This window comes from Polypterus senegalus, chromosome 10 (assembly GCF_016835505.1).
Source record: "Polypterus senegalus isolate Bchr_013 chromosome 10, ASM1683550v1, whole genome shotgun sequence".
Taxonomy (NCBI): Eukaryota; Metazoa; Chordata; class Cladistia; order Polypteriformes; family Polypteridae; genus Polypterus; species Polypterus senegalus.
In genome coordinates this window covers 30,665,104-30,737,192 of record NC_053163.1, presented here as the reverse complement: position 1 = coordinate 30,737,192, position 72,089 = coordinate 30,665,104, and the positions used below count along the sequence as shown (strand labels likewise).

The window sequence follows — 72,089 nt, the reverse complement described above, 5'->3', positions numbered from 1 at the left end:
CATTATACATGTGCCTTGTCACAGACAGTGTTTGAGCTTTCAAAGTATTAATGTCTTGATACCTGTCTTGAGATTACACACATATTTCAAGATAACATGTCTGTGTCATTTTAAGAAGAAGAATAAGAAAAAAAAAAAAAAAAGCAAAGCATTTTTATGAGATTCAGCCATTTTTAAAGCAAACCAACTGTGTGCCTCACTTCAACAATCATCATCTTTCATAGCATCCTTCAGTGTCAGGGGCATGAATTCACCCTGGAAAGTTAATTGTTGATGCTCAGATAAGAATTGCAGTCGCTGTTATGTAGACAACTAGAAAATACCTGAAAATAGTCATACTTAGGATCACTTATATTCTTTCATGATAAGGGAGCTTATTTTATTATTTTGCAAAGATAGTGCCTCTGTAGTTGTAGTGCATACCTGTCATTCTTGGGTCTACATGGTGTTTGCTTGTTCTCCCTGTATTTAAGGATTTATTTGCATCAGTGTAATAATATAATGCCCAATTGTGCTCCACTCACTTAGAATCTGGAACCAATGTAGAAAGCATTTTAAGATGGAGAAGCTTCTATCTGTGGCACCCCTGCAAGAGAACCACCTCTTTCAACCTTCACAAACATATGCAGTTTTTAATATCTGGAAAAAAATTGGAATTAACTTTCTTAGAGATCTTTATATAGACAACGTCTTTGCATCCTATGAACAATTACATTCCAAATTTAACATTCCAGCTACACATTTCTTTCACTATCTTCAAATCAGGAACTTTGTTAAACAGAACCTTCCAGATTTTCCTCATCTTGCACCCTCATCCACGCTGGAAAAAATATTGCTCAATCTCAAGGAATTAGATTCCATCTCTACAATATATAAAATCATTTTACAATCCCTTCCTTTCAAAGATCCAAGAGGACACTGGGAAGAAGATCTCTCAATTAATATATCAGAAAAGGAGTGGAAAGTAGCAATGCAGAGAATTCACTCGAGCTCCATATGCGCAAAGCATACAATTATACAACTGAAAATTATATATCAAATGTGACCCCAGTGTGCATTTGCTCCATATAAAAACCAAGAGTGGGGTAGCTATTTAAAAAAAAATGTATAAACTTTGCTTCACTTCACAAATTTCACATGGAAAATTACCGGTAATACACAGTATACCATGATTGTGAGAAGTTGCCAGAATGTACTTCTTGCTGGGAGAGGGGCATTTAGAACAAATTCATTATTTTTTGAAAAACCTTTAGTAAACAATATTAGAATAATAGCAGCCACCACAGTATGCTATGTTTTGTCAGTGTGTCACAGTAGTTTACTTTTACAGTGCATAAATATGCAAAAACCTCAAGTAAACTTTTTTCACGTTGTCTCTTTTTGCTGTTTTCTCAGGGCTTGGATTGTTGCTGTCATAATTGGTTTGAGTTTCATGGTTTGTTTCAATTACGACAGTATTTGCAGGACTTGTGTTGAAGTGACATTTGGCATCTGTCAAGCGTTGTAAGCATACAACCGGCTTCATCGATAACTTCGCATCCAGCTTTTGAGAGTTGAAACATTCATAAACATCAAAGTGTCCACTACTCAAATCGTCACCTGTGAATCTAAGATGTTTAAGAGGCATTGGCAGTTCTCCAAAGGGGTAAAATATTTGGCCATTTCAGTACACTTGAAAGCGACAACCGAACAATTCAGCGGCAGCCATCAGCTCACATGCAGAAGCAAAGGTGAAGGGCTTAAGCATTTAACTCTTATAGTGCCCCTGTGTAGTATAATTATCTCCTGTACCGTCATCAGTCCACACCTTGAACCTGTCCCAGTTATTCAATACATAAGACACAATGTTCCTCTGGATATCAAGATTGAGCCTGATATGGCCATGCAATATGTAACACAGAGAGTGTAAAAGGCAGGCGACATCTTCGGGCATGGAAACCACTCAGTAAGTGACAGTTCTTTGATCGATGGTGATCACCTCCATAGACATGTTAATGGGGGTACGGTTGGAACGATAAAGGAAATGGGTAGCTGAACAGTAAACTAAATCTAAAATGCCTACACAATAACTATAATTGTAATAAACGAACAATAAAACAGCGGAGAAGCCGTGGATTAAATAAAAAGGCTGCAATTATCAGCTGGGAGACGTGAATACCGTGGTGAACCAAGGAAGGGAATGAAGAGACAGGAGCGAAGGATGGCCTTATATGGGTAGGCAATCAATTACCTGGGAGGCATGGGGATGGGGGATGCAATATAGGCAGGCAGCCAACTACGTGGGAGGCGTGGTGATGGGGGACGCAACGCCGCCTCACACAGCGACCGAGCTGCAGGCTATGGACGTATATATGTATATAAGTAGGATGACCGTTACGCGTAGAATTTCGAAATTAATCCTGCTTAACTTTTTTAAGTAACCTGTAAGGAATGAGCCTGCCAAATTTCAGCCTTCTACCTACACAGGAAGCTGGAGAATTAGTGATGAGTGAGTCAGTCAGTCAAGTCAGTCAGTCAGTCAGTGACTCAGTGAGGTCTTTGCCTTTTATTAGTATAGATGAAGATGGTTAGCTCCGTGGTTACTTTACCAAGTAAAAAATTCTAAAAGATCCTTTTTGTCTGCCACTGATGAAAGAACTGGTGAGCCAAAAAGATAAGAAAAAGGATCAGGAGATTAACATAACCTCTCCAAAAATCAAAGTGCCTAAAATTCTAAGTAAAGCAACACTAGCAAAAGTTTTGTGTAATATCCACAAACCCGGATAGAGATTGTAGCCATTAATATTGCGCTAATGACATTATGCGTTGCAACTTCCAGGCAGCATAACCCTGGTAATCGACAGAACTACAAAATGATGTATGACAAAGTGGGCATTGCCCTTTCTGCTAAGTTTTCGTGATGCACCACTTTTTCCACATTTTGAATACTTATGTACATGTGATTTTTCCGTTTTTTTATTTTTAATAAATTTGCAAAAACCTCAAGTAATATTTTTTCATGTTGTCATTATGGGGTGTTGTGTGTAGAATTCTGAGGAAAAAAATGAATTTAATCCATTTTGGAATAAGGCTGTGACATGACATAAAATGTGGAAAAAGTGATGCGCTGTGAATACTTTCCGGATGCACTGTTATATGCAGTTATCATAGTGTTTTATCAATAATTTCTATTATTCAGTTGCTTAAAACAAGTGTGTTTCAGTTACCTTGATACAAGTCTAAACGTTGGAGACCCACCTCCTACAACAATAAAAGGTAAATAAAGTAGGAGCCTTGGTGTTGCTGAAAGCAAAACTGATAATTATCCAAGTTAAAAGTTTAGTTCTCAAATCCCACATTATTATGGAGTCCTCCAAGGTGTCCATCTTATTGATTAATGATCATTGAAAATTCCTACAGTGTTGATGCCCACTGATATACAAGATGCAGGGAGATTAAACAAAAATACAACAATGAAATATAATTACTAGTCTCAGAACTGAGTGGTACCACCAAATTAAAGTGGAACTAAAGTCATAATCATTTTGAGTCAAAGAAAAAAGATAGAATGTGCCAAAGAAAAACTAAAGACAAATACTGCAACTCATAACACAATACAGTTTAATTTATAAATAAGTGTCAGTGATGCTGGTTTGTGAACAGTTTTTTCTCAGTAGATTTCAGATACCAGGAAACTACCCCCATATACTTTATCTCATAAACTTCCTCACACTGAGCGTTAGGTTAAAATGATGATTGAATTCCACTCTTTTTAAAGAAGGTATAAATGAATAACAATCCCATGTGATGCCATGTTCCTCTCATAGGCCCCGCCATTTTGAGGGTTATTTGTTAACGGTTTCTATGCCATTGCAAAGTAAAGTCAACCAAAAGTGTGTATGTGACATCACCAAGTCAAAGGTATAAAGGTCAGCTTCATGCATTTCCCGGTTGCCCAAGACTGGATTCACCTCAAGCTTTAAAGATCTTATTCCTTTGCCTTTTTGAAAATTTCTAATCAAGGAATTATGGCTTCTTTATAATTTAAGATTTAGCTTTGGTTGTATATGTGTTTACCATAATACATTTTAAGATATGTCAAACTGACATTGCCTTCATTTTAAGATATCTGAAATTCATTCTGAGATATCTCAAACTCACTTAGAGAAAAATTTCATATTCTTTCAATGGGAATCAGTGCATGCGCAAACTTTCTCTAGGGTATCTAGGCACGCATTTGAAGTATCTGAAAATGAACAAGAAGCTATTTTGAGATATTTGGAAATTTGTCTATTTGTTGTAAATGTCTGAAAATGAAGTTTGTATTTCTTAAAGTAAGTGTGTCTTTTTTAGAGATATTGATATATTTTTGAGGTATTTTTAAATAAAATTCAAGATACATGTATCTTGAAATAAATTGAGATATCTGAATAGTGCAGAGAGACCCATTTTCAAATATCATGAAATTAATTTGCGATAACAAAAAATATATTTTGGATATCTGAATTGTGAGTCTGTATGAATGTACTTTATGTGAACTACATTTCCAGATATCTTAAAATATCCTCCTGTCCATCTACGGTATCTACAGTACATTTCAGGATATCTCAAAAAACCTTCCTTATTTCAATATATCATAAATTCAATTCAAGATATCTTAAAATAGACAGGAAGTTCCATTGAAAACATAGATAATTTTACAGATATGTGCAGATAACATGTCTTAGAAAAGTTCACAAAAGCAACACTTGAGAAAATAATCCCATTTTATTGTTGGTATATTTTTTTTGCCTGCTCACTATTTTTCATTATAAATCTAAGCACCTGTTATGGTCTAAGTGTTTAGTACAAAAGACTGCTAAAATACTGTGGAGTAATTCATCATTGGTGGCATAATATTTCTTAACACCATAATGTGAACAATTCAAAGTTACCTGATATTATCAAAATGAACCTGAGTGGTAATGTTCTGATTGGAAAACCCTGGAGAAGATCATTTTGTTTGAATGAACTTACAGAGAATGAGGCAGAAAGTGAGATCACTACTGAACAATTGCAAAGTAAACATTAAATTGTAAATATCTTAACAACCAAGCAGCTAGCACGGTCACTTACCAGGTGTAGCTTAGCTGGTGGACCTCAAATCAGGAACACTTTCCAAGACATAGTGTGTGAAGGAGTAGAGCAATTTTTGATCAGAAAAATATTGCAGAAACAGTGCATTAGTGAAGAGACATAGAACTGAGATGTGAGATAAAGAATCAGAATGAAGAAATACTGGCATTATACAGGGTCAAAGGAAATCAAGTGAAATACAATGTGCAAACAGAGGTGCTGAAATTAACTGTACAACAAGTTGATAAATGAAAAGATGCAGCCAACGACATGACATAATGCAGCTTAAAGACAGTCAATAATGTATAGAGGCCGCTGTTCTAGAAGGACGTGATAAACAGAGCAGTAAAAATAAAGGATTTAAATTTTAATGACTAAAAAGAAGCTGTTTAATAGATGGTAAAGGAAATTTTAAATAGGTACTAAATAGTACAAAACCTGAATTTCCATCAAACATTCTAACTGTACAAACCCCCAAACTTTATTAAAAACAAGTTTTTTAGCACATAGATTTTTTATATTCTCTCATAATTTTGATTATTTTTTAAAATCAAATATTGTTTTTTTTTATCAATTTTTTCATGGTGTCAAGCATTTTGTATTTTGTTTTACTGTGATGCTGTAATGAAACAGTGCTATAATAAAATATTGGGACATTTTAATGGGCAAGGATATGCAGTTTCATTGTGGGGGTGGCATTGCCAGTTCCATGTCTTTGTTATAACGTATGATCTATTAAAGTCGGCCTGGTGTGCTGGTATACCAGGTTTTGAAATAAAAAGCAAATTAACTCAACTCTTTGTCAGGATCCTTAGTTTTTTAGTCGAAAGAATCCTTCGGTAGCCTGAATTTGTGTATTTTTATTAAGTGTTGTTTTACAAACTCAGCATTCTTTAGTATATCTGTGTGTATTCCTATTTCCTTCTTTCTTTTTCTGTTTTTAACACATTCTTCTATGTGAGTGTGATTATATTCTAAACTGCTTCAGAATGGCCCATGCTTCTGTTAACTGACTGGCAACTATGGTGGTCTATTACCTGTTAAGTTATTATTGTTTGATTTTGAGCAGCTCATTTGACCTTGTGCTCTGACTATTGAAGTAAACAATTGTATTATCACATTATCTACTTTTTGATATTGTATATGTATAATGGACTCTTATCATGACAGAGATAATGCAGTGCATTTCAATTTCCTCAATACTTTTAATGCAGTGTGCATAATCCATAACATAATATCATCACATAACATAATCCATAACACAGTAAACATAGTGCACAATCAGGTGGCCTAGTAATGAATTATATGTTTTATAACTCATAAGATAGATATGTATTGAATGCTCCCCAAACCACATGTTGTTTGGTGTATATAATAAACAAATTATAAAGACTTATAATTTAAAAACTCCAGAGTAAAAAATACTGGTTACCAGGTTATTTCCCAATAGAGTATTTCCATATATAGAAAAACAATCCACTTCTAAGTCTTATTATAAATAGCCTAAAATTCACAATAATTGTACTACTTATCACAAAAATGTACTGAAACCAGTTATCACAGTTTTGATTTTAAGTACATCTTTCCATATCCAATGTGTAAATTGGGCATTGAGCTGGAGGATGACCTGACCTGTAGAGCCAACACCAAGGAACTGCTGAAGAAGGCGCAGTAGAGACTGCATTTTCTGAGAATTCTCAGAAAGAACCATCTCCCCAAAAATCTGCTCCTTGCCTTTTATCACGAACTGTGTGTGTGGTACAGCAGCTGCACTTCCTCAGAAAGGTAAGCGCTCCACACGGTCGTCAGAGCAACGGAGAGAACAATTGGTTGTACCCTCCCCATTCTGGAACAAATCTACACCTCCCGATGCTGCAAAAAACCAATAGACATTTCACAGGATTCATCACATCCTGGTCATTGCCTCTTCCAGCTTTTGCCATCGGGCAAGAGATACAGAGCAATGAAAACCAGGACAAACCGCCTTAAAAACTGCTTTTATCCAAAAGCAATCATGGCCCTGAACTCAGAATAAAACTGCTCCCTATCATTCTCTCCCAGTGGGTAATATAGACCTTAAGTGCAATTTGTATATTTTGCAAAGTACTTTTATTACTATTTGGTTTGTTATTATTTTCTCTCTTCTTGCCTTTTTAACTCTTATGCCTCACACTGAGTCGTCTACACCTTCAATTTCATTGTTCCTTGTGACAATGACAATAATATCTATCTATCTATCTATCTATCTATCTATCTATCTATCTATCTATCTATCTATCTATCTATCTATCTATCTATCTATCTATCTATCTATCTATCAATCATAAAGGCACATGATATTTTACACTTATAATAGAATTATATGTCAGACTAATGGTAACCATTTCATCATTTGTTTATAGACTAAACAATGTTAGCAAGTTTAAAAATAATACTTCTGTATTTTAGATTCAACAGGTTATTACACTGGATTTGGATAAACTTCTTGCCTTGATCACTTTCAGAAGGAAGACCAGTAGTCTGCTTCTAGGTATTATACTCAAAGTATATGTTCTAAATAACTGCAAAGGATGGGACAAAATAAAGTTTTTTACATAAGGACGTACAAACTTATTGAAGTGTGCAGTTTATTGTTACATGAGGAGGGTCATCTTTAAACTGTGGCATAAAATAGTACTTAAAGTAGCTTCATAATTTTCTGGGTATATAAAGGCTATGCTATAAAACCAGATTTAATAAGTTTAATGAACATGTGGGAGTCATTACTGATTCTTATGAGATAGTTAAGTTTGGAAGTGCATTTTTTTTACTTTTATGATGCAGTGTAAATGTTTTTCTTTTCTTTTTTTTTTTAAATGATGTGTGAGTGTGTTAGTTGAAGAACCATAATAGACTGCATGTTAGTGAGGGAAACTAACAAAGGCATGGTGAAAACCAACAAAGAGATTCATTAAGTTTGTGTATTATTCAACAACAGTAGGCAGCGGAAGTTCATATGGTCACTGACATGATAAAAAAAATGCAAGAAACTAAGTGTTGAGGCTCAAGGTCTCTGATCTAAGGCAGGTGAATGTGAGAATTACATTTGCAAAGGTGTTAACATTAAGATTGATTAGGTTTTAAAAGAATGTAAGATAAATGAGGTGATGATAAATGTTTTTGCAAACAAGTTTGTGATTGGACAAAAGAATCAGTGATATACAAGGAGACAGTATGGTGTAATGCTGAGAAAAAATACAGTAGAGGATGTGACAAGGTGCTGCAAGATGTAAAAAAAATTAAAATAAATGGCAACAGGGCAATCTACAAGTAGGCAATGCAATGCATCACAAAAGCAGTGACGAAAGTTCAAGTTTAGGAGTTTTAGGCTGAGAAGTAAAGTTAAGGAACAAAATGTTTAAATAAAAGAGAATATAGTGGTGTGATTTTAAATGTATTTTCTGAAAAGTACATTATAATTTATAGCAGTGGGATTAAGAATATCTTGAAGAAACACTTGGATAAATCAACATATAAAGAAAACAAAATGTGATTTTGTTGTTGGTTGTTTAAACCAGAAGTACTGACTTGTATGTTCTCAAAAGAGGATGTAGAAAAAGCTTTAATGGTACTTAGGGGGAGAAAAAATAGCATTGAAGAAACAGTTAAAATCTGATAGTCCTTTGCTACTTTGAGAAGAGGGGAGAAAGAGAGCAATGATATTTCTTGTTTATCTTTTCTACCTCAAAAACTGTAGAGAAGAGCCAAGCAAAATGACACCTTTTATTGGCTAACTAAAAAGATTACAATATGCAAGCTTTTGAGGCAACTCAGGCCCCTTCTTCAGGCAAGATGTAATTGCCCATGGCGGCTCCCCCGGAACATAAGCAGCAGGGGCGTCCCTGCCGGGCATGGGACCTGGCTGTCCTTCACAACACAAAGCACTCGATTGTTCAACTTAAAATCTTTTATCGAATATATATATCATATATATATATAAAATATCATTTTAAATTGTCCAAAATGTATCAAGGGCAAAATTCAACCAATGAAAGTTGCAGTCTAGCTCCAGCCTCACTGGGCCACATGTTTTGGGTGTGCACCATATTAACAAAATTTTGGACAAAAATCTGTGAATGCCTATCAGAGAGCGTTGGTATCACAATCACTCCTAATCTATTAACAGCTGTGTTTGGTGTACTCTTAGATGGGCTAAAAGTGGAGAAGGACAAACAAACTGTAATTGCCTTTACCTCACTACTAGCACATAGACTTATCTTGCTCAACTGGACGAATCCCACCCCACCACTTTTAAGTCAGTGGGTAACTAATGTTCTGCAGTTTATTATTTGAAATTGGAAACAATCAAATTCTCACTTAAGAGTATCTGTTCAATACTTTTTTTTTAAATATGGTAGGATCAAATTGATAACATCTTAGAATAAGCTCCTATATTGGTGAAAAGGATACTCTTCCTTCCTTGCTGCTTTTAAAGATTTGCTCTGGTTGTTGGCTCCCCTCTCTCTCTTATGTGGGGTTTAAATTTTGGTTTGTTAAGTTTGACTTGATTGTATGGAATGTCATTTGCTGCTATTTAAAATGAATTAAAATAAGAAAAGGGAAAGCAAGCTGACTCTCTGGGAATAAAGCATTTTGATACCTGGTGTTATTCATAATGTCAGATTAGAATTAATGGTTGCAGTGGTATTTATTTACATTGACGCAAAATGGCACAGGTATGTCCTAGGCTACTGTCTCTTTCAAGGGTTTCTTGTTGACCATTTCTACCAAATAGTAGTCCACAGGCTAACTGTAGGCATTTAGTCATTTAATGTCATACATGAGGTAGAAAATGTTTTTTTTAATCCTGAATGTGCCTATCAGGCATCATCATAGAAGCAGTTTTGTGTATATAGGAAGTTGAAAACGTTAAAATTAAACTTATTAGGGCTGTGCCTGCTATGTACATTCCATACAGAATGGGCTATAACACATAGGATGCACTGTTTACATCATATGCTCTCCTTTGAAACATGAGCTTAGGCAAAAGCACATATTTAGTCAAACTGTATTTTTGTACTGGACTTTTTTTCTCTTCAGCATGTTCACTTCATCTTCTGCAAACTTTGCTGGACTTAGAGTTATCTTCTCCCCTAATCAAAATCAAACAGTCTGCCCAAACACAGAGCTTCCTGCAAGATTCAGATGCTTCACTCTACCCATTGTGTTCTGGTAGAACTCTACATCTGCTTGCAACTTTACAGAATTTGTTTTTACAGGTTTGTGTAATTACATTTTATTTTAATGATTAGCATTTCTACAACATATCATTTTTGTTTCCCAAACAACCTGCCTTAAATAACCTTTCCAGGTATAATGAATGTACTTTTTAAAATGTATTTTATGATATGTCTACAGTTGTGTCCAAAGGTTTTGAGAATGACACAAGTATTGGTTTTCAAAGTTTTCTGTTTGTGTTTTTAGATCTTTTTGTCTGATGTTTCTATGGTATACTGAAGTATAATTACAAGCATTTCAAAAGTTTCAAAGGCTTTTATTGACAATTACATTACATTTATACAAAAGGTCAATATTTGCAGTGTTGTCCTTTCTTTTTCAAGACCTCTGCAATCCACCATATGTCAATCAACATCTGGGCCAAATCCTGACTGATGGCAGCCCATTCTTGCATAATCAATGGCTGGAGTTTGTCAGAATTTGTGGGGTTTTGGGTTCTTCCAGAGGGGCTTAAAGTGGAGAAGGACAAACAAATTGTGATTGCATTTACTACACTCTTGGCACGCAGACTTATTCTGATAAACTGGAAGAACTCAAACTCTCCTCTTTTAAGTCAGTGGGAAACCGATGTGTTATATTATTTGAAATTGGAAAAAAATCAAATACTCAGTTAGAGGATCTGTACAGACTTTTTTCAAAACATGGCAGGATCTAATCAGTAATATTTTAAAAATAAGTTTATAAAGCACAGAGAATTTATTAATTTAGGTATGTTTACAAGCCTTACATTTTACACCGTTTGGCTTGCTCTCTCTCTCAGGGGTGGGGATCGATCTGTTCTTAACATAATTCTTTTTTTTGTAAAAACTTGAGATTGCTATGTATGGATTGTAATAAAATTAATAAAATTTAAAAAAAAAAAATGAAATTGTGGGGTTTTGTTTATCCACCCGCCTCTTGAGCATTGACCACAAGTTCTCAATGGGATTAAGGTCTGGGGAGTTTACTGGCCATGGACCCTAAATTTTTGTTGATGTTTTGTTCCCCGAGTCATTTAGTTATCACTTTTGCCTTATTACTCCATCATGCTGGTAAAGGCATTGTTCATTACCAAGCTGTTCTTGGATGGTTGGGAGAAGTTGCTCTTGGAGGATGTTTTGGTTCAGAAGTTGATTGACAGCATGCCAGGGTGAATTGCAGAAGTCTTGAAAAAGAAGGGCCAACACTGCAAATATTGACTCTTTGCATAAACGTAATGTAATTTTCAATAAAAGCCTTTGAAACTTATGAAATGATTGCAATTATACTTCAGTATACAATAGAAACTTCTGACAAAAAGACTTAAAACACTGAAGCAGCAAACTTTGTGAAAACCAATACTTGTGTCATTCTCAAAACTTTTGGCCATGACTGTATTGTAATCTTTTTCATTTGATTGCATTGTATGCTGTCCTCTTAAGAAAACTGTATTTTAGTAATATTTTTGTAACAGCTTTTCCCTTTTGCTCTGCAGAAGGAGGAGATTGTACAATATGCGTCACTGAGCTGCTTGGAGTCTCTGCTTGGTTATTTGCAACGGAAGAGCAACAAGACATGTACCATGATAATAATTATACTTCTTTATCAAATAATCTGCTGTTTTCCTAAAAACCTATAATACATAAAAATATATTGTTTATGCTGCTTATTATTGTGATATGTGGCGTTTTAAACTATGGTAATCTACTGTACAAATCCTTGAAGGTAATGTATGAGTGAAGGATTTTTCCAATTTGTGTTCACATTTCTGTGTTATTTTATCATTACTTTCATTTTGAAATTTTTATACCTTTAAATCTTTATACCTATGTAAATGTATACAGCTGCTTGAAAGGCAGCTTGTATCTTTGGCTCAATGCAATCATGGGCTGATTTACTGTAAGTACATCCATAGAAATGTGATAATGAGAAAAACAGATGGCTTTATACTCTTTCGATACCTTAATCCACTATATAAAATATTATTTGTGTTTGTGTTAGCCTGTTTACAGCATATATTTTTGATATCTACCTTCACACATGAAAAAGCCAGAATGAACTACAAAACTTTTTCATATGTAAAGAAAGGAACCAAAAAAATAATTCCTTATCCATATATTTGTTCATTTTTTAAACTTAATTTGTCAAATTCAGGGTCACAGGAGCCAGAGCATATTTTGTCTGGTTAACAAATAGATTAATTTGCAGATGTTTTAAGATGAAAAATAACCAAATTGTTTTGAAGATACAGAAAAAAGGAGATATGTTATCAAGTAAGAGTAGTTCTTTAAATGATGTCTCAAATAAAAATAATGTACCAGGTAAAATCGTGTTCTCAAAGTAACTCACTCAACACATCACACAAAAAATGAAAACCTGAAAGATAAATGTTTAAATTGTAAGTTGAACAATCTCCAAGTGACCTTTTAAATCATGCATTTTGAAAGGTAGTTCTTAATTAGAGTAAGTATAACCTGCCTCTAGTGTATTCTGCTATGTTCAGTAAGCCTTGCTGAATGAGACAAGTCTCTCCATTTGTCATCTGTCAATAAGTAGTTACTCATACTAAAACAGATACTGTCAGTTTTAGTAAAATGTGATGATTCCCTTAAAAAATACTTTTCTTAATTTCACCTTATTTTCCCTCAATCAAGCACTACATAAATTAAATACCAAAGTAAAATGTATGCTACTGTCAAGGAATAAACCTGACATTATCATTAACATTCTCATGCTTCTTGATAATATAAATTGAAATGAAAACCTAAAACGGTAATATGGTGAATTACTTTTTTCACTCTCTTCAAAATGTGCTGTTAAGCAACTAGAATGGTATTAGACTATTGTTAAGTAATCTACATTTTTGTTTTTTAATTAGTCCTGCATGCTATATCACAGCCATGGAGTCACATTATTTTGTACAGTTATTTTAATGCTGGTGAGGACTGCATGCTTCACCCTACTGTACTTGGCTTAGTCACTATGGTAAGAATAATGTTTCTTTTTTCTTTTACCTGGGTAATATTGTTAACATCAGTGTATCAGAAATTTCTGTTTTCTTCTGTAGCTGGTAAAATACAAGAGCGCTATTATTGCATGGGAGCCTGATCTTTCTCAGTTACTGGAAGTAACTAAAAAGAGAAGAATGGATGAGCTAGAAGATGCAACTTTACATGCACTCACAGCCTTACTTCTTCAGGTACCAATGCTTTTGCAGACGCAGCTTCCAATATGACATCTGGGAAACAATTTGATGTCATAGGTCAATTAGTTAGCTGCTTAAGTGACCAGAAGAAAAACAGTACCAAAAATCACTTGGTGTTTTCCTTTAGTGTGTGTGTGCACCATATTATTAATTTAATTATTAATTTATTTTATGTTTGAAGCAATGTAAAAATGAATTTGAATGGAGGTAGAAAATGATTAGCGATTCAAAATGCCATTATTATGCTGCATGAAATTGATAGCAAATTGTATAAATGTATAAAGGGGAAAATACATCCACCAAATCATTTTCAGACTTAACCTTTTTCAGAGTGGCAGGATACTTTAGTAAAAGTACTACATAAGAGTTAATGTCTGCATTCTTTCTTCAAATATTTCAGAGCCATGGGAAAATTATTATACTTCAGTGTCATAACATAAAATTAAGATCTTATTTGTAATTACTGTTTATAGCCTTTAATAGTCGACTCTAGTATGCAGTTTGGTTACAGATTCAGAATAACCAAGATCTGCTGCATCTAGCACAGGAGGAAAGAGAATCGGTTCAGGGTCTGCTACAAAATCTTCAAGACTGGCATACTTGCCAACCCAATCAAACTACTAATATAATGTATCCTTCAAGGAGTGTCATCTAGTATCCTACAACTATCTCTGCATGAAGTACATTGAATCTTATGGACATGATTAATTTGTTTGCTTTCTTTTGTATTGTTTTTATCTATATTTAAATAAATGTTTTCGTGCCTTATCTACCATATAAATATGTTAGGTTAATTTAGTGGCTCCATATTCCCCTGGTGTGGGCAGTGTATGATTATGCCTCCCAGCCTTTGTTCTGTCTAGGGTTGCTTCCTGATTACAGCCAGTGTTGCCAGCATAATGTCTAGCTCCTCTAAAACCCTGTAATTTAATTGCAGGTTCAAAAAGCATTGCTTAAAATATTTTCTAGATTTAATTGTAAGTCCCTCTTTTATTTTATTATTTACTAAAAGAGTTATAGATGGAAATAACAAATAATAAATTTAAGAATTTAAATATTCAAAATTAAACTTGAGGTTCAAATTCCAAATTGAACACTAATTCATAGTAGCAATTACCCCATATTATACACCTAATTTGCTGTGTTTATCTTGATTCTATCAAACCCTTTCCTTAACAGTTTAACTTGCACAAGTGTAACAAGTGGAGGTGTAGCAGTGTGCTTCTGTGGCCAAGGTATTGCTTGATAAATCTGAAGCAGCAAGACTGAAATCTTTCATATATATCTAAATAAATGAAGATAATACTGTGTAAACCTATTCACTAATAGATGACTATATTCAATTTGAGATAATTAGGAAGATACAACAGTTATTAGATTTCTTAGATTTTTTCCATATACAGCTTTTTAAGCTAATTCTGCAAAACAGAGTGATATACAAGTCACAACGTAATAATAATAACAACTATTGTGACGTTTATTAATCAAAAAGGTACAAGAACTACAACTATGTGTTTTTGTCTGTGTATATCCTGTATCAATATATAATTTGAGATATTAAACAATTACATTATGTAGAATTAGAATGTGTATTAATTTAATTTTTTTTCTGATCTCTTGTGTTAATTTTAAATGTAAAGGAGTTTATTATTAATAATAGCTGATTCACTAATTTGCTGCAGAGGGCACAGTGTTGAATAGATGTAAATATAGTTAAAAGTGGTGACGTTGTAAATTAATTATTTTGTTTTAGGAATGAAAATAAATTGTTAAAAAGCATTAGTGGAAGCATGTCTTTTTCCAGCTATTTTAGAATAATACCCAACAATTTTAATATCACAATATTCATATTGTGAAGGATGTCCGGGGATCGTGCCCTGTCGGGAAGCCTGGGAGAGCAGCAGACCATGAAAAGGGCAAGCCATTCCCCGGGATAGGAAAGGACAGCCATCCTGAGTTACGTCGGGGCCACAAGCATGGGACTGTAATGCTCAAGCCTGTTGGGTTATGTGGCCATCACCAGGGCTAATGTGATAATGCCAGTTGAGGCGAAAGTGCTGCCAGAAGAGGTGCAGGATTTAAAACGCAGCACTTCAGCCACACCTGGGAGTGCTGCCGGGACTTAATTGAAGAACACCTGGAGTAGTTCTGGGTGTGGTATGAAAGAAGTTGCCTCACTCCACTCGGGGAGCCAGAGTCGGGTGGAAGAGGACGGAGCTTGCAGGGGGAGTGGAGGCGGTGAAGATAAGGAAAGAAAAGAAAGATAAAAGATAAGGACTGAGTTAGTGAGGAAATTTATTTTTGCATTGTGTGTTGCAGGAAAAGAAAAATAAACAGTGTGTATTTCTCGGTGTGTCCGGGGGTCAAACACCACAGCATAAATACGTTATTGACCCCTTTAGCAGAAATTTCTTCTTTTAGGTGTTTTGCATGGTTTCCACCAGTCTCGTGCATAGTTGTGGTTACATTTTTGACCACTTCACCATGCAAAATTCCTTCACTTGCAAGATCTCTAAGTTTTCCTGCATATATTGCCTATTTCACATCCCCCTAAGACATTTCAATGGGATTTAAATAAAAACTTTGACTAGTCCAGTCCATAAACCTCCATGTCTTCATTTTGAGCCATTCCTTGGTGGATTTGTTAGTGTGCTTTGGATCATCATTGTGTTGAAAGGTTCTTTTCTGGTTTAGTTTCAATATCAACTTTTGGACAGATGTTCCAGCATTCTCCATAAGTTTGGACAGTTCTGTCCAGTTTGGACAGCATTCTCCATAAGTACACTTTCAAATGATGCAGAATTCATAGTTGACCCTATTAATGCAAGCTATCCAGGTCTTCAGGCAGCAAACTAATTATGAATGTACATTTTCAAGACCATACTTCACAGTTAGTACAGTTATCTTCTCCTGAAATGCTGTCTTCAGTTGTCCCAAACATATCTACTACTGTTACTGTTGGCCAAAGCAGATTTTTCCAGAAGACCTGGTCTTTGACTTTATGTTCAGTGGCAAATGGTACAGCACACCTAGGATGCAGGTCAAATTTGTGCATCTCTTTCTGATTTAGATGCATGCATTTTAACACCACCTTTTTTTTTTTTTTTTTTTTTATTTATTAATTTTATTACAATCAATACATAGCAATCACGTTTTACAAAAAAAAAAGAATTATGCTAAGAACAGATCGATCCCCACCCTTGAGAGAGAGAGCAAGCCAAACGGTGTAAAATTTAAGGCTTTTAAAAATACCTAAATCAACAAATTCTCTGTGCTTTATAAAATCATTTCAAAATATTACTGATTAGATCCTGCCATGTTTTGAAAAAAGTCTGCACAGATCCTCTAACTGAGTATTTGATTTTTTCCAATTTTAAATAATATAACACATCAGTTTCCCACTGACTTAAAAGAGGAGAATTTGGGTTCTTCCAGTTTATCAGAATAAGTCTGCGTGCCAAAAGTGTAGTGAATGCAATCACAATTTGTTTGTCTTTCTCCACTTTAAGACCCTCTGGAAGAACCCCAAACACAGCTGTTAATGGGTTAGGAGGGATTGTGAGTCCAAGACTGTCTGAGAGGTAATTAAAATTTTTGTCCAGAATAATGTTAATTTGGAGCAGGCCCAGAACATGTGACCTAGTGAGGCTGGGCTAATTTGCAGCGTTCACAGGTTGGATCATGCCCTGGAAACATTTTGAGAGTTTTAGTCGAGACAGATGTGCTCGATATATAATTTTGAGTTGTATAATTGTATGCTTTGCACATATGGAGCTCGAGTGAATTCTCTGCATTGCTACTTTCCACTCCTTTTCTGATATATTAATTGAGAGATCATTTTCCCAGTGTCCTCTTGGATCTTTGAAAGGAAGGGATTGTAAAAGGATTTTATATATTGTAGAGATGGAGTCTAACTCCTTGAAATTGAGCAATAATTTTTCCAGCGTGGATGAGGGTGCAAGATGAGGAAAATCTGGAAGGTTCTGTTTAACAAAGTTCCTGATTTGAAGATAGTGAAAGAAATTTGTAGCTGGAATGTTAAATTTGGAATGTAATTGTTCATAGGATGCAAAGACGTTGTCTATATAAAGATCTCTAAGCAAGTTAATTCCAAATTTTTCCAGATATTAAAACTGCATATGTTTGTGAGGGTTGAAAGAGGTGGTTCTTTTGCAGGGTGCCACAGAAAGAAGCTTCTCCGTCTTAAAATGCTTTCTACATTGGTTCCAGATTCTAAGTGAGTGGAGCACAATTGGGTTATTAGTGTATTGCCGATAACGTGTGTTTATTGGAGCACAAAGCAAGGAATACAAAGAAGTACTGCAGGATTTTACTTCTATTGCGGTCCATGCCTGTGTATGTTCTTCTATTTGTGTCCAGGTTCTTATCGACTGTATATTTGCGCCCAGTAATAAAACTGGAAGTTAGGTAGAGCCATGCCGCCTTCTGCCTTTTGTCTTTGTAGGGTCGCTCTTTTGATGCGTGGATGTTTAGAATTCCAAATAAATGAGGTTATTGTTGAATCTAATTGCTTAAAGAACGATTTATTAATGTATATTGGTATGTTTTGAAATAAAAAGGAGCTTAGGAAGAATATTCATCTTAACAGTGTTAATTCTTCCAGCTAGTGTGAGATGAAGGGTTGACCATCTATGCAAGTCTTGTTTAATTTTTTCCATGCAGACACGAAATTTTGTTGATAAAGAGCTTTATGTTTACTTGTGATGTTTACCCCGAGGTATTTAAACTGTTCTGCAATGATAAAAGGAAGGGTGTCTAATCTAATATTATATGCTTGCGAATTCACGGAAAGAGTACACTTTTATTCAGATTAATTCTGAGACCAGAGAGCTTTTGAAATTCTGTGAGTGCTGCTAAGACTGCAGGCACAGAATTTTCTGGGTCCGATATATACAGTACCATGTCATCTGCATATAATGAGATTTTCTGTTCCAGTCCTTCTCTGCTAATCCCCTTTATCTGATCAGTATTTCGACAATGTATTGCCAGTGGTTCAATGGCAATTGCAAACAGCAGTGGTGACAAAGGGCATCCTTGTCTTGTGCCACGCTCTAGTTTAAAGTAGTCTGAGCAAATGTTATTGATGCAAACTGAAGCTTCTGGGTTAGTATACAGTAATTTAATCCATGCACAAATGTTCGGGCCAAACCCAAACTTCTCCAAAATAGTAAAAAGATATTTCCATTCAATCATGTCGAATGCTTTTTCTGCATCCAATGATAATAATATTTCTGGGGTGTTTGATTTAGTTGGTGAGTATATTACATTAAACAGGCGTCGAAGATTTGAAGATAAGTGTCGGCCCCTAATAAATCCAGTTTGGTCTTGTGATATTACTGAGGGGAGCACTTTCTCCATCCTTCTAGCTATGATTTTAGAGAGTATTTTAACGTCGTTATTCAGAAGTGAAATTGGTCTGTATGATGCACATTGTAATAAGTCCTTATTTTGTTTTGGGAAGACAGTGATTAGTGCTTGGCGAAAGGTTTGTGGAAGAGATTGGTTATCTCTGGCTTCTGTAAATGTTGCTAATAGGAGGGGAGCTAGCTGAGCGGAGAATTTTTTGTAAAACTCTGCAGGGTAGCCATCAGGGCCTGCTGCTTTTCCACCTTGGAGTGACTTTATAGCATCCAGTAATTCTGATAATGACAGAGGTTTATCGAGCTCCTCCACACTAATAGCGTCAATTTGTGGTATCTGTAATTTATCCAGAAATGCATTAGATTGTATATTGTCTTCTTTAAACTCAGTAGTAACACCACCTTTTGCAATGCCACAATGGGTTCTTGGAGACTTTTATTATTATAAGGGTCAGCTCTTGGGCTGAGTTTGCTGGACCAGCCAGTCCTGGACAAAAGCAGTCATTTGAAATCTCTGCTACTTGTAGATTTTTTTTTTTTTCAACAATAGATTGATTTCAAATAATTTGGCAATCTTTTAAATCTATTTTCAGACTCAATCATCCACAACCCTCTTTCTTAGGGCTTTAGAGAGCATTTATGGAGACAGGCCAGTTCTGAGTCCTTTCCATCTTACTTGTATCCTTGCACTGTTTTCTTTTCATCTATGGAAGGAGCTGCTTCTGCAATACGGTGAAACAGTCAACAGTGTTTGCAGAACTACCCAATGAGTAGGGGAACATTTAATATTAACATTTAATATTTCCTAATATAATCTAATCTCAGAGTCTTCTACATTCTCCCAATGTTATAGACATACGTAGCCATTAAATTCTTCCGAACATCTTCATTCACACTGTGATAGCTTTCAGACTCCTAGCTCATCCAAAAAGCAGTTGTGGTCGAAATTTAACATCTTATTAAAGAAAGAAACGTCATCTAAAAGGACAATTCAGTAATCAGGCAGGAGAAAAGCTCTCCATTGTATCTTTTAATTACTCCTCAGCAAAATGCCTTGGAGGGAGCATTCTTCAAATGGTCAGAGAAACAAAGAATAGAATATCATTTTATAAACTGTTGAATGTACATACAGTGTTAAACATTTTAATCTGGTTGGTTCATTGGTTTACACCCAAATGATTTATATAAAATAAAAGTCTGTTATATTCTAGAACTTCTTATACCTTTGACTTACGCCACCATCCTTGAAATTTCTGTGCATATAACAATTGTCCATTCTCGTTTACATCTACTAATTTCTTAGTCATCCTCCAGTATATTTTGTATATTACATAAACCTTTCTTCTGCTACATTATTTACTTGGCCATCTCAGTATTTTTCCTAAACCAATTCTTATATTTCAGTGTACATTTTGTTGTTCACTTGACCATCATCTGGTTTCCCACATTTATTAACCTATTATGCTATTTCTTAAAGATGAATGCTGTTACCCTAAAATTATTTTTCCACATAGTTGATACGGGAGGACCGCTCGAGTCTGCCGACTCAATGACAGCAGCATATCTTCAATTTAAAAACTGATTTAAGATTAACAGTAACAAACCAGAAACCACATCTTAACATTATCACTGATAATTATTAATTAAATTGGTTAATAATCTTAAAAAAAAGGATGTCTCAAATGAAAAAGGAGAGAGGGCTCCTGTAAAAGAAGCTTCTGCAATTCACCATAAATACACCGTGTCAATTTTAATTTGGTCAAGTATTATTGATTTTATCTTTAGGCACTATGTGTGTGAAGATCTAACAAATATGTTGCAAAAGCCAATGGTTTATATGGGGTGTACTTCCTTTTTCCCGTAACTGTGTGTCTTCTACCTTCTTTCCTTTTCAGTGTGAAAATAACCTTTAACCTATCTACACATAGTATATATTTTTACTTCTTTCTATCATTCTTTCTACCACTACTTAACATGTAATGAATTAGGCAATGAGAAAGATTGGCAACAGTGTTTTTGTCTGATTAAATTTACTTATCAAACAATGAAACAGAAGGAATGTACTTACTGTACGTATCTACTGATTTTGTATTCTGGGGGGCAGGGTGTCTTCAGAGTAGCCTAAAAACCTGTATATTTAAACCTTTCCCATGAGAGCAGCAAACTTGTCATTATTATAAGGCAAATTAGTTGTCGACACTGCTTGCCAAGGTTACTGAGTGAGCAGTAAAGATTAAATGGAAAGAAGCTAATAATAAAATTGGTGTAAGTCTTATTTTAGGGACAAAAACAACCACAGCCTGAAAACAGTAGTGGTTTCCAATTATTCTGTAAACACTAATTCTTTCAAAAGATTTTGAAGTTTTCGGTATTGGGGACCCTAAAACATTGAGATCCGTTGAAAACTGGAGATTGAACGTTTTGACGAATCTAAAGCTTTCGCTACTCCCTCTTAAGACTATAGGTTAAAGCGGTAATTTAACTGAACAACATGTACCTTTTAGTTATGGGAAGCCAAGGGCTTGTTGTACTATCTTTGGTTTCTATACCATAGCTTCATAACTTTTTACCAAAAATGGAAATTCACCTGCAAAGGTTTTATAGAAAATGAGAGTAGTTCATATTAGCAGCATACTGTTAATAGCTAAGTCTGCCTCTGATTTGAGTACTTTTACTGTACAATACACATTGTTATTGATGCACATTTGCATTAATTTCAGTTATAATACTTCGTTTTATTGTTCCTTTTCGTTCCTTGTTCTAAACCAGACGTCTTCAGATTGTCCTAGAGGGTTGCAATGGCTGTAGATTTTTCACTCAAAACAAATGTGTAAAAATTAGAAGCTTATTCTGTTTGATAACTAAACGTAGTTTTTATCCAACTTTTCAGACAATTCTAATAGATTTTGCTTCTCTAAACTCATTGTCCAAATGTTTGAGGAACCAAAACACACGAACACTTCTGGTGTTTTATTGCATGTTACTAAATGATCAACAAGTTCAAGTGAGGCTATGTTACTGGCAGATGTGTTATTTCTTTATTTTTTGTATGCTACGAAAATATTTTGGGAAGCTACCATCAAAAATCAGCATGCCGTTCAGTGTGTATCTTATGCCTTCTGTAGCCTCTTGTTTATTTTTTAATTTCCGGATTATGTTTTTTTTAATTTTAACAAAATCATAGACAAGTGCAAAGACCAGCAACACTATTCACGGAAGGTTGCAGTTGATCATTTAAGTGTGGTCCTGGTGTATTTAGAAAACGCATAATTCATTTTAATACGTTCATTTATTTGTATAAAAACCGTAAAGCTAATGTCGTCGTTTTTTGTAACATTATGGTCTCTTAATTTTTGGAATCCATTGAATATAAGTTTTCGAATTACACAAGCAGCAAAGAAATGGATCGGTAGAACATGTTTCGCTGCTACAAATCCAGTTGTTTTATCAGGGTAGAAAATACATAGTTGATGTGGCTTTGGCTTCCTTACATATTGGTAGTTCTAGTTATAAAGCGTGAGCAACTAAGTAAACCACTTAATTATATATATATATATATATATATATATATATATATATATATGTGTGTGTGTTATAAAGCACTCACTGCCCAACGATGACTGTCCGATCAACTGCTTCCAACAGGTAACTCCTTACTGTGGCCTTAAATTCGATAAAAGGTTGGAAAATGAACAGAATAAAATACAACATAGCATGCATGACTTACTGGTACATGGTATGTAATATTAAAATATGATGGCGAGAGTAATTATTACGTTTCTAGTCGTTCATCCATTTCTCAACCCACTTAACTAAGTTTGACTGGACCAAGTTTTCTTATTTTGAAAAGTGATCACCGCTCCTTGCAGCTGAAACACTAACGATTTCGTGCAGGCTCGGCCCATTTATTACAAAGCGGCGAAACACAGCAATGTTCTACAATGCGCAGGCGGAAATGAGGCAGTGTAGCTGTGGGAGTCGTATTTGCTTAACGTTCCATTTATATGTAATATGTGTGTCCATATCTTCCCTCCGGGTGGGAACACAGCTCTACATTTTCTGCAGTCCTCCTTGGGTTTTCGGCGTATGAGCATGAGTGTATACGTGTGTTTTTAAGAGCGAGCTGTCAGTGAAGCCTTGCTGTGCAGATCGCCGGGTTAACGCTTGTGTTAACACCGTTCCTGGAGCTCTTTAAAAGAAGAGAAGAAGCTCTGACCGCCACAAGTCAGGTGAGAGGCAGGTAGGTGAAAATGGGGCAACAACAACAAAAAAAAAAAATAAAATATATAGGCGGGCGTCGGAATGAGATGAGGGTCTGGGTGTTCAGGTGGTGTGACAACTATACACTGCATTGGGACGAAGTACAATGCACTTAGATTGTGTGCCATCCTGCTTCAAATGCTGTTATCTGGGGTAACGGGGGTGTGACAAAACGTGTGCCTACTTAATTGAAGATGACTTCATTTTAGCGCGATATTAATCAGCATCCTTATTCGTGGTGGTTTTGTAATTGTTAGATAAAGCTGTTTATATTTGTTTATTGAGACAGTTGTCAAACCGGATACGTTTAGAAAGTAATCCAGTCCATTTTTTCATGGATTATGCTAAAATAATGGAAAAAAAAGAGAAATCAGTATGTATTGAAGAGTTCTTTGTGGATTTATATGTCAGGTGTGGTTTGGTTTGCTTAGTTAAGTAGAGCTGAGGTCTTTAGGATGCTTTTTGTTACTACTGCTCCTGGCCCGAAGGGACCGTTTTTGATGGAAACAATTCTTTGGATTTGTTTTAAGCAAACAGCCTGTGCTAGTGGAGGGTACACGCAGCAATGAAGCATTGTGAAATTGTTTATATCTTTTAATAACAATCGCTTCAGCAGTAAGTCCTGCCTTTCCAATCTCATAAAATATTCAGCTTTGGCTGTGATGTTTTACAAAGAGTAATAATATGAACTGAGTGCAGTGAAGCCCCTGGTAATCGTAATAGGGAAGGCGCGGCTGGTTTTCACCTTAGTGAGAGGTTTCTTAAAATAACTGCTCATCTGATGTGTACCAGGAAGAAGTGTTTCTATCCAGAGCATTTGTTAGAAATGTCAATCAAAATAATAATAATGAAGCTAATCTATGGTATTTAAAGTAGATTTTACACTCAATAGTCACAAATCCTTTCAGTTTAGACATAAAGTAAATCTGTCAAATAAAGCACCATACATGTAACAAATTGTAATAAATAAACAATTCTTAAAAAAAAAAACATTGAGAATGGAAAATGAACTACACTTAACAATTTGAACATCCACGTCTAACCAACCTTATAACAGCAACAATGAAGCATGCAGGAGACTGCTTATCAATTACCAAGTACACTTTTTACAAACAAGCTCTCACGTTGTGCCAAAATGTGGGAGCAAACTGGAGTGCCAGGCAAAATCCCAAACACGGTGCTCTCTACACTGAGACACTGACAGAGCCATTAATCCAAGCTGGAGACACAAAGAAACCATCAATCACTGTATCACCTTGCTTCCTGCATTTTAAACTTGTTTTGTGTAAAATAAATAAATAAATGGAAAGAAAAGTTATACCTTTGCTTACACCACATTCAGTCGAATGACAGGATGCTAACTGCCGCAAGTCCTTGGCAACACTGGATTCGAGGTAGGAGGCGGCTCACAAACAGAGCACCAGTTCATTGTAGAGCATTCTTGCATCCATTCCTAGTGTCTTGCACTGGACCAATCTACAGTCGACATTCTTCTGTGGGACCTAAATGATTTTGGGACATGTAAAGAAATACCAAAAATCCCACAGGATGTTGGACAGATTGCAAACCTCACAGAGAAAGTGACTGGACTGTTAATCCAGCACTGGTCCAGTGCAGCATCACTGAGCATCATGCTTTTTGAACCTGACTTCTAAATAATACAGTAGGAAATTTCAGCCTCTCCAGTCGTACCAATATCCTTTATTAATAGGGTTTTAGAGAAGAACTTACCTAAGTTTATTACAAAGCACAGTGCAATCAGCATACATAATGACAAATAAAGGTCTATTAAGTACTTTTAAATGTCATGGGTTAAAGTAAATGGGAACATTTGTCTTTCAGTTCAGTTTAGGCAGAAAGGAAGTGCTGTTGTAATTTCTGAGATTGTGAGTAGTTCATAATCCATAGATTGTAGTTTAAATTGGGAGAATAAAACTCGGATAGACCTGCCAAGTGCACTGGAGCAAGTCCATTTAGAGACTTAAATGTCAGCAGTAGGATTTTAAAATCAATATTGCCTTTCACTTCCAGGCAGCACAACAAAGTCAGACTAAGACTGTATAAGCTTGTAATTTGTTGCATACGATGGATTCCTCAGACATGAAGTCTTGATAGACCACTGTAGCTTTATTTTCATTTTCAGCTGCTTCATGGTCATACACTATCCTACCCTGCCTTATATTTATGCTATATGCAGATGTGTCATCAGCTCTAACACCTTCAAACATGTATCCCTATAAAGAAATTGTCTTCATTAATATGTTTTAAAAGAAAACAACAAAACATAATACAAACTGGGCAACCTGGTGCTTTCATAGTGGCCACAACCAGAGTTCAAATGCACTGTCTATGTGAAATGTAAAAGTTTATGTAATTTAATCTTACTACTCTGTTTACGAGCCCAGTGTGCTGTACAATAATTACAAAGTAGTATGAAGGTATGTAGCATAAACAGAAAATATGTTGATACTTAAACAGAAAAACAACCTGCAGTTTATCAAAAAATATAAATATGTTTACAAGTTGATTTTAATGCCAAATTCTAAGTAGCCCAGCCTCAGGCACATTCTAAAGAGGTTTAGTTCCTTACACATTACTGATTGTGCCTCACAACACAACAGGTACAAGCACTAGCTTAACCAGTGGTCGAATTAAGCAAAATTCGGTGACTGAGGTGAAGAGGAGTCTTTGTGCTTCAGGTATGACAGGGCAAGTGGCAGTAAGAATGGCAAAATCGGGCCTTGAAATACGGGCTGTGGACTGCTGCAGGTGGGAAGAAAGTCTTATGGACCGATGAATCAAAAATGTAAATCTTCGGTTCATCACGCAGGGTGTTTGTATGCCGTCGAGTTGGTGACAGGAATACACCAACTGTCAAATATAGAGAAGGAGGTGGGATGGTCTCAGGTTCTTGTGCTGAAGGCAAGGTTGGTGATTCTGAATCAAAAGGGTTACCTCAGTTTGTCTGTTATATCAGATAAAAGTGCAGGCTACTTTGATGAATCAAAAATTTAAATAAATCTTTGTACTTTTAGTGATTCTTTCAGTTATTTTTTTTTTTTATTTGCCATTGTTTATTTGTTCTCTGCCTTGATTTCATGAAACATTAAGACATTAAACTGCATACATTTCCATAAAAACAAAGGTGTTCTAAAACTTTTGACCGGTGGTGTATATGAGAACGAAGATTTTTAAATCAACTCTAAACTTTATTTTAAGCCAGAAAAGTAGTGTGCAATCTAGAGTCATGTTCCTACTTTTTAGTTCCAGAATTAGTATTGTCGCCTGTAAACAGTATGCAGAAATTCTTACTTACATGTCCAACCAACATGCAACATGTCGTCACTTTTCAGTGCCATGATAAACAAGACTGTATTAGAAATATGTGAAAAATATTTTAAGTGTTTTCCACAGAAAAATATACTATTCCACTGCAAAAGCAATATAATAATTTTACGCAATGAAATGCATTTCTGAAATTCAGAGGAAATGAGTCGTATACAGCAAAATATCCAATTATGTTACATATATATCATTTTTCTGCATCTCGCCAAACCAAGCCAAAATCTCTTTCGTCTCAAAAGTAAATAGGCACAAACGTACACACTAATTCTGATAAATATAAGAAGTTATAATCTTTGGTGCCGTCATTTTTTTTTTATGAGTATGTTATCGGTTTGTTTTACACGGATTTCATTAAACTAATCCGTTACCAATTACTAACACATGCATTAGTAAATTTCCATTACATCAGGTTAATTATTCCCTACTTTACACATCTACTGATTAGAAAGGTTTAGCAGTGGTTCAGCACGGCCTGTTAATTTGGGAGCGCTCTATGAAATGTCGGCCATATTTTAAGGGAGTTTGAGCTGCTTCTCATAAAGCAAAAGTTGGCATCTTTTCACATTTTGTTATTGTGGGAGGGTTAAGAGAGCAACCCTAAGAGATTCTTCAGTAATAATGTCTCATTGGGTGTTACCTTTTTTTTTTAGAAGATAGTGGATTATTGTGAAACTGAGATTCTCTAATGAAGATTTAATTCCATTACCTTCTAAGGCGAGGGGCATTCCAAAATGTAACCCAAATAGCTGTCTGAGCGTAATTTCTAAACCTCCCTATAAATTTTACTTTGTACTTGTATGATTAAATACTGAACTTCTGCTGCGTCCCGCACTCTCTGTGTGTTCTGCTTAGTGTGGTCAAAATGATGGCAGATTTTTCCAGAGTAACCGGCTGATGTTGATTGGTTAATTCAGGTCTTGTGTTTAAAGGTGTAGCCCAAAAGTCACAATATTCAAATGACTATAATGCCTCCCTTTCATTAAGGGCATTTAATGTTTTAGTCATGCTACACATGCTGCAAAATTGTTTTCAGTGGAACTCCCTACCCATTTTAGGATATTTCAAAATGCATTTGAGACATCTCAAAATACTCGGGACATTGCTTAGAGAGATTTTGAAATCCATCTGTTTCCTAAACCTGCTTATCCAGAGCAGAGTTGTGGATATTTTAAAATAGAAAAGAAAAAGGAAAAGCATCTCTTACTCAATATTTCAGAAAAGGAGTGGAAAGTAGCAATGCACAGAATTAACTCGAGCTTCATATGTAGACGATCTTGCGTATTCATTATTGGTTTTGGAAGTCTTGCTCTTCGATTTTACAGTTTAGTTTTGGGGAAAACATAAAATTATTTGTCGTCTTGGATAGTTCTTATGGATGTCTCCGAAGATCTGTTGTATTTCAATAAAGATATCAATGTGTGTGGAGGGAAACAGGAATAAAATCTCCTTCTGCTAACAATTAGTTAATATGCAGATCGTATATAAAATAAGCAGTATGCAACTCTCAAGTTATGAGGTAAGTGGAAAATGGTCCAAAATGATAATGATGTCATAATTTCAAGATTTGACAGAGGGTAGCTAAGTATTAGTAATGAAATAAATGATGAGTAACTAAGATGGTCTGAAAAGAAAAGGATATATTGTTTTCTTTAGATAAACCTCATTTGCTTTTTAATATTAAATTGTCTATGTACTTTTAGATTATTTGGTTTGCAGATGAAGATGAAAAGATGACGCAGAAATTCCAAATTGTTTGTAATAATCCATATTTATGACAAAATTTAAAAAGTTTCTAATTCCTTATCAGCCCTGTTGGATTTGTATTATATTGTATTTATTTATTTATTTAGAATTAGTCTGGTTTAATTCAGGTTTCTTCATATAATGACATTCTGAGTCATAGGATATCCTCTAGATAATGAAGGACATAGTTTTGTAGATCAGTATTCTGACTCGTTTGGTGTTACTACATAATTGAAGTGAAGTATCTGTCCACACTGTCTTTCCTTCATGGTAAATTAATCTTTAATATTTAAGTAATTCTTATACACACTAGTGATCAGAAGCTTGGAATCACCCAGAAATGTTCTTGTTTTTAATAGAAATTCATACTTGGTAACGCTCTAATTTAGGTACTGCAAAAATGCATCCATTACTCATTTACTGCTATATAAAAAGACCTTAAAGAAAGGCTTCAGAACATCTGTAAAGTGGCTATTAATCACAATGCAGTGTGGCTTTTGATATGTTGGTAAAATTACTTTTAAACTAGGGGGCTTTGCCCTCTGCTTGATTCGCTCACCAACCCCTTCCCCACCCCCCACGCCTGCACTTTGTGCCAGCAACTTTGCGTCTCTGCCACTCGCATTTGTGGATTTCACTTTCACCAAACAACAAAACTTTTAATTCTTGTGGATTGGCCTCTTCATTGGGAAGAAACACTACTTTTCCCTGATGGCAACACGAATTAGACGATCTACAAGTCTCCGACTTAAAGTTTAAATCCAAACAATATCTACATACTTCTGTCATATCACCTATGTCCATATGTTTGATCTCTTTTTGCTTTTACCTTTTTGTCAATATCGCATTGAATTTTGATTCTGTGTTTGGAATTACATCGTGACAACGCAACGTATAACTGTCCGTGAGTGAATATTGTTTCTTTCTCTCTACACGAACTGTGTCTGACAATAGCATTCACATAAATGAGAAATGATTGAACTGTGTGCCTGGTTATAAATGTTTTAGATGTGGGGAGGACTTTTCCAAATCTTTTTGCATAAGGTCTTGTCTCGCAGAGCTTGAAATTTTCTCTCGCAGGATTTCACTTTCACCGAACAACAAATCTTTTAATTCTCGCGGATACGCCTCTTCATTGGGAAGAAACGCTACTTTTCCCCGATGGCAACACTAATTAGATGATCTACAAGTCTCCGACTTCTTCAATTTCGTTGTTCCTTTGTAGCAGTAGAGTGTTGTACCATGTTAGCCATAGACTGATACAGGAGAAAGTAGGGTGAAATGACACCTTTTATTGGCTAACTAAATAGGCAGCCTCGAAAGCTTCCATTTGTAACTTATTTAGTTACCCAATAAAAGTTGTTCCTTTGTAAAAGTGACAATGGCAATAAAGATTTATCTCTGTCTCTTTGTCTCTATCCCTTATAAAGTTTAAATTCAAACAATATTTTCGATCTCTTTTCACTGTTCCATAATTTCACTAATAATTTTCGTTTGTTTGCGCTAATGTGATCTTTACTATCATTTTTTTGAGATTTTGGAATTTTCGTACTTTCATTATCTCTAACCTGCTCTGCATGTGTACCACGCCAGCGTTTCTGAACTCTTTACGACGTTCTACTTTGTCATCTACTCTTTGTCTTTTATTTCCGGCCCCGGGTGTGGTTAAATCTCTTGGCACAAAGTCTCGTCTCGTGGCATGTGAAAATGTCTCTCTGAAAAAGTCATGTGTCATCTCCCAAAGATTTTTTTATTATAATAGATATGAAGGATTCACAAGTCTTATACTGAAGTATGCAATATCAAGTGACATTCTGTGTGTCTCACTTAAGACACTTCTGACCATTCTAAGGTGAAGTTATTTCAGTTGGCCTTATTGCACAGATGAACACTTTACTGATGCTTTGTAAGTGTTATTGAGACAGACTCAAAAAGGTGTTTGGTGAGATCTTGTTACATAACAGTAAATGAGCAATAGATGCATTTTTACAGTTACCTAAACTAAAGAGTTATCCATACTTTTTTCTCAGGGTACCATTACCATAACACAATCATATACCCTGTTCAAATGCCTGAGTGAAATTAACAAATGGCTAGCTGTTAATTTTCTACAACTCAGTCCCGAGTGAGGCACGTTACCTGCATTGTGAATGAATGTCCGTCATGGCACTATGGCCATGTGGCACGATTCCCCGCAGGTGATCCAGCTCATGGGATCTTTATTGTTGAGGACCCAAGTGGCCGGACTGGGCCACGGGAATGCCCACATAACATCTGGCAGCGGTAAATGGATGGTCATTTCCGGAGGGTGGGACTGGACCACGTGTCTGCCTGGGGGATTGTCAACCAGGATCCCGAGCTGTATTGTCGTGTGGTGGTTGTGGTAACGTGCTATATCAGTGTATGCTGCCCTACCTGACCTGACCTTAATTCTTAAAGTGACATTTTAATTATTGCCCTGTTAAATTTTCACTCGGAGATCAGTCTCAGGTTATTGGCTGTTTCACCCAACTTCATGACTTGTATCTGGAACCTAAGTGTTATGTTTGACCAGTCTTTAAACCTTGATGCTCATGTCAGGTTACTATCCCGCTTTTGTTTTTATCACCTGAGGATTATATCATAAGAGCAATAGTATCAAAGGCTCAAATGGACACTTTAATGTATGCTTTATTTTTTTATATCTTGATCATTGTAATTCTTTATTTACATGTTTAAACAATACATCGCTGCTGCGTCTCCAGTCTGTTCAGAATGCTGCTGCTCGATTGTTCACCTTCTCCAGTAGGTGGTCTAGCATTACTCCAGTTTTATCTTGACTTTATTGACTTCTGGTGGAATTAGAATCCATTTAAAAATTTTTAGTTGGCGTCTATAGAGCTCTGCATGGTCCAACTCCACCATGTATTTCAGATTTTTTTTACATCATTATACTGCCATTTGCCCACTCAGGTCCTCTCACCATCTTATTGTTCCACGTACAAGACTCATGGGGATCAGGCTATTCGGTCTCTTGCACCAAAATGGTGGAATAGCCTTCGTTTGTGCTATACAGGCTGCCAATACAATTCATACATTTAAAAAACAGTTGAAGAAGCACCTTTTTAGACTAGCATATTGGTAGCCTTTATTTATTTATTGTTTTATCTCTTCTGTTTATGTTCATTTGTTGAAATATTAGTTAATTTTTTTTTTTATTGTTTGTAATTGCTTTATGATTGTTTTTATGATGGACAGCACTTTGTCACTCTGTCTGTGAAAGCTGCTTTTTAAATAAATAAATAAATAATTGATTAAAAAAACAGCCAAGACATTGCTAACATTGCAGATGGTTGTTTCTGCCTGAAGTGACTGCAAAGCTCCATTTTCACCAGCCATTGTCTTAATGGTAAACTTAGCTCAATCTTAGTTAATCATGTTTAAATGCTAATTATCTATTAGAGAAGCCATTGAATTTGTGCTAGCGCCACAAAAACAAGTTAAATAAAGTTAGTAAATTGTCTTTCCATGGCCTGCAAGGTACTCCCCTTCGTAAAGTTCAATTCGGGATTCAAAAGAGGCCAAAAAAATGAAACTGCTTTCTGAAAAAACATATCAGTCTATTATTGTTTTGTAACATTAAGGTTAATCCCTGTGACAGATTGACAAGAAACTTGAAGATTTCATGCAAAGATGTCCATTACTGTCGTGACAAAAAGTGGGTAAACTGAACCTGAACAGGTTAGAGAAAGAAGTGGAAGGCTGTGATGCACAACAGTACAAAAGTATACGAACTTTGGAGTCTGTACTTTGGGAAACAAATGCCTTACAGGTCCTCAGCTGCCTATTTGCCTCAATTCATGCCCAGTACTAGTGTGGCCTGCAACATTGAAAAGATGACTCTGGGATGCTCGCCATAGTTCCCTTTTCCAGTCATCAACCAACCATCTGCTATTGTGCAAATATTTCACTTTTTCTTTCACATATGACTTTTTCTTTGAAACTCTGCTTTTAAGGCATAAAGGCAAATTTTCATTTTGCAGACACTGGTGTTTAGCATGTATTTCTTAAACAGCCCAGGTCTTTCCCAGTTAAATTAGTCTTGTTTACTTTTTGATGCTTTTCAGATCTGTAGCCAGCAGTGGAAGCAGAGTGGCCCATCCCTGAAGTACATCAACTTTATATTTATGTAATCTTGTTAAACGGCAGCCACAATTAAATGCTGACATTTTCTTTTAGTTTGTGTCCCTCTGAAACACCTTTTTAATATCTTTGATTGTTGAAAACAAATGTCATAAGTGCTAGCATGCAACCTAAAGGTAGAAACTTCATCCTTGATGAGTTCAGCTAATTAATTTTGAAAGTCAGAATCCTTAGCACCTTGAAAACCGTTAACTTGCACAGTTGTGATTTTAGAGTTAAGAATTGTAACTTTCCAATATGGTATCACCAATTACAAGACCTATTTTCTGCATCTATAACAACCTATGTATGAAATAGCTACTAACCATAGGGCCAAAATTATTGACCAGGACATTGCAAGATGTTTAATTATTCAGAACTTGGGATCACTTCTTAGTGTCACCTGCTCCCTAGGTGGTTGAATTGGTGATGCTGCTGTATGTTGATACTGACTTGATTACCAAAGTGGTCTGAGGTCAAATCAGATATTGCCACAGATTTTATATATATATATATATATATGAGAGAGAGAGATCTAAAATATGCACAACGTCTCTCTAATGGTAGACTTGTACACTTTGACATCAACCATGGCAGGAGCTACCAGTAGGGCCCATGATGACGTCCTGGAGTTTTTACAGACTTGTTTCAGCATCTTTCTTTCAGCTCTACAGATGATCATTTTGGGGCAGCTTGTCCTGGACAAGTTGGCAGTTGTTTGAGTGAAAGCTTTAGATTCGTCAAAAATTTCGATCTCAGATTTTCAGCGAATCTCGATGTTTTGGGATCCCCTGATACCGAAAACACTGATATGTCAATGATGGGTGTGTGTGTGTTTCCCTGTGTGTCACAGTTTCTTGAGGATGGTCTGGAGCTTAAATGGCTGGACGGAAGAAAACCAAACTTGAAATTTAAGCCTGTTATGAGATGACGATGTGCTGATTAAGTTTTAAGCCAAATGGTGCAAGGGAAAGAGTCAATCTAGAGGAACCCTCAAATACTGTAATTCCGCAGTTAATTATAATTATTATTATTATTATATTACTGTTATGAATTCTTCTTGTCAATTTCTGTCATATTGACCTATTTTAAATCAGAGTGGTAAATAATTACTGAAATGTTATAGAATTGTTCGGGTAACTTAGGGTGCAAAGTCTACTGACGGTCACGTCGGAATTTGTTTAAATCACTTCATAGACTAATAAACATCTGTAACCTTGTTTCTAAAGGCATCAGAGAACTCTTTCGATCTCAAACCAAACTAAATGTCTGAGGTTTATATAAGGGATTCACAAATTCTTCTCTAATGATGTTCTAATCATTTGCACCTGAATTTAATTTTAGGTTTTTGAGGTACTGATAAATGTAGCAGTGTACTTTCTTTTTTCACATGCATATTTCGCATTTTATTTTTATTTAAATTATTTACTTGACTACAAAATGTAAAAGTGGCTTAATGTTTGTTATATTGTTGGACCTATATGTATAGATTCACTACTAGTCAAATGTTCTAAAACACCTTTGTTTTTCTTCAGATTTAATCAGTTGAAATGCAATGAATTATCTAAAATGGTGAAAAGGAAAGCAGTAAACTACCAGAGGTTTGAATTTAAAGTTTAGGTTAGCAAAAACTGAATAAAAAAGGAAATGTTAACAAATACTACAACCTACAGATGTTCTGCATCAATTAAAATAAATGAAGCCTTGTTGGATGAAGCAAACAATTTGCACAGGTGTACCAACTTCTGTTGATTACCTGAAAACCCTCTTGTCTGTCTTAAACAGAGTTAAAACAGACTGTGTTACTACACCCACTTAAGTACTACTTGGACAATATTCCAGTGATAAAGGCAAGAAAATGGCAATTAACAAATGAATGAGAGAGAGAGCATTACTACTAATAGACATGTAGGCCTTTCATTTAGAGAAATTGAAAAAAACAAATCAGTGTCCATGAGTCCAGTGGTGTCTTACACAATCCAAAGGCATTTGCAAACGGGAAGAAACTCTGATACAAAGAGATCTGGCAGATCTAAAGTCATAACCCAATCTGAAGACAAGTTTCTGAGGGTCACCAGCTTGTGTCAGGCACCTTACAGCACAACAGCTTAACAGTGGTCGACAAAAGCAAGTCTCAGTGTCTACTGTGAAGAGGAGTATTTGTGCTGCAGGCTTGACATGGCGAGCGGCCGTAAGAAAGCCATTCCTTAAAGGACAAAATGGGGCCTTGAAAATACCAGTTGTGGACTACTATAGACTGGGAGATAGTCTTATAGTCCAATGAATCAAAACTTTGAATCTTCGGTTCATCACGCAGAGTGTTTGTACGCTGTTGAGTTGGTGAAAGGATGGATCCTCCGTGTGTGACACCAACTGTTAAACGTGGAGGAGGAAGTGTGATGGTCTCGGGTTCTTTTGCTGGTGACAGAGTTGGTGACTGGCATTCTGAATCAAAAGGGGTAGCACAGTTTGGCTGTTATATCAGAAAAAGGTGCAGGCTACTTTGATGAATCAAAAAATTGAGTTATATTTTGTACACTTAATGATTCTCTAACTTGTTATTATTTTTTTATTTGCTATTTTTTATTTGTTCTATGCCTCGATTCCATGAAACATTAAGATATTAAACTACATGCAGTTCCTTCCACTACCTTTATTGGGTAGTATACTGTCTCAATGGAGATCGATTCCTGATATGTGCACATGTGTTAACAAAGGGGTATACTTACTTTTTCACACAACTGTAAGAGTTTGACTACAAACCGGATTCCAAAAAAGTTGGGACACTAAACAAATTGTGAATAAAAACTGAATGCAATGATGTGGAGATGGCAAATGTCAATGTTATATTTGTAATAGAACGTAGATGACAGATCAAACATTTAATCCGAGTAAATGTATCATTTTAAAGGAAAAATATGTTGATTCAAAATTTTACGGTGTCAACAAATCCCAAAAAAGTTAGGACAAGTAGCAATAAGAGGCTGGAAAAAGTAAATTTGAGCATAACGAAGAGCTGGAAGACCAATTAACACTAATTAGGTCAATTGACAACATGATTGGGTATAAAAAGAGCTTCTCAGAGTGGCAGTGTCTCTCATAAGCCAAGATGGGTAGAGGATTACCAATTCCCACAATGTTGCGCAGAAAGATAGTGGAGTAATATCAGAAAGGTGTTACCCAGAGAAAAATTGCAAAGACTTTGCATCTATCATTATCAACTGTGCATAACATCATCCGAAGATTCAGAGAATCTGGAACAATCTCAAGGCCGTAAAACCATACTGGATGCCCGTGATCTCCGGGCCCTTAAACGACACTGCACCACAAACAGGAATGCTACTGTAATGGAAATCACAGAATGGGCTCAGGAATACTTCCAGAAACTATTGTCAGTGAACACAATCCACCGTGCCATCCGCCGTTGCCAGCTGAAACTCTACAGTGCAAAGAAGAAGCCATTTCTAAGCAAGATCCACAAGCTCAGGCGTTGTCACTGGGCCAGGGATCATTTAAAATGGAGTGTGGCAAAATGGAAGACTGTTCTGTGGCCAGACGAGTCACGATTCGAAGTTCTTTTTGGAAATCTGGGACACCATGTCATCCGGACCAAAGAGGACAAGGACAACCCAAGTTGTTATCAACGCTCAGTTCAGAAGCCTGCATCTCTGATGGTATGGGGTTGCATGAGTGCGTGTGGCATGGGCATCTTGCATGTCTGGAAAGGCACCATCAATGCAGAAAAATATATTCAGGTTCTAGAACTACATATGCTCCCATCCAGACGTCATCTCTTTCAGGGAAGACCCTGCATTTTTCAACAAGAAAATGCCAGACCACATTCTGCATCAATCACAACATCATGGCTGCGTAGGAGAAGGATCCGGGTACTGAAATGGCCAGTCTGCAGTCCAGATCTTTCACCTATAGAGAACATTTGGCGCATCATAAAGAGGAAGGTGCGACAAAGAAGGCCCAAGACGATTGAACAGTTAGAAGCCTGTATTAGACAAGAATGGGAGAGCATTCCTATTTCTAAACTTGAGAAACTGGTCTCCTCGGTCCCCAGACGTCTGTTGAGTGTTGTAAGAAGAAGGGGAGATGCCACACAGTGGTGAAAATGGCCTTGTCCCAACTTTTTTGGGATTTGTTGACACCATGAAATTCTGAATCAACATATTTTTCCCTTAAAATGATACATTTTCTCAGTTTAAACTTTTGTTCTGTGATTTATGTTCTATTCTGAATAAAATATTAGAAGTTGGCACCTCCACATCATTGCATTCAGTTTTTATTCACGATTTGTATAGTGTCCCAACTTTTTTGGAATCCGGTTTGTAGAAAGTATAGCAAATAAATCCATCCAATCTTTTTTTTTCTGTACGATTTATTGTTTTTTCTGTTTAGCATCTTTTCTTAATTAGGCTTCCTGTATGTCTCCTGCTGGTCTTCACATGTGGGCTGTGTTAATTATAGCCTGCCTTGCTAAACCTTGAAGACTTTACAAGTCTTCTTTTAGTTAGCAGATGTGTATTCTGCCTTTGTTCCTCTGGATGTGAGTTGTGGTGGCAGTACTGTATTTTTGTTAAATATTTATTTATTTTTTGTATTGTTTTATTTATTTATTTATTCTTATCCAGTATATGTCTACATATCCCAGTTAGTAGCAGCTGATTTGACCAGTGCCTACTCTTGCTTTGTTTCCTCATTTTTCCTTTTCTTCTCGTGTATTCACCCACCAAAGAAAAATCTTTTTTTTTAATTTTTTTTATTACCTTTCAGACCCTGTGCTGGATAAGTAGTTGAAAAAATGGGATTGACGGATAGATGAGTGAAGCACACTGTTTCTGCTGTATGCTTGATGTACTTTCCTAGCACCCATGAGATTTTTTTTCACCGCATTAAATGAATGTTCTGTACCACCTTAAGTTACATCTCACTTTATTTGTAACCCATCTCCCGTTAGCCCAGGGCTACATTTACTGGTGTGCTGCTCTCGCTGAATGTAACACTTCTCTGAGGATTTTAAATCCGCAGCATTCAGAGCAGGGGGATTTGTTGAGTCATGTATCTAGTGGATTGGTCTGATTTTTCATTATTTGCCAGGTAGGGAATTTTGCTGTGTTTTATGGCGAATTAAAAAAAAAATAGTGGTAGCAGCAGCCATCTTCTGTGTGTCTCTCTGCTGGGCCATGCTGAGCCTCTTTCATGCAAGCTTTGCTGTCCTATCAGAAGGACTTTCTGGTTCTCTGACTTGTTGTGTGTTTTTCTTTTAATCTGACTCTGAAAACATTTTTCATTTGGAGGAGTTTATTGCAAGCTCTTTTCATACACTTGCCAGCAGCCATACCACATACACTTCAGAAGAGGTTAACCACCTGAAGCTAAGCATGTCGGGACCCAGTACTTGGATGGGAGACCATTTAGGAAAAGCTTGGGTTGCTACTAGAAGATGTGTTGGAGAGGCCAGCAGGGGGCACCTACCTTGTGGTCTAAATGCCCCAGTGCAGTGATGGGAACACTGTGCTGTAAAAATGGAGCTTGTGCTTCAGATGAGACATAAATCTAAGGTCCTGGCTCTCTGTGGTCATAAAAGATCCCTGGGCAACCTTCATAAAAAGAAGGGTATGTCCTGATGTCCAGGCTAAATTGCTCACCATGGCCTGGTCATTCTGTCCCCCTAATCTTCCCATGTCTCCAGTTGGCTATCTCTCTTTCATCCCTTCACCACCTATTAGCTAATATGTGTTGAACATACTGGTGCAAAAATGGCTTCTGCCGCATCATCCAGGTGAATGCCACACATTAGTGGTGGTTGAAGTGGCTCCCCACTCACCAAGCACTTTGAGTAGTGAAAAAGGCTCTATATAAATGTAACAAATTATTATTTTAATACTTTTCAAGATAACTTATTAGCCACTGATTAACATTAAATACAGACAACTGACTGTTGGCTGGTGTCTTTTTCACAGTAGCAAAGGGTTCTGGGTAAGCATTTATGCAAAGTAAAAGAAAGTTGGTGACAAATGTCTTAAGCCTTTGTGTAGATGGTTCAATTTAGCTTTTCTTTGTCTCTCTTACAGATTACAAGACCATCTCAATGGACCTGCTGCAGCTTTGCACCGTTCTGACCAGCTTAGCTTTGGCAGCTGCCTCCTCCTCTTTCACAAATTCCCGTAAAGAGCAGCGAGACACCAGCTTGGAAATCTGTATCCTTCTTTAAAATTGAAAAACAGGCTCCGATTTGTTTTTGCCTGTGCCATAATTGAGTTTAACTGTGTGTAGCAGCACGCTAGCTCATTCACTGTTTGTTCACATATCTCCTATGTATTCGCCTGTTTAAAGATAATAACGTGACCTCCATAATGACAAATTTTTCCTTAATTTACCCTTCTGCTGCACAGTTTAAAATTACAAAACAAAAAATTCAGACGTGATTAAAGTACTCATTGCAGACTTTCATTTAAGGGATTTTGCATACATTTCAGTCACGGCATGTAGAAATGACAACAATTTTTCTCCATGGTCCCCTCATTTCAGAGCATCGTAATGCTTGGGACACAGCAATGGCAGGTCTGTTAAAACCATCCTATTTGGTAGTTTTTCACATAACCCTGGCAGGCAATGGCTGTTTGAATCTACGATTCATAGACATCACCAGGTGATGAGGGTCTTCTCAGGTGATGCTCCGCCAAGCCTCTAATGCAGCCATCTTCAGCTCCTGCACTTTTTGAGATCTTCTCCCCTTAAGTTTTCTCTTCAGCATATGGAAGACCTGCTCGGTTGAATTTAAATCTGGTGACTGGCTTGGCCATTCAAGAATTTTCCATAAACTCATGTGTTGCCTTAGCTGTGTTTCTGGGATCATTATCTACTTGTATATTGAAGCTCCATCCATTGTGTTTGGAGGCATTTACTGGTACTTGAGCAGATGAGATATTTCTACACACCTCAGAATTCATTGTGTGCTTCTATTCAGCAATTCCATCATCAATGAATAGAAATGTGCCAGGACCTTTGACAGCCATACATGCCTAAGCCATAACACCCCCACTGCCTTGTTTAACAAATTGAGGTAGTCTGCGTTGGATCTTGGGCATTCCTTTTTGTCTCCAGACTTTGCTGTTGCCATCACTCTCATCTTTGTCTCGCCTGTCCACAAGACATTTTCCAGAATTCTGCTGGCTCTTTTAAGTTTTTTTGCAAACTAATCTGACCATCCAGTTTTGGTGGCTAACTAGTGGTTTGTATCTTGCAGTGTGGCCTCCGTATTTCTGTTCAAGAAGTCATCTACAGATTGTCGCCTCATCAGCCTACTGAAGACTGTTTCTGATCTGTCAGACAGGCGTTTGGGGCTTTTTCTTTACCATTGAGGGGATTCTTTTGTTATCAGCAGTGGAGGTCTCCCTTGACCTACCAGTCCGTTTGCAATTACTCAGCTCACCATGCATTCTTTCTTCTTAATGATATTCCATGCCGTTGATTTAAGTCATTCTAAAGTTCAATTCTAACTGTTCTATTCTTGTTTTTAAGCCTCATAATGGCTTATTTGACTTTCATTGGCACAGCTCCTGTCCTCATGTTGAACAATGGCAACTACAGACCTTATAGGATAGAAGCAGGCTGAGGTATCTTATGAAGCAATGAAACCCACCTGAGTGATCACAAACACCTGTGACACCAGTTGGTTTGTTGTTCCCTGAAATGGAAGGGTCGGCATGTAGATAAAGTGTTGCTACTTCTACATGGTGAGACCAGAAATGTCTGCAAATCCCCTTAAATGAAAGTCTGCAGTGTGCACTTTATTCACAATGTCTGAATTGTTTGATTTGTAATTTTAAACTGTAGAGCAGAGGGGGAAATCTAGGAGAAACGTGTCTTTGTCCCAAACATTATGAAGGTCACTGTATACCCCATGCACATTAGAACTAGTAGACCTTTAATTCTGTGCAGCGTAAACAGCTGCTGTCTTCAGTCAGAATGGGCCTTTGAATTTGATTATTTAATTGGTGGTCGTTCATTTGTTGTGGTTTCATGTGTGGCTGTCGCTCCTTTCTCCTCGTGTCCAGTTTTTGTCTTGTTTTTTTTTTTGTGCCAGCACTTACTTGAGTAACTCGCACATTCTGACCTACTTCATTGCAGTATGTATTTATATTTTGTAGAGATATCTTTTCTTATCTGAGACATATGATACCTTTATCTCCAATTCTGTTTAAATTAGACTGAGGGTTTCCATTTTCACACTTCCATATAATTCCTTCATTATGGTTAGCCTTACAGAGAGGTAACATGTACCATATTTTCTATTTAGCATCCCCATCTTTCTTTATCAATTTAAGTAAGAGCATACTGATTATATTGTCGCGGGAAGTTTTGCTATGAAGCGGCTGTTGCACTGTTTCTCGAGAGTACAGCTTTAGCCTGGAATCCCCCAAGGCTCCACACTTGAAGCAAACCGAGTGTAACCAGTCCTTCTCATTTTGGTTTTCCTCCTTTTTGTGTTCATTTTTTACAGTGCCTTGAGAGCGTATTCAAACCTCCTTACCTCTCTACAAATTTTGTTATGTTGCAACCTCATGCTAAAATCATTAACGGTTATTTTTTTTTGCCTCATCTAAACATCAAAGTGAAAACAGGATTTTACAAACTGTTGCAAATTTATTAAAAATAAAAAATTGACATATCACATTGACACAGGTATTCAGACCCTTTACTTAGGACTCAGTTGAATCCCCTTTGGGCAGCAATTACTGTCTGGGGTCTTCTTTGGTGTGACATGACAACCTGAGCTTGGGGATTTTCTGCCATTCTTCTCCGCATGGCTTGGGGATTTTTTGTCATTCTTCTCTGCCGATCCTCTCCAGCTCTGTCAGGTTGGATGGAGGCCATCGGTGGACGGTTGTTTTCAGGTCTCTCCAGAGATGTTTGATTGGATTTAAGTCTGTGATATGGTTGGGTTAGTCAAGAATATATTCACAGAGCTGACCCTAAGCTACTCCTGTGTTGTCTTTGCTTTGTGTTTGTCATTGTCCTATTGGAAGGTAAACCTGTGGACCATTCTGAGGTCCGGGGCACCCTGGAGCAGGTTTTCATTAAGGGTCTCTCTGTAATTTCTTCCATTCATCTTTCCTTCAACCCTGATTAGTCTCCTAGTCCTTGTAGCAGAACAACAGACCCACAGCATGATGTTAGCCACCACCAAGCTTCACCATTGGAATGGTATTGCACAGCTGGTAAGCGGTGGCATGCTAATTCCACATGGAATGCCTAAAACTGGGGCCAAACAGGTCAATCTTGGTTTCATCAGATGAGAGAATCTTTTTTCTTGGTCTTCAAGTGTCCTTTATGTGTCCTATTGCAAACTCCATGCGGGCTTTTATGTGTCGCCTGGCCACTCTACCATAAAGCCCAGAGTAGCTTAGTGGTAACTGTCCTTCCTTCCTTCTCATCTCCACGCAGGTTCCGTTTAGCTCAGCCGTCAAGTTCTTGGTCACCTCCCTTATAATGGCTCTTCTTCCTCGGTTGCTCAGTTTGGCTTGGTAGCCAGTTCTAAGAAGAGTTGTGGTTGTTCCAGATTTATTCCACATAAGAATTATGGAGGCCACTTTGCTCTTGGAACCTTCAATATTGCTACAATATTTTTTGTAACCTTCCCCTGATCCTCACCTAAACACAATCCTCTCTCCAACCTCATGTTTTGATTTGGAAAAATGGTTCAAGGGATTAGAACATAAGTAGGCAAAGAATCAGAGAGAAGAGGTCCGTTACTTAAATAAAATTTACTTATTCAATTATAACATATAAATACATATGAATGGGTTATAGAAATAAATATATATGCTTAAAGAGACAAACTTATACTTACAATAACATAGATACATACAGTAACATACATCAAAAGACCCAGAGCCATCATCCTAGACCAGTAGACTGAGGGAGCCCGCATGTCAGTGTCGTCAGAGGACCAACCCCGTGTGCCTTTTATCAGATACCGGGCGGTTGCGCCTTTCCCCAGGGTTGAGCATCCAAAGAAACTGAGGGCGGAACCTTCCCTTATATACTGATTAGGTGTCCTTGCCCAAAAGCGGCCTACGTGGAAGCAGTGTATGCAGAAGTGATCAGTTTCTCACACCCCCTCCTTCCACGGGACACGGCGCTATGTTTTTCTTCTACTCGGCCTTGAGACTAGTGCTTGATACCAGAAGACACAGTAATATGCTTACATGTGAAAAAAGCTTCTCGAAGTGAAAAACAACTCCTTACATAGCCTTGGCTGTATCTTTAGAACATTCCCGGCTGTTTCTCCCAAAACATTAGTAATGCAGCTGGGTTTCGCGCTGAGCGACCAACGCCCATCTGCTCTCTTGATCCCCCCCTCTCTTTAGAAAAATCCTTCCATTACACCTCATTTGTTAGTTTTTGCTCTGATACACATTGTCAACTGTGAGACCTTCCGGAGACAGAGATAGGTGCCTTTCCTAATCAGATCCAATCAATTGAATTGACCACAGGTGGACCCCAGACATCTCAATGATAATCAATAGAAGGGGATGCACCTGAGCCAAATATCAAGTGTTACATCAGACAGTCTGAATACTTCTGTTAATGTGAGATTTTGTTTTTTTATTTTTAATAAATTTGCAAAAATTTCTAACATCCTGTTTTCACATTATCATTCTGGGGTGTTGAGTGTTGTTGGATGAAGGAAAAAAATCAGTATAAATGATTTTAGTACGGGGCTGCATCATACAGGCAGTGGGGTGTATTGTTAAGGTTTTGGGCTTCAAACCCTGAGGTTATGGGTACAAATTCCACTGCTGACCCTGTGTGACCGTAAGCAAGTCACGTCACCTGCCTGAGGTCAAATTGGGGAAAAAAAAGACATGTAACCAATTATATCTCAAATGTTATAAATAAACTTGAATAAAGGCATCAGCTAAATAATAAGTAATTAAAAAAATAATACAATGTTAAGAAAGTGAGGGGGTCGGAATACTTTCTGAAGGCGTTGTATCTTTTGCTTTTAGCTGTTCTCTTACCTGTTTTGTGAATGCCTTTTGACAATGTGCTGTATTAAATGATCATACATTCATTTTTTCTAAGTGTCACCTTAGGCAGGTTTGTCATCCTTATTTGAACTCTAATCAGATAAGAGGTTGCTTGAAACAAAGCGCAAAGATCAGCTAACTGCACTCAAGAACTTGGTGGAATTGAATGACGTTAACCAGCAATACAAAATTATCGACATCATGCTGAAGGGGCTCTTTAAGGTGAGGTGCATTAAATGGAGAGGGAAAGGGAGAGGTTAGGAGCCTGTGCTGATACAGCATATTGCCACACCCACCACATGACAAATCAACTCAGGATCCCAGATTAGGACCAGAGTGCAGCCATGCGACAGGTGACACTTCAGCACCACACTAGTTCAGATGGAGTGGAACCAATGTGAGGTTTTGTATGGTGGCCGGAGTGCCAATTCTGCCATAAACCCCCAGGTACTTCCCTGAAAGATGAAGGGCCTACATGCAGGGCTGGATGCAGATTAACGTCAAACCCAGGATGGAGCAATTGCAGGTTAAGGGTCTTGCTCAAGGGCCCAACAAAGTAGAGTCACTTTTGGTGTTTATGGGATTCAAACCGGCAACTTTCCGATTACCAGTGCAAATCCCTACCTCAGAGCCACCACTCCGTCCTTCATTGAATGGGCCAGTGAGAAATTTCAAACTTTCATCTTTTTTTCTTTGCCGTTAAACCACAAAGATTTAATTTCAAACTCTAATGATATCTTTAAATGCTGCTTATTCAGTATAATTCTTAAATAAAATAATCAGTTCTTTTTTGCTTAGGCCGCTAAGTCATAGATGAAAATCCACCATTTTTCTGTTATGTTAGGTCTTCATTTACTGGTGCCTCAAACTTAATTTTTAATACTTTTATTTAGATGGATTTTCCTACAAAAACTTTATTTCAGTTTTTCTTCCTACCAGTACTTTTACATTGTTCTTTTTTCTTTGTGAGGTACCTCGTGATGGCATTTGCGATTTAAAGTGATAAATTAAAAAACAATTTGCCAGGGCCAGAACAGACAGGTAAAGAATTGGATAACTTCACTCACTGACCGCTTTATTAGGTATACCTGTTCAACTGCTTGTTAATGCAAATATCTAATCATGGCAGCAACTCAATGTATTTAGGCACGTAGACATTGTCAAGATGACCTGCTGAAGTTCAAGCCGAGCATCAGAATGGGGAAGAAAGGAGATTTAAGTGACTTTGAATGTGGCGTGGCTGTTGTTGCCAGATGGGCTGGTCTGAGTATTTCAGAAACTGCTGGGATTTTTACGCACAACAGTCTCTGGAGTTTGCAGAGAATGTTCAGAAAATGGAAAATATCCCATGAGTGACAGTTCTCTGGGCAAAAATGCCTTGTTGATGCCAGAGGTCAGAGGAGAATGGCCAGACTGGTTCAAGCTGATAGATAGGCAACAGTAACTCAATATCTAAAGACTGATTTTTATTATCACTGGTTGAGGAGAAGACCAGTTGATTCTGATAATTCTGGATAATTTGGTTTTTTGGTAAACCTTATATGCACTGAGCCTCATGTTTGTCATTTCAAGGTCCTAGAAGACTCCCGAGCTGTTCTCATTGCAGCAAACGTGCATGCTGATGATCCCTTTCCACAGGATGAAAAGCTTAAAGAAGGTAAAAAACTCATGCTTTCAGGATAACAAATTAACACACTAATTTAAAATTTGGACCTTTGTTTTCATTTTCTGTGGTGCTTTGTTATTTTGTTCCAATGTTATAGCTTTATCTGTTCTCTTAGTCAACACATCCAGTGAAAAATACATTATTTTACTTCCTTATTAAAGGTTGTGCAGAAAAGTATAGAGCCATTAATATAATAGTTTTATTATTTAAACTAATGAAACATGCAGATCTGCAGTCCTAAAATAAAATGCAAATAAAAAATTTAAGTTCAAGATAAGGAACTGTTGGTATGTCTTATGAATGAGTTTAGTCATGGGATTAAATATCAGTCTTCCTGGTGTATGCTTTTTGCTAATGACATTGTGTTGTGTAGCACCAGAAAAGAGGAAGCAGAGAGGAAGTTTGAAGAATTGAGAAAGTCTTGGGAAGATAGAGGATTGAAGATAAATAGGAAGAAGACAATATATGAGGTTTAATGGTGATCAGAATTCATAAGTTAGGGAGAGAGCTATTGAAAAGAGTGGATACATTTAAATATCTAGGATCAATGATTGCCTGTGATAGAAAATTAGATGCAGAGATAACCCATAGAGTGCAGTGTGGTTGGAACACTTGGTAGAAGATAATCAGGAGTATTGTGTGATCAAAGAAGTAAGGCAAAGGTTAAAGGATATGATTTTAAGACATTGGTAAGACCAGCAATGATGTATGGCGCTGAGACATGGACAGTAAAGGGAGCGCATGAGAAGGTACATGTGGCAGAAATGAGAATGTTGAGATGAATGTGTAGAGTTACTAAAAAGGACAGAATAAGAAATGAGACAATCGGAGAGGTACAACAAAAGTGAGAGAAATATCTAAGAAAGTACAGGAAAGTAGGTTGAAGTGGTATGGACATGTGAAGAGGAGAGACAATGAATATGTGGGCAAAAGAGTGATGGGAATGGAAGTACAGGGGAAGAGAAAGCAATGGAGGCCAAAGTGCAGTTGGATAGATGGATAAAGTAAAATATGATCTGAAGGAAAAGGGTTGACTGGCGAGGAGGTGCAGGAACAAGCTGTTTGGAGAAGGTTGATCAAGCACATCCACCCCTCATAGAAGTGGAAGAAGATGAAGAGGAAGAAGATTCTTATATGAAGGTGCAAGATTATTAAGCCCTGTATACATTCAAGAATATTTTTTACAGTTCATCCTAAATGAAGCGAATGATATGCTGGTAAAACTGGATTTATGTTGCATTTTGGTTTGAACTCTTGGTGTTGCATTTTGAACAAGCAGTAGTTTGCACATGTCTTTCATTGGCAGTCCTGTTTAAGAGTAATTTGGTCTGTTAAAAAGAAAAGAGTGTGTTCATTTCTCAGAATCCTGCAGGGACAGAAAATGTCAGACTCATGCTGTGTTTCTCAATTGGAAAAATGCTGACTTTGTAACATGGGTAGTGTGGAATGTGAAGGTTAGGTCAACATCAGTAACGACGACATCTAAATGCTTCCAGCTTTTTCTGTAAAGCTAGTTGACCGAGTTTACTCATCAGATTTTTTCATTATAGCCAATTAGTAGAATTTCTGTTTTTTTTTTTTTTTTGTCTTGATAAATTAAAGAAATTGACCACTCTATTTTGCCAGATATGCATTTAGTTGAGGGGGTAAGAGCATCCATGTCATCCGGCTCTTCTGACATGTAATAGCATACTGTAGCTCTTTATCTTATGCACAGCTATAAAATTTCACCTAATCCATTTGCGTCAACGTGTTGACAACAATAACCTTTCAGCTTTTCAGTTAATAATATAATTGGCCAGCACCTCAAATAAAAAATTATTTTGCAAATTCTATTCATTTTCTTTCTGTTGCTTGAAAAACTGCAGAGTGTAATTTAGGGCATTTATATAAGCCAGGGCTTGGTGGATGCTTGTATTTGTTGAGGATTTAATGTGATGACACATGTTGCTTGCAGGGTGTCATGTTTGACGTTGAAATTGTTCTACTTTATTTATCTATGTATTTGTTAAGAAATATCACAAACACATTGGTCAATGCTCAGTCAGATTTAATTTGCCGTAGACACTGCAACTGAAAATGCACTATGTGACCAAAGGTTTATAGACACCTGACCACGGGCTTGTTGGACATCCTATTTTTAAACATAGACATTAATATGAAGTCACCTCCGACCCATGCAGATATAACAGCCTCCACTCTTCTAGGAAGCTGTCCACAAGATTTTGGATTATGTCTGTGGGAATCTGTGCTCATTCCTCCAGAAGAGCATTTGTGAGGTCAGGTACTGATGTCGGATAAGAAGACCTGACTCGCAATCCGGTTCATCCCAAAGGTGTTCAGCAGGGCTGAGATGAGGACTCTGTACAGGCCACTCACGTTCCTCCATGTCTTTATGGACCTCGCTTTTGCACATGGGTATAGTCATGCTAAAATCAGAAAATGGCCATCTCCAAACTGTTGCTATAAATTTGGAAGCGCACAATTGTCCAAAATGTCTTTGTATGCTGTAGCATTAACAGTACCTTTCTATGGACCCAAGGGGCCTATTCCAAAACTTGAAAAACAGCCTCAGGACATTACGCCTCCTCCATCAAAACTTTACAGTAGGTACTATGCATTCCAAAAAGTAGTGATCTCCTGGCATTCACCAATCCCAGGGTCAGCCACCATAGTGAAGTGTGGTTAATCACTCCAGAGAACACATCTTCACTGCTCCAGAGTGCAATGGCGGTGTGGTTCACACCACTCCTGCCAACGCTTGGTACTGCACATGCAGTAGGGAACTTAGGCTGTTTGTGTGCATCTGCTTAGCCATACACACTCACTTCATGAAGGTTGTGACACAGAGTTATTCTTCAAATATTGCTTGTAGAGGCAGTTTAGAACTCTTGAGTGATCCAAAGAGGACATGTGATTTTTACAGTATATGCAATACAGCACGTTTTTCCCTTTCTGTGAGTTTGCATGGTCTACCACTTCGTGGCTAAGCTGCTGTTGCTCCTGGATGCTTCCACTCCACAATAACAGCACTTTACTGTTGACCGAGCAGAGGAGAATTTCTATATACTGACTTGTGGCAAAGGTGGCATCCTATGACAGCGCCACATTTAAAGTCACTGATCTTCAGCATGGCTCATTCTACAACCAGTGTTTGTCAATGGAGGCTTCATGGCTATAATGCTTGATTATATAAACTTGTTAACAATGAACTTGGGGGGCGCCCACATACTGTTGGCCATATAGTGCATCTTTGGATTGTAGAGTCTGTAAAATTAGCGTGTTAGCTTCCTGTCTGATGTTCCCTTGATTTTAACACCAGACATTTTGTTACAGTTGTCTCATAAAGTGCGTTTAGTCATGAAGCAGGTTTGAAATACAGAGCATTCAACAATAAAATCTATGCATGGTTATACAAAAAGATTTATTAGTATTAATAAAATCTCTGAATACTTTGGACTGCATCGCCCAAATCCTAGATTTATGCTTACTGCAGCACTATTTACATTTAAATAAGCCTGTTAATAGTAAACTAGTATACTACAGGTCTAGTAAGCAAAACTTGTACAAGAAGGCCAAGCAATTGAATTCACTCACATATCAACAATAGCAGAACCCTGCATTGCTTCAGCAAGACTGGCAGAGATACCCACACACTTTTTCCAACTGAGCAGTCTTTTTCAGCTTCAGTACTTTAGTGATTTCTTAATTCTCACAGATAAAGTTTTTTAACATTTCCCTTTCACACAAGTGTTGAATGAATACTTGACATAGTCATATTTAACATGCATTACTTAATAACACAGTTAGACCACTGAGATCAGCGCCATCTTCAAGCTGCAAGGTAGAATAAGGAGAGAGTCTGAGTCTGTAAAAGAAGTGATTGAAAATGTCAGTCGCACAGGGTGAAAGACTTCTTTTTTTAACAGTGGATCCAGTAATGGTTTCACACAGGTGAAGAGCACGTTGCTTTATAACATTTTCACCAACTGTGCTACCCTCTCTTTTGTGAAGCAATGCGGTAGTATCCTTTAACTAAGACTTGTAATACCCTTTTTATTTCCACTGACCAACAAAGGCTTCACTGATGGAGTCTTTTTATATAATCCATCTTCATCTTTTCAGAATATATTAGGGATTTACCTTTCTATCTAGATAATTTCTTTCAAGGTGTGACATCAACACTGAGGTATTATGGGGCTATTACTGATCTTCTTTTGCTAAGTATTCCACCCAGAAATTACATTTTTTTTGTACATACTTACCCCACGCACTTTGTAATGATGGCTGTGAAAAATAACATATTGAATTTTCAAGCTCGACTCATGTTGCATAATTTAGATGTATGTTATACATTTATTTGTTCAGAATGGGTAATTTATTTTACATGTGTGAAGTAACAATGTCATGACTGCATACACAATGCGAGGTCTGAAAATCAAAAGTTACACCTTATGAGAAGGATTTAGGATTCGTAGTGGACTTGACGTTATCAACTGCCAGACAATGTTCAGAAGCCATGAAGAAGGCTAACAGAATGTTACGTTATATAGCACCCTGATGTGTGGAGTACAAATCTAAGGAGGTTATGCTCAAGCTTTATAACGCACTGGTAAGGCCTCATCTGGAGTACTGTGTACAGTTTAATCAAAAGAAGATTAAGAGGTGACATGCTTGAAATGTTTAAAATTACGAAGGGATAGTCCAGTGGATCGAGAAATGAGTTCAGTAAGGACTTGTTAAAGGCAGACTTTTCACAAAAATTAGGAAGTTTCCCTTTGCAAAGAGAAACACAAACACATAGAATAAGCTACCAAGTAGTGTGGTAGACAGTAAGACTTTCAAAACTCAACTTGGATGTTATTTTGGAAGAATTAAATGGATAGGACTGGTGAGCTTTGATGAGCTGAATGGTCTGTTCTCGTCTAGATTGTTTTAATTTTATTAACAGTGTCACATATGCACACCAGAATGTAAGTAACACCAACCCAGAACATGAAAGGGTACAGTCACTAATGGCGTTATCTGCTTTTCTGCCTGCATCCTTGTGAAGACGCCTAGTGATGGTAATTGACTGCAACCCTTACGGTAAGAGACAATAAATTTGAGACTCTCATGAAAGGGTTTGTTGCATTTTGTTTTACAATCCCCCATAAAACGGAGCTCTACCCTAAACTGACCACTCAAGTCAGTCATGTCAGTCAGTCATTATCCAACCCACTATATCCTAACACAGGGCCATGAGGGGCACAAGTCAGGAACAAATCCCAGGCGGGGTGCCAGCCCACCGCAGGGCACACACACACACACACCAAGCACACACAAGGGACAATTTAGGATCACCAATTCACCTAACCTGCATGTCTATGGACTGTGGGAGGAAACCCACGCAGACACGGGGAGAACATGCAAACTCCATGCAGGGAGGACCCGGGAAGCAAACCCTGGTCTCCTAACTATTATTATTATTATTATTCATATATTTTTTATCCATTTTTGGGCCCTGGTAGCTGAAGTCTGACCATGATGAAAACTAAAAATATTTTTTTTTTTTTAGTTTGTCTTTTTAATTGCTGGTTTTGTTAATTATTGTATTTTAGTTTAAAAAAAACAATTAATTAAAAGTTATTGTCTTCATTTTAGATTTCATTTATGGTGATAACTGTGGTCTCAACCCCCCTGCCAGGTTTATGTGATCAGAGAACCCAATGTGAAGTAGTTTCATATAAATAGTAATATTCAATCTGTGCAAAATGCAGTTTAGAAGGGAATGGGATTTTCTTCCATCAAAGGTGACCAGTCAGAGAATGAGACGTTGTAATGAGCAGGATCTAATCAGCGAAGGACTATCTAATAAGTATGAATAAATCAGAGTGCGATTAGAGACTGTGTTTCTAAAAGCCTGTGTTTTCCCCCCATCCACAATGTAATGCTGAGCCAGCGTTCCCAGAATTAAATGTCCCTGTACAGAGTTTGCAAAGGTCTCTATTTTTGGGTATTAAAAACACTAAAGTAGTTTGAACGAGGTGTGAAAACAAAGACTAAAGTCTGCATTTTTAATGAAAACATAGTAGTGTGGGCACAACCTAAATCTTTGCGATCTGCTTTTATGTCTTTTCTGCTCACTTGCACATCTTACTATAATAACCATCTGTGTTCCTATCAATCTGATCATTTCTTTAAACAGCATATTCACACATTGTTGAGAACACAGCATTTTTTGGAGATGTTGCCCTCCGTTTCCCCAAAATCGTCCATCATTACTTTGACCGAAACTCCAACTGGAACCTCCTGATACGATGGGGACTTGGATTTTGCAATCAGACTGGAGTCTTCGATGGAGGGCCTCATGGGCAAGTCCTGTCACTGGTGAGTTTCAGTTGATAGTTTGATGATGATATAAAACTGACATCTCTTCACAAATTCCCCTGTAGTTTCCGAGGGTGATCTCCATAAATAAAGGCTTCTTAGTTCTGGCGCTGTCAGTATCTGTTCATCCTCCATCCATCTATAGTCTAGTATCAGCGTCACAGACAATCATAGCCTTACCTGGCTGAATATGGGCATGTTAAACTTTAATAGAAGTCCAATAATAATTACTTATATGAAGCATTTCATATGTTATGCTAGCTGCTCTGTTTACTGTTTATGATTTGTATTCATAATGTACTTTTATGAAAGATTCAGGTAGTGTGACAGATATTTGAAGCTTTTTTTCTTTTTCTAAAATTGTCTGTGCTGTGATGGACCTGCACCCAATTCTGAGTTAGTAGCTGCTTTGAACTTGATAATTCCACCACCCTGAACTGAATAAGTCCCTGATGGAAATCACTAGAAATGAGCATCAGGTGCTGACGTACTATTGATTCTGTGCTTGTTATCCTTATACTACATCTTCTTTTGCCTGAATTAACTCGGTCTAGATCATTTGAACTGTGAATGTCAAACTTGATCTTTATTTAGAACTATTAGAAGGCTATGAATTATGTTGCCAGGCAATTAGTTTGCATAATGGGGACAGCATTAATTCCCATTCAACACCATGTCATTCATTGTACTTGTGAGTGATGCTCATGGTTGACACGGATAGATGATGATCGTTGTCAAAAGGTACAAGTCTTTCCTCTGTGATTGTTGGTACATTAGTCACAACTGCTATTGGATTCTTCCATCAGTTTCTTTTAATCACGCTTAACATTATTTCGGTATTTAATGGGCACTCAACTTGTAACAAATAATTTAATCTAACTTCAATCCTTTTTTTGCAGATGGCTCAGGAGCTTGGTATCATTGAGAAGTCACCAGATTTTACAAATCCATACCGAACAGAACGAGATGATGTAAGTTTTTTTTTTTTTTTTTAAAAACTTAATTTCCCTTTAATTTCACACAAAACACAATAATAGTGTTTAAAAAGTGTACATATTTCATACACAGATCAGCCACAGCATTAAAACCCCTGAAAGTTGAAGTGAGTAATATCACATTACAGTGGCACCCATCAAGGCGTGGGACCTATTAGGCAGCAAGTGAGCAGTTAGTCCTAGAAGGTGGTGTGTTGGAATCAGGAAAAATGGGCAAGCGTAAAGATCTGAGTGACTTTGACAATGGCCAGATTGTGACAGTTCAACGACTGGGTCAGAGCATCTTCAAAATTTTAGGTTGTGTGGGGAGTTCTCAGTCTGTAGTTTAGTACCTACAAAAGGTGGTCCAATGAACTGGCAGCAGGGTCATGGGCACCCAAGGCTCATTAATGCGTGTGATGAGCGAAGGCTAGCCGGTCTATTCTGACCCTACAGAAGAGCTACTATAGAACAAATTTCTTAATTCTGGCCATGATAGAAAAGTGTCAGAACACACAGTACATCACAGCTTGCTGCGTAGCAGTTGGTTGGTCAAATTGCCCGTGACGACCCCTGTCCAATGCCAAAAGCCCCCTTACAATGGGCACATGAGCATCAGTACTGAACAATGGTCTGATGAATCAGGTTTTCGTTTAGCTCATATGGACAGCTAGTTTGGTTTGTGTCATTTACCTGAGGAAGCAATGGCAGCATGATGCACTATGGGAAGAAGGAAGCCAGTGGTGAATGTGTGATGCTCTCGGCAATGTTCTGCTAGGTAATATTGGTTCCTGGCATTCATGTGGATGTTACTTTGGCACATAACACCTACCTACAGTCCATTCATGGCAGCGGTATTCCCTAAGGGCAGTGGCCTCTTTCAGCAGAATAATGCAGTCTGCCACACTGAAAAAAATATTTAGGAATGGTTTGAGGAACGTGACAAAGGGTTCAAGGAGTTGACTTGGCCTACAAATTCCCCAGTGGGGCATCTGTATGATGTGCTGGACAAAAAAGTCCAATCCATGAAGGCCCCATCTCACATCTTACAGGAATTAGAGGATCTGCTGCTAACATCTTGGTGCCAGATACCAAAGGACACCTTCAGAGGTCTTGTGGACTCCATGTCTTAATGCGTCAGACTTGTTTTGGCAGCACGAGGAGGACCTTCACCATGTGGCACGTGGTTTTAATGTTGTAGCTGATCTGTGTACATCAGAATTTTTAGTTTTTGTCCTTGACGAAAACGTTTGCTTTTTGATTATGTTCAAACAGTTGTCTTTGTATTTATAAAGGAAAACTGAAATACATTTACATTCAGTAATGAAAATAGATAGGCAGAAACATAGCTGCAGACTGTTTACAAGACAACAAATTTCTGTTCTCTTCCAAACACTTTTAGAATTATAAATAGTTAATCTAAAACTTATTTTTCCCCACCATAATTTTGCCAGTATTGCAGCATGATGTGCAATTCTGTTTTTACTTGGGGCTCCGTTTTTTTTTATACATTTGGATAAAAAGTGCAAACCTGCTTTTTCTTACCATTCACACTTTAACCTGGAATTTTCCATCAGGTGCAGCACATAAAATAATCTAACATGAAAATACCCCTCGTGACTCCGGTTTTATGTGTCCACCTGTAAAGACAGTTATTTTAAGGTACCAAATTATTTTGAGGGGACATTTTTGCCTATACTGACTAAAACCAAATTGCATTATGTCAACAAATAGGCTCATATTGCAAAATATAAATAGTAGAGTCACTTTAAAGACCCCCCACAAACCGCTGTTTACTAAAATTAAGATATCTTTAAAAAGATAAGAAGTCATTTGCAGATATCTGAGAGCCGATTAAAAGTATCTCAAAACAATTTTCAGGTATCTCAAAAGAGCTTATTTTATTAAAATCAAATAACATTCCATACACATAACTCAAGTTTTAAAAAAAATAATAATTAAAAAAAAGGTTCTAAACAAATCAACTTCCCCCCTGAGAAAGAGAGCTAGGCCAGCAGTGTAAAACTTTATGCTAGTAAAGACAAATGAATAGATAAATTAATAAATGAATAACGATAAATGGAGTAAAAGTGGGGAGAGAATCTGCTTCTTCAATTTAAAAGTTTATTTTAAAATGTTATTGATTAGATCCTGCCAGGTTTTGAAAAAGTTTTAGATCCTCGAAGTGAGAATTAGATTTTTTCCAATTTCACATACTATATAAATCAGTTACCCACTGATAAGAGGAGAGTTTAGCAAGATACGTCTACGCACCATTAGTGTAGTAAAGGCAATGACAGTTTGTTTGTCCTTCTCCACTTTAAGCCCATCTGGGAGTACATGAAACACAACTGTTAGTGGAATAGGAGGGATTGTGACACCAAGGCTGTCCGAAAGGCATTTAAAGATTTTTGTCCAAAATGATGTTAATTTGGTGGTCGCCCAAAACATGTGGCCATATGACTTTTTAATTAGAATTATTGGAGTTGTTAAAATTTCCCAGAAGTGTTTTCATATCACGTAACCATTTTATGTTAAAAAATGTACTGTCAAACTACTTGAACTAGGAAGTTAATTTGTTTTTAAATTATATAAATATGTTAGAATTTCCCTATATGTTTTAACCAGACTTATCTCTACAATATTTTAAAATTTTATTTCTGTCTGTTATTGGGTGCAACTACAAAGCAAAACTTATACTTTTTTGCGTAAGCATGACTAAGTAAAAACTTTGAACCATGAATTTACTTTCTTCGAGTCTGCAGTAGTCGTCAGCCGCTATTTTAAGGCCCAATTTTGTCCTTTAGGGAATGGCTTTCTTACTGTCACTCGCACTGTCAAACCTGCAGCACAAAGTCTCCTCTTCACAATAGAAAATGAGACTTGCTTTTTTGAAAATGAAAAAAATTATGGGATTTATAGCCCTGGTGTAGCATTTCTGGTCACTTAGTCATCACCTGTGATTCATGAAGATCAGCAGAGGGTTTCAGTTCTACAAACTTCATAGTAGACACTGAGACTTACTTTTTTCAACCACTGTTAAGCTGTGCTTGAAGCTGTTGTGCTGTGTGGCACCCATCAAACAAGCTGGTGACCCTCACAAACGTGTCTTCTTATTGGGTTGTGACTTTGGGTCTATCAGATTTCTTCCAATCAGAGTTTTTTGCCTTTGGATTACATAGGACACCGCTGGACTCATGGACACTTTGATTTTTTTTTGCAATTGCTCTACATGAAAGGCCTACACTTCTAAGGATAATAATGCTCTGTCTCATTTTATTTGTTAATTGCTATTTTCTTGCTGTTATCACTGGAATTTACAAATTTCTTCACTGTTATATTGACCAAGTGGTACTTCAGAGGGTATAGTAACACAGTCTACAAGTCCAAGGAGGTTATGCTCAACCTTTGTAATGCACTGGTGAGGCCTCATCTTGAGTACTGTGTGCAGTTTTGGTCTCCAGGCTACAAAAAGGACACAGCAGCACTAGAAAAGGTCCAGAGAACAGCGACTAGGCTGATTCCAAGTCTACAGGGGTTGAATTATGAGGAACGATTAAAAGAGCTGAGCCTTTACAGCTTTGACATGATTGAAGTGTTTAAAATTATGAAGGGAATTAGTACAGTGGATCGAGACTTGTATTTTAAAATGAGTTCATCAAGAACACGGGGACACAGTTGGAAACTTGTTAAGAGTAAATTTCGCACAAACATTAGGAAGTTTTTCTTTACACAAAGAACGATAGACACTTGGAATAAGCTACCAAGTAGTGTGGTAGACAGTAAGACGTTAGGGACTTTCAAAACTCGACTTGATGTTTTCTTGGAGGAAACAAGTGGATAGGACTGGTGAGCTTTGTTGGGCTGAATGGCCTGTTCTCGTCTAGATTGTTCTAATGTTCTAATGTTCTAACTCTGCTTTAAAACAGACAGAGGGGTTTTTAAGTAATCAACAGAAGTTGGGACACCTGTGCAAATTGTTTGATTCAACAATTTACTTGAATTGCTGCAGAACGTCTGTAGGTTGTAACCTCTTAGTTGTTCCCTGAAGAAGGTCCATTTGTAATATTCTGAAATCTCCTTTTTTCAGATTTTGCTAACCTAAACTTTACATTTAAAACTGCTTACCTTTGCACCATTTTAAGTCATTCAATGCATTTCAACTGATTATATTTGAAGAAAAACTGAAGTTAAAACTTTTGACTGTAAGTGTAGTTAGCATGCATAGACAGAATAGGGCATACAGTACATAGCATTAGATATAATCAGAGTGTCAAAGCCAAGTTTTATTGTGACATTATTACTAATTACATGCATAATTTTGGAGGAATTGTTGTTCTAAGGGACAAAATATTTTAATTTAGGAGTGCTGCTTTTTTTTCTTTTTCAACATTACTTATTTTCTTTATAATCTGATTAACACAGTGACTTTTGGAACATTTATTACCAGAACATTACAGAGTAGGTCTATGCATATATGATAAATAATTAAATTTCTTTATTAGATTTTATTTGTTGCAAACCAATGGTTAATTATATTATCATCAGAAACTGTTAAAGCTCTGGAAATATAAAGAAATCCAATGAAAAATGTAAAGAAGCTGTTACTTTAGTGTCACCAGCAACTTAAGTAAAAGTCTGCATTTGAGTAAGCGTCCTTGAAGCATGGCAACCATGCAGAGTGCAGCCTTAGAAGCTCACATGCCGCAAATTTAATGTGTTCCTTTACACTCTCCACTTTTGCTGCATACAACACATTTACCAGTTAGACCATCAGAACAGTCTGAACGAGAAGAGGCCATTCAGCCCAACAAAGTTCGCCAATCCTATCCACTTAATTCTTTTAAAATAACATCAAGATCACTTCTAAAAGTCCCTAAAGTCCTGCTGTCTACCACACTACTTGTTAGCTTATTCCAAGTGTCTGTCGTTCTTTGTGTAAAGAAAAACTTCCTAATGTTTGTGCAAAATTTACCCTTAATAAGTTTCCAACTGTGTCGCCGTGTTTTTGATGAAGTCATTTTAAATAAGTCTTGATCCACTGTACTAATTCCCTTCATAATTTTAAACACTTCAATCATGTCACCTCTTAACCTTCTTTTGCCTAAACTGAAAAGACTCAGCTTTTTTATTATTTCCTTATAATTAATTCCCTGTATCACTGAAATGAGCCTAGTCGCTCTTCTCTGAACATTTTCCAGCACTGCTATTTCCTTTTTAGCCTGAAGACCAAAACTGCACACAGTACTCCAGGTGAGGCCTCACCTCCTGTGACTTGTATTCCAAACATCAGGGCTCCTTACAACCTGACATTCTGTTAGCCTTCTTAACCCATTTATGCCTTGTGTTTCATTATTGGAACGACAGTCACGTTGGAGTTATTTATATCCTACTGCTCAAGGCCATCGCCGGGCTCTGACTTTTCACGCACGTCTGCTTCCTGGTGGTACACTTTATCATGTCGTGCACAGAGTTAGTCAGTGTGCTGCAGATATTGGTGTGCTAGGATCTCCTCAAGAAGTGACGTGAATTTTCTCACATTTTTGAAGAACCAACCCGAAGACAGGTAGATATAAATTTGGAATGGAATGGAGTGGAATACATTTTTTTTTTTTTCAAGTTCTTGTTCCTTATATTTTTCTACGCAACATATTTGAATTTCATGCACAAACTCAAAAATTTCAACCTTAGACATAAATGGGTTAATGGCTTCTGAAAACTGTCTGGCAGTTTATAGGGATGATTCTACTGCGACTCCTAAATCATTCACTTAAGGTGTACTTTCAATTTTCAGACCTCCCATTATTTATTCAAACTTAACATTTTCACCTTCTACATATAATTCTTTACTTTTACTTACATTCATTTTATATGACACACACCTACCCAAGCCTGTATGTTGTCTACATCCCTCTGTAATGATTCAACAGATGATTCAAGATTATCTGCCAATCCATCTAGCTCGGTGTCTTCTTCAAACTATATGAATCTAATTGTTTCAAAACATCAGCAACTTTATAAAACTATGGCCTGTTGTGGCTACAAAAAAAAATTCTATAGCTATCCACTAATTGTATTAGAGATCTGCTGCCTCCAGTGGCTACAAGTTATCTTGTATGTCTCACCTTGAGAGGCCCAATGATGTACAAGTTAACTCATACCTCACATTTGGAGTGTTAATATCTGAGGCTATCCACCTCTTACACATCATGCCTGACTGAAAAGTAATCTGTTTTTTAAATTATCTTGCCCTGTAGTTGTGAATATTTGTAGCTCTCTAAAATATTTTGACTTTTTTAATATGTATTTAAAATAAAACCGAAATTATTGAATTAAAAGTTAATACAGTTTTGTTCAATGTGTTGAAAGCTATTTGTAAAATATATGCATATGTCCCCAATAAGGTTAATTAGCCTCTATAACTATGCAGTGGTGTACATAAGATTTGGGGGCTGAAAGAGTCCAGCCTAACATCCCAAACACTGTAGCACGCTGCTTGTAACTTGTGAGCCATCTTGAGACCCCCGTCACTCTTTGCAATGCAAAACTTCTTTGCATCTTGGTAAGTTGCTGGTTACTGATTTATGGCTCAGGGGTGATACTTGGTTGGTGGCTGCCACAGACAGAGTTCTTGGACTGTGAGAGCATCACATTTACTCCACCATTGTCAGCTAAAGATAGACAAATCCCTATCTGCTTAATGTACTTTCTGAACACCGATACTTTAATCATAATACATTGTTTACTTTTCTTCACAGTAATGACAATGAGATTGAAAAACATCAAATATGAGAACTTTGCTACACACTTCCTAGTGGTTAAATAGGTGTCCCAGTCATTTAAGTCCTCCGATAAATCAAGCCAGGAAAATTATATGTACTTCACAAGCAGCTGTAATGAAGAGCAACTCTTCGAGATCTCATGTGATGCTGCTGTGTAGCCTGCAGTGAAGAATAATGTAAGAGTGCATCACAAGAGGTTTTGAAAACACAAGAACACACAGGGAGAGTTGCTGATGGAGTCAATAGTAGAATCACCCTGAACGTGTACCGTTCCCTGAGCCGGCACGATTGTAACATGTGCTGCCATCCTAGAGTGGCAGCAAAGAGAAAGAAAAAAAATAAAGAAATGATCCTGGGCGTGAGCTATCTATACTACTTTCCTGCTAGACTACCATAAGTACAGAAGCACATCAGAGAAAGCAAATTTGAGTTACAAAAGAATAGTTATTATCCTGTAAAATGAGGCCTTGGACACAACAAATAAACCCCTGTACAATATACATAATACCGCACTGCAGCACTTCCACCCCCCACACATATCACGAAACAAAAAAATATATATTGTTTATATAAATATAACATACACCACTAATACACAATTGTGGAAAAAAAACAAATTAATGCAAGCAAAGTCCTTTAAATATTCACTGTTAAACTGTCTGAGTGTGCCACACTAAGCATGGAGAACAGAAAGAAGAGCAGAGAATTGTCTGAGGACTTTAGAACAAAAATTGTGGAAAAATATCAACAATCTCAAGGCTACAAGTCCATCTCCAGAGATCTTCATGTTCCTTTGTCCACTGTGCGTAACATAATCAAGATGTTCACAACGCATGGCACTGTAGCTAATCTCCCTGGACGTGGACAGAATAGGAAAATTGATAAAACACTGCAACAAAGGACAGTCCGAACGGTGGATAAACAGCCCCAATCAACTTCAAAACATATTCAAGCTGTTCTGCAGACTCAGGGTGTAACACTGTCAGCTTGAACTATCCGTCGACATCTGAACGAAATGAAACGCTATGGCAGGAGAGCCAGGAGGACCCCACTGCTGACACAAAAGCATAAAAAAGCCAGACTGGAGTTTGCCAAAATGTACTTGAGGAAGCCAATTTCCTTCTTGGTGAACGTCTTGTGGACAGATGAGACCAAGGTAGTGCTTTTTGGTAAAGCTCATCATTTTACTGTTTACAGAAAAAGGAATGAGGCCTACGAAGAAAAGAACACAGTACCTACAGTCAAACATGGTGGAGGTTCTAAGATGTTTTGTGGATGTTTTGCTGCCTCTGGCGCTGGATGCCTTCACTGTGTGCAAAGCATTATGAAATCTGAAGACTACCAAAAGATATTGGGGCATAATGTAGGGCCCAATGTCAGAAAGCTGGGTCTACATCAGAGGTCATGGGTGTTCCAGCAGGACAATAACCCCAAACATACTTCTAAAAGCACCCAGAAATGGTTGAAGACAAAGCGCTGGAGAGTTCTGAAGTGGCCAGCAATGAGTCCAGATCTAAATCCGATTGAACACTTATGGAGAGATCTCAAAATTGCTGTTGGGAAAAGGCGCCCTTCAAATCTGAGAGACCTCGAGCAGTTTGCAAAAGAAGAGTGATTGGAAATTCCAGTTGAGAGATGTAACAAACTTGTTGATGGTTATAGGAAGCGTTTGATTTCAGTTATTTTTTCCAAAGGGCGTGCAACCAAATATTAAGTTGATGGTGCCAATAATTTTGTCCAGCCCGGTTTTTGAGTTTTGTGTGAAATAATGTCAGATTTGGCTTTTTTTTTCACTGTTTTTTTTGTGTTGTTCCAATGCACATAAAGGAAATAAACATTTGTAATTACAACAATTTTCTGGGAGAAATGATGCATTTTCTGGGAAAATACCAGGGGTGCCGATAATTTCGGCCATGACTGTATTTTTATGTTACTAGGCCGATGTCATTTGCAGAGATGGCTGAGAAATGTTCCAATCTCCTCTTTTGGTGGAGAACAGGCATAGCACAGTTTCTGATAGAACAAGACCCAATGGCGATCAATGCTGGACAACAGCAAATAGGATCAAAAATATCTGAAAAACAAATTTCACATTACTCATGTTGTATAATTCATATGTCAAGTCATCTAGTCCTATGCTCACAGCATGCAAAGTGCATGTATTTTTGCTAAATATTGTCAGGTAAATAATTGTGGAAAATGAAAGTCGGCCACAAAGGGGAAGCCCCTTCACCCAGCATTGCTCTTTTGAATTAAAGACCCACTTCTCCTCCTTATTCATTGGTCAAGAGTTCAGTCTTCGATTCAAAAGTATGATCCCATGTGAAGGGGCTTCCTGTTTGTGGATTAATTTCATTTTAGAAAGTTATTTATCTAACAATTTTTTAGCAAAAATACATGCAGTTTGCACGTTGTCAGGGTACGACTGGGTGAATTCCTGTGTGGATTATACAACATAATTACTTTGAGAATTTTTTTTTTTTTTGGATAATGTTTGCTGTTGTGCATTGTTGGACATTATTGGGTACTGTTCTATCAGAACTTTGTTAAGCCCATTCTCCAAGCAAACATGAGATTAAAATTCTTTCTTGGCCATCACTACAAACTTCACAGGATAAGTATAACTGAAAAAAGTTATCATTTTTGGGTGGAGTACTTAAAGCTGGACTGTTTTCAGAGTAGCACCATGGTTGGCATTACTGCTTAATGAATCCTGCACCCCTGGGCTCAAATCGCAGTCATTCTGTGTGCCAAATTTACTCTTTCTCCCATTGCCCATGTGGGTTTTCCTCCTGCATATTCCCTAAAACGTCCAGTTTAGTTTAATTGGCAACACTAAATGCGACCCAATGTGTTCGTTAAAGAATACGTTTGGAATTTTTCAAGTCAAAGTTATTTCTTTACAAACCAGCTATATATGCTGAAGGCAGGCAAAATTGTGTTTTACAGTTTATTGCTTTCAATAAATTTAAAAAGAAAGCGCTTTACATTGTAATCAATGGGGCAAGGAGAAAAAGTGTAAAAAATGTGCCAAATATGTCACTTTCAAGCCAAGACAGTTGTGTCTTGTGATTATACACACACTCTGTAAAATAGTTTATATATGTCATTTTTGAACAACAAAAAACAGCAATTTTATGAGATTCGGACACTTAAAAGAAGCCCACCACGTGTGATAGCTCAGCACTTTAGTCTTCTCTGCAATAACATTTCCCCTGACTGAGCCATAATGTCATCCCAACAGACCAAATCACAGTAAAATTTTCATGCCTCATGTTTGGTTTTGTTTTGATATACTCCTGTATGTCTGTGACAATTCACACAAGTAATAGAAAAATGTATCCTCACAATGAGAAAAATAATACCAGAAATAGGTGATAAAATGATTATTTCCAGATCTCTTTTGTTGTTACAAATGTGCGACGTAAGCCATGGATCAATACTTGATCAATCAATCAATCAATATTTATTTATATAGCACATATTCATACAAAAAAATGTAGCTCAAAGTGCTTTACAAAATGAATAGAAAAATAGAAGACACAATAAAAAATAAACATAGGTCAACATTAATTAACATAGAATAAGTAAGGTCCGATGGCCAGGGTGGACAGAAAAAACCAAAAAAAAAAACTCCAAAGGCTGGAGAAAAAATAAAATCTGTAGGGGTTCCAGACCACGAGACCGCCCAGTCCCCTCTGGGCAATCTACCTAACATAAATCAAACAGTCCTCTTTGTATTTAGGGTTTTCATGGAAGGACCTGATGATGATGGTCACGTAGACTTCTGGCTTTCAGTCCATCAATGTTGGTGCATCATGATGCTTTGAGTAGGTGGTGGTGGCGCAGGCCACCGGAAAAAGAAACAGAAGAGAGAGTAGGGGTCAGTATGGATTTTAGAGCCACTATGAATAGTTATTATGATGAATTGAACATACAGAGTATCAGGATTAAGTTAAAGTGAAGTTATAAAAGGGCCATGTTAAAGTAATGTGTTTTCAGCAGTGTTTTAAAGTGCTCTACTGTATTTGCCTGGTAAATTCCTATCGGCAGGCTATTCCAGATTTTAGGTGCATAACAGCAGAAGGCCGCCTCACCACTTCTTTTAAGTTTAGCTTTTGGAATTCTAAGGAGACACTCATTTGAAGATCTAAGGTTACGATTTGGAATATAACGTGTCAGGCATTCCGATATATAAGATGGAGCGAGATTATTTAAGGCTTTATAAACCATAAGCAGTATTTTAAAGTCAATCCTGAATGACACAGGCAACCAGTGTAGTGACATCAAAACTGGAGAAATGTGTTCTGATTTTCTTTTCCCAGTTAGGATTCTAGCAGCTGCATTCTGCACTCGTTGCAAGTGATTTATGTCTCTTTTGGGTAGTCCTGAGAGGAGTGCGTTACAGTAATCTAGTCTACTGAAAACAAAAGCGTGAATTAATTTCTCAGCATCTTTCAATGATATAAGAGGTCTAACTTTTGCTATGTTTCTTAAGTGAAAAAATGCTGTCCTAGTGGTCTGATGAATATGCGATTTAAAATTCAGATTACAGTCAACGGTTACCCCTAAGTTTTTACTTCCGCCTTAACTTTAATCCTAGTGCATCAAGTTTATTTCTGATAACCTCATTGAATCCATTATTGCCAATTACTAAAATTTCAGTTTTCTCTTTATTTAGTTTGCGAAAATTACTATTCATCCATTCAGAAATACCAGTAAGACATTGTGTTAGTGTATCGAAAGAGTCTGAGTCATCAGGTGCTATTGATAAGTACAGCTGTGTGTCATCAGCATAGCTGTGGTAACTCACGTTGTAACCTGAGATAATCTGACCTAACGGAAGCATGTAGATTGAGAAAAGCAGCGGACCCAGGATAGAGCCTTGTGGACACCATATTGGATATCATGTGTCTTTGAGATGTGATTACCACAACTCACAAAGAATTTTCTCCCTGCCAGGTAGGATTCAAACCAACTTAAGACACTGCCAGAGAGGCCCACCCATTGACTAAGGCGATTTCTAAGAATGTTGTGATCAATGGTGTCAAATGCAGCACTCGGATCTAAGAGGATGAGAACAGATAAATGGCCTCTGTCTGCATTCACCCGCAAGTCATTTACTACTTTAACAAGTGCAGTTTCTGTGCTGTAATTTGTTCTAAAACCTGACTGAAATTTATCAAGAATAGCATGTTTATTGAGGTGGTCATTTAACTGCATAATGACTGCCTTCTCTAGAATTTTACTTAAGAAAGGCAGGTTAGAGATGGGTCTAAAATTTTCAAAGGCAGAGGGGTCAAGATTATTTTTCTTGAGTAGGGGTTTAACTACAGCAGTCTTAAGACAGTCTGGAAAGACCCCCGTATCTAATGACGAATTTACTATGTCAAGAATATTGTCAATTAGCACACCTGATGATACTTTGAAAAACCTTGTTGGTATTGGGTCAAGGACGCAGGTGGAGGGTTTTAGTTGAGAGATTATTCTATGTAATTCAGGTAAATCTATCCTGGTGAAAGCATTTAATTTGTTTATAATGGAGTACCGGGGCTTTGGAGGTTCTGCAGTGTTGGGGAGATATACTATGTTATCTCTAATATCATTAATTTTTTGATTGAAAAATACAGCAATGTTCTCACAGGTTGTACTTGACAACTCTCTTGGCTTGAAAAAGTGATGTACAGTACTTACTAAGTTTTTAAGTTTTTCCACCATGTCTCATGCCCTCCATTATAAAGCACCAGTTGTTTTTTTATTTTTTTTTTTAATTTATAGAAAGTGTTCAAATTTAGAACACTATTTCACCTGGCATATGCATATATCACATGATTATGAAGAAATAACTTTTACTTGAAAAATACTGAACCTATCCTTTAATGAACTGGTACATGCCTCATGCTCTGCTCTGCCAGACCCAGAATTAAATTAGGCAGGTTTACGAAATAATGAATGAACAAACGAGAATTTTGATTCTAACTTTTGGCTTAATCTTATTCACATAAATAGTATTTGTTTTCATAGAGCAAACTGTTCTCTTGTTTTTGATCATATAAATAAAATGCTTAAATTTAATTGATACTGACATATTTGATTCCAAACCTTGCTTCTCAGGTCCTGCACACGGCTGATGCCTTCCGGAAAGTTCTCAGGGAAGAGGAAAAGCGTAGACGGAAAGAAGAGAAAAGGAAAGAGATTCGGAAAGGCCCGAGAATCTCCCGTTCTCGTTCTGAGCTCTAGGGCCATACAGGTGGACTGTTAGATGATGGGAAAGGGAAGGGAAGGAAAGGGAAGGGGCAAGATCTTAGTTACCAAGCAGGCAGATTGTCTGCTCCCACTCTGGAGAATTTTTGCTTAACTCAGGTGAGTGGAAATAAATGGGGTGTGTTTTGTTTTTTTGTTTTATCTTCAGTTGAAAACGTCTTGAGTACTTGAATGGGCCTTGCACTCTCTTTAGCAGATTTAAGGCCTGAAACATTGAATTGGATATTTTTTTATTTATGTTTAAGCAAAGAGTGGAAGTGATTGGTAAGGAAAATAAATGCAGTACACGTGATGACATTTGCTGCTACTTCGGATCTAATTATTTTTGAGTGCTGACCTCTAGACGAACGTCTTGTGTATAATATTCTCAGCTGTTGGTGGGGCTTCTGGAACAGACATAGTCATGGACTCAATTAATGCCTAGGTGCAATCCTCCAAGATCCGAATATCACAGAGCGACAACAATTTTGACAAATTCTTCATTTATTGAGTTGGTAGGAAATTATTTTTCACTTACAGTGTTGATTTTTACATCACAGAAACTTTACAGCCTCACTGTGTAAATCAGTAAAGTACAGTATATGGAAAAGGGAAAGACAGAAGGTTCTGTGAGGATCAAACACCACTGGCCTCAAAGCCGGCAGCACCCCTGCTTTAAAAAGGAGGATCTGTCTGAAATACCTCATCACAGAACAATATGTTCACGACTTCTACATGCCTGGTGTGAATCTGTGTGAGTGAACGCTGGCTGTGTCTTCAGAACTTGCTGTGCTCACATTTGTAGGTGCTAAATTATTTTATCTTATTAGTGCATTTTAAAGCAGTACCTGTGAAAACAAGAGGAAAGAAGAGTTTAAAATATCTGTAGATAAAATCATAACAAGACTGCTTGTGAACGCTGTGTCACATGCTGGATGCCCTTGTTGGCGTGTAGTCCTTGAAAACCATTTAGAATTATCAACTTTTTTCTTTTCTTTTTTTGCAGTGTCTTGTGTGTGTACAGCAGCTTATTTTTACATTTTTAAGTGCTTGTGCAGTATATGCTTGTTTATTATAGTAAAACAAAACTAACATGAACAGTAGGGAAGAATAATATTCACCCTGCCAAAGTATGGAATACCATTTGTGCCAAAATGAAAGAAATAAAATGGCAATTATGAAAAAAAATACTCACATGAAAATGTACAGCAATATATATATTGATAATAATATATTGGGTGGCTTTGCCCCCTGCTCACTTCGCTAGCCCACCCGCTTCCCCAATCCCAGGGCACACTACGCGCCAACCACTTCACATCTCTGTTGCTCACATTGTGGAGAGGGGGCTGAACGCACCTCAAGGAGATGTGGTCGCTCCTCCAAAACCCCGTCTTAACCGGTGATACAATGGGAAACAAGTATGTTTTTTTTTTACCTCCTCTTTGCTCGATCAGCTGCTGACTTACTGCTGCTGCTGTGCCGTGTGATCCACATCTCGCATGGCACTTCGAACGTTTAAAAGCCTGTACAGCAGTTGTCCTTTTGTCTCACTGCCTTGTCTCGCGGGACGTTAAAGTGTCTCCAAGAAAATCAGGTCTCGACCCAAGATTTTTATATATATATATATATATATATATATATATATATATATATATATATATATATATATATATATATATAATATATATATATATAAATTGTATTTATATATAATGTATTATTAATCACATGTCATTATCTGCAAGAGTTATGTTTTTGAAAAACCATGCACATATGCAAAATGCAGATACTAAAATACTGATCCTATGGCAAAGTTGGAGCTACGTTTCAGCGGCAATCCTGACTCGCGGGGGATTGCAGGTTTGTGTGACTTAACCCCCCCGAAGCTCGGTAATGATCATTAGGTTGACCTTTAAAAACCTTGTTTTGATTTTACTTCTGATATGGTCAAACTCAGTCGTGTTCTAGGTGCTCTGCCAAAGTCTGCGAGAGACCACAGCACTGCCATTCTGAAACCTCATTAAGCCATTCAGTCAGTAGTACCAATGGGCAGTTTGTACAACAGGCAGGAACTTAATCAGTGCCAGCATATGGTCTATACTTGCTGGCAACTCAAGGCGAACAATTGCAAACCACGGCCCCTATCACGAATGACATTCAACGGCTTACCCACACGTCTTGGCAATGGGTTGACATGCCTTGACTCGGTCATTGTAGCACCTGAACTTCATAAGTTAATGACAGACATGTAATTGTCTAATCCCGCGTTTCACTGCTGTGCGATAGGCATTGCGGAATTTTTTTTGCTGCTCATGGCCATGAATACAACCCCCTGATATCAATCCGTAGCCGTCCCACAGTTTGCAGGAAGGACCTTATCTGTGAATACGCATAATTAGACCATTATAATAGCAGATAAGCAAATCCATGAGAACGGAATCGGTGGATAGTGGGAATTTACTGTATATAAATGAGTAATTAGATTGTGAAAAAAACATAAATAAAATTAATCTATTTAAAAAGTAATGTAATTATTATAAACGGGTAATGTCATCATTTTGTTTTTGCTTAAAATTGTACTTCCCTTTCACTTGCCACATGTTTTATTTCAAAATGGCCTTCTTTTCAAAGCCTGTTTTTATTTCACAATGCAACTTTTCTGAATCCCATTGACACTTTTAATGACAGTGCTATTTATTTCAAAATTCCTCTTCCCATGATGGTTTTGTAACTTGTCAAATCAAGGAAAAGACCAATCTGACTGAACCTGTTCCTTTTGGTTAATCATTTACTGTTAATTACTTTTCTGATTGTAGGGGACCAAAGATCTTAACCGCTACTTGCATTCCAAATGGTAAATATGCAGAGGCAGCTAAAAGTTGGGATGGTTCTTTTGAACAGGAAGAGATTCTTTAACACACAATGTTATTCTGAGATGGTATACACGATATAATGAAAATTCTCAGAGAGAGATGCTCTTCAAAATGTTGATGTTAATTAAGAAGTCATTTGCGGTTTATGACTGATTGACTGACTGCGCCTGTACAGAAGGTGCCCATGAAGAAATCACAGAATCACGTTCGTTTTGAGTGTCCGTAAGTGGCGATTCCAGGTGATATGATTCCAGATGACCTTCTCTGATTGCCGAGAACCTCTTCATCAATGTTGGCAACGTCTTAGCATTCTCAGTGTATCGTCAATTCATGTTAAAATAGTATCACGTTGTGGCCAACAGGTGGCTCTTCTCATTTTTGGGGCTAAATGATTGAGTGATAGTAACATGTTCGAAAGGAAAAGGAGGGAGGCCCAGCATTCTGTGAGCTTCAAGAACATTCAAGATGACCGGTGGAGACTTTCAGAGAGGGGATAAATAGGAGTTGTGGGTTGTTCTTGTTGAATTGCAGTGTGAATTGGTGATCATATATACCGGCAGTGTTACATTAAGGAGGGAGAATGGTGCAAGACTAGCAACATGTCTTTGTTTAATAAATCTTTCATGTGGATTTGTAACAGTGAGAATGCCTAACTAAGTTGTTTGGCTTTTAATGTATACACCCCTTACTTGGCACAGTTATAATATGTTAAATTATCCAACTTAATAAAAGAGTAAGTGTCTGTCTGTGTGTACTTCTGGTTGCTATGTCTCTGTCATTCCAAAAGATGGCACATCTCAAATATTTTTATTAATGCATTGAGTTTGTCATTCCAACAGATGGCACATCACAAACATTAACACTGCTTATATGATATTTACCAAATAGCATTTAAAGGTTTACAGTGCCCTGCAAACATTAACACTGAAGTCTACATTGACTACTTAGATTGTAACCCTCCTTAGACAGGTAGCACAGCTGATCTGTTGTCTGCAAAACTAACAAACTATTGCAACTGTATTGATATATTTGCCATTCAGAACGAGAGAAATTTTGTGCTTTACTGTGTAAAATCAGGCAGAAGTAATTGACAGCAAATAATTAACCAATAGGAAAAGGTTCAGCATGTTGGCCATGCTTGACAAGTTACAAAACCATCATGAGAAGAAGCATTTTGAAATAAATAGTGCTGACATAAAAAAAAAATAAGAAATGTGCCATTTGGAAAAGTTTTATTGTGCTATTAAAAGTCTTTAAAAAAGAAGGCCATTTTCAAATAAAAGCTGTAATAATTAAATGTACTGTAAGGTAACTACAATTTTGAGCCATTAAAATGATGTTAAATTTTATAAAAATTAGATGACTTTTATAATGATCCATTGTTTCACAATTTAATGAGTCATTTTATACATATATTGTGGTCAACTGAAGTTAAGTAAGTGCCACAGATAAATGTTAGGGTGCCAATCCGGTTTCCACCGTTTAATTCAGTCTGAAAAATAACAAAAAGGCACCGCTATGCACCAATACAATGATCAAAAGAGTAATCAAAATAAGGAACCCGCCTGACTAAGTGAAATGGCGATTTCTGCTCAAATAATGGAAGGAGCTCCATCCTGAGGTGCAGTCGACTCCAAACTGACAGCTGTGGGCTTTGAAGGCGGGAAACTGGAAGGAGCGGAGCCAGTTGCTGTCACTCGGCGTCTTCCCTGCACTGTGGAGGGAACACAAGAGGAGAAGGTTAGGGCAAGCGCCCCCTCTCTACCCCAGGTGGTATTACACACCACAGGAGAGCCGATAGGGTGAGTGTGTATGTATATGTATGCATGTCTATAGTTGTACATTTTCATGTGATTATTTCAGAATTGCCCGTTTTATTTAGTTCATTTTGGCCCAAATAATATTCCATTTCAAAGCTTACCATTTGTGTTATTTTCTAAAGATTTGTATATTTCACATAGACCTGTGGAAATCTTGTGTCTTTATTTTAAAGCAATTGTTTAACTGATATTTACAATGGGGGATTTTATAACAGAGTGGTATAATCATAAATGTGATTATTGATTATTTTGTAAAACAAGCAAATCACCTTATCAGTGAACAATTTATTTGTATTTATTTTTTTAGTTCACTGCACATGACTTTTTTTTTGCTTCCACATGTTTTTAGGTGAAGAATTGTAGAAACTTGCGCAGTACTTTTATACAAGAAGCCCAAATGTATAACAATATTTAGTGTAATCTATGTGAAGTATACACGTATGAATTATTTTAAAACATGAAAGACAGTAATGTTATCAATGAGAAACTTGAAGTCTCGTTTTCTGAAGCAGGCGTTTATCGGTTAACAACAGCAGCGAATGTACCACCGATTAACGAGAAGATTTGGTTGTTTGTTAACTGATCACAAAGAATTAGTTTTAAGTTTTTTTTGGACCAGGTACACTTGAGGATCATGTACGTTTGTTGTCTTTTATGATCCTGTTCAAATGTTGCCAGCAGTTGTTTGAAATAAAAACTTTGGATATTTCTACGTTTTGTATTTGTGATGGTATGTAGGAACAAAAATGTGTTGTCTGATTGTCTCTACATTTAGTACAAAATGGGCACAAATTTCTGAAGTTGCAGGTTAAAAACAAAACTTTAAGGCTCTGCCATTTCTACACAATGGGTATGCGAAAGTGTGGTGCCAATGTAGCCCCCTGGCCACAGCCTGAAAGTGTCCATCTCTGACAATGCATATCCTCAGTATTTTGTACAACAGGCCAGTCTAATTCACTAATTTAAAAATAAATCTAGGACGTTTAAGTTTTTCTACTTGTTACTACAATAACGTCTAACAGTTGCTGAATAATGAAATTCCCAGTTTGTAGATTACGGTTACTTGGTACTACAAACTGGAGTTGGACTCCTTAATAAAGAAGGCTCTTTGTTGGAATGGAGGCTGCAGATTTAAAGGCTGCTCAATCCTTTATTTAATGTTGGTCATTTTGTCTCCATATTTTTTTTTTTACTAAGCTTGTTAACCCTTTAACAATTCGTATTGATTTCATTTCTGGCTAACTAGATATACCACTGCAGAGTAACCACGCTTAGTGCAAATTAAATACAAATGTGGCCTGTTCACTTTTTCAAGACCTTACTGATTCTACACATAATTTGAAAAATTGGTTATTAAGGAACATCCTTTACTAAGTTGAGAGGTTGTATCTTTTTTTTTTTTTTAAAGAAGGTAAACAAATGTTTAAAACAATGGTGGTTTTGTATCCTTGACTGTTACATGCTGTATATTGTGAAAACTGTACTGTTTACTGAAATTAAATAATAGAACAAATTATTAAACAAAACTGGAATTTGAAAGATTGCTTTGTCATGCGGAATGCTTCCTAAATATGTATCCTATAATTTGGAATGAGATAGGAAATATCTGGTGTGACCAAAAGAGGGCGCCCCTGACACAAGTACACAAACCTAGTCAAGGGTTCAAATAAAGTATATTTTAGTACACAAAGAAACGCCTTTTCCATGTTCCTACTTTAAAACACCAGCAATGCCAAACCAAACCCAATTATCTCCATCCTCACTCCTCCAGGCCACCCTTTGCCCCCTATCTCCCGACTCCAACTCACCTAGTGAGTGAGTGTGAGGCAGCTCCGTATATGCAGGACCTGGGAGTGCTTCTCATGCCAGGAATTTCTGTATAAAGGAGTT

General features: G+C 37.1%; 1 protein-coding gene across 2 annotated transcripts; it reads left to right on the top strand.

The window, feature by feature from the left end:
- Positions 1-22,996: 22,996 nt before the first annotated feature.
- LOC120537018 (coiled-coil domain-containing protein 134-like) lies at positions 22,997-66,502 on the top strand. 2 transcript variants are annotated; one of them, XM_039765613.1, is made up of 7 exons: positions 22,997-23,144; positions 38,508-38,633; positions 43,573-43,694; positions 45,045-45,129; positions 51,326-51,507; positions 52,407-52,478; positions 65,378-66,502. In XM_039765613.1, the coding sequence occupies exons 2-7, from the start codon at positions 38,525-38,527 to the stop codon at positions 65,501-65,503; spliced, it is 696 nt and encodes a 231-aa protein (XP_039621547.1). In that variant the 5' UTR covers positions 22,997-23,144; positions 38,508-38,524; the 3' UTR covers positions 65,504-66,502. The 2 variants fall into 2 exon arrangements, with proteins under 2 accessions (XP_039621547.1, XP_039621546.1); XM_039765612.1 differs by having other exon boundaries at positions 22,997-23,155.
- Positions 66,503-72,089: the final 5,587 nt, after the last annotated feature.

What these genes read in the sequence shown, in the direction of transcription:
- LOC120537018 (XM_039765613.1), top strand. Translation starts at nt 38,525, where the DNA reads ATGGACCTGCTGCAGCTTTGCACCGTTCTGACCAGCTTAGCTTTGGCA. An exon ending in GGATGAAAAGCTTAAAGAAG is followed by an intron (nt 45,130 to 51,325) that starts GTAAAAAACTCA and finishes TTCTTTAAACAG; the next exon opens with CATATTCACACATTGTTGAG. An exon ending in ACCGAACAGAACGAGATGAT is followed by an intron (nt 52,479 to 65,377) that starts GTAAGTTTTTTT and finishes CTTGCTTCTCAG; the next exon opens with GTCCTGCACACGGCTGATGC.